At 37.0% G+C, this 72089-nt stretch overlaps 1 protein-coding gene and 2 pseudogenes across 1 annotated transcript; 1 reads left to right on the forward strand and 2 right to left on the reverse strand.

Annotated features, from left to right (window-relative positions):
- The first annotated feature begins 17507 nt into the window (after positions 1-17507).
- Positions 17508-18710, forward strand: LOC123949315 (annotated as a pseudogene).
- Positions 18711-20032: 1322 nt separating this feature from the next.
- On the reverse strand, positions 20033-55044 carry LOC123948809 (annotated as a pseudogene).
- Positions 55045-55230: 186 nt separating this feature from the next.
- LOC123948810 (60S ribosomal protein L10a-like) lies at positions 55231-56554 on the reverse strand. Its single transcript, XM_046015949.1, has 2 exons — positions 56524-56554; positions 55231-55773 (listed from the first exon to the last, which is right to left on the reverse strand). Exons 1-2 carry the CDS (start codon positions 56552-56554, stop codon positions 55274-55276), a joined length of 531 nt encoding a protein of 176 aa, XP_045871905.1. The 3' UTR covers positions 55231-55273.
- Between the last annotated feature and the right edge of the window lie 15535 nt (positions 56555-72089).

Raw genomic sequence — 72089 nt, forward strand, 5'->3', positions numbered from 1 at the left:
GTACCCACAGACCTTTATCGCACATTTTCCTTATATAAACCTAGAAGTATTTTTAACTATTTGGAGACAGTATTTGAGATGTTAGTCCACTGTCTCCCTGGTATTGGCTTCACTGAAATCAATCCCTTTCTGGTTTCACCATGACTTGTCTGTGGATTTTATCAGCCATGAGTGACTCACCCTAGTCTGTTTGGAACCCGTGGAGCCAGGTGTGCTTGCACCCTTGGGCCCCAGTTATATAAATACCATTTGACAATCCAAATTAAGGGGAGTGAAGACATCTCTTTATACCTCACTCTAGGGCTTGTCAGTGGGGGTGGAGAAGGTCCTCTTAATTCCACCTTGTATACTAAAGTTGGATGTTGACTTAAGAATCTCAAAACTCATTTTTTTAAATTTTGCTTTGAAAAACTACAAAAATGGAATAGCCCCTCTCCTTAGAATGGAGATGTACTTTGCAACAATTGTTCTGTTTTCAGGGCAAAACAGACAAAAGTTTGGTAGCAACATCCTTTAATAAAAACATGACTGATAATTCCATGAGAACATTACTGGGATACTCTTCTCCCCAACCTCTTTCTTGTTAAATTTTTAGTCAACTATTAATATAATTTAACCAATCCAATTAGAAAAGGTACTTTCTGAGGGGAGACAAGATGGCGGAAAACTAGGAGGGGGCGCCGTTTCAACCTGTACACAAAAGTGAGCTGATTACCTACCAAGGAACTCTGATCACCCATGAAATCAGCCTAAGATTAGAATTATACACTTCTGGATCTCTATGGGGGCAGAAGATGCCAGTGGGCAGGTAAAGGGGAGTGGGAACTTTGGACTGATATCAGAAGATAAACAAAAGGGGGAGGGAGCCACCAGAAGTGACCCATTGGAAAGTAATACCCCAATACAAGAGTGCCCTGTGACTGGGGACCAGCATTAACTTGGAGTCTAGTTGAAAGCACTCAAAAAGAGCAAAGGATCATGGGGGGGGATTGTGGGAATCGGGGCAATTAGGGATAGGGACTTAAGTCCCGGGACCCAGGACAGCCACCCCTGGCACTGAGCCAGAGAGAGTGCGGCGAAGAAACCAGGTCTTGGTCCCTGAGGAGCCAGCGCACTGAATGTGCATGGGGTCCCGTGAGGGGCTGGGAGCCTCTCCAGCTGGCAGAAGCACAGCCTTTTTGCAGTCCCCACACGTGCGCTGCACTGCACTACCAGAGTCTGAGTTGTGTGCCACATCCTCCTCTGAGAGAGGGGCACGCAGGCGTCAGCCCAGCGCTCTTGGTCCTGGAAAGGCTGAGTACTCCAAGCCTGGGCCAGCAGGAAAATCTCAGTGTGCGATCACTGCTTGGAACCTCTCTGGCAGTCTGGACCTGCCCAGACAGCCACTGCTGTCATGGTTTTGGGTACAAGCAGGAGTTCCTGCATCCCCAGGGACCATGACTGGAATAGTGCTCTGCCAGTGGCCAAGGGGGAATTTATATGCTCTGGAGCACCCAGAAGGGAACAGACTGAGGCTTCTCTCTGAGAGGGAGGTCTGGGTACAGTTTGCTTTCCTCTAAACCTCTAAAAACCATCAAAAGCTGTCAAGGTGAGAGAAAACAAAGGAACAAACAAACATAAAAACCTCCACAGAACAAATGCCTGAAAAACCGGTTTCCTCAGAGCCCACCCCCTTGAGGGGGACAAGAGGACATAACTCAGGAAACACTGCCTGAAAACCCACGAGGCAGGCCCCACCCCCAGAAAACCAATGGGGAGACAAGAAAACAAACACCACTACTTCATAGATACAACTTTTATTTTTAATTTGTTCCCACATTCTGGTTCATTTTTTTATAGATAATTTTTTTTTAGATTTTATTTATTTATTTGACAGAGAGAGAGAGAGAGACAGATCACAAGTAGGCAGAGAGGCAGGCAGAGAGAGGGGGAAGCAGGCTCCCTGCTAAGCAGAGAGCCCCATGCGGGGCTCGATCCCAGGACCCTGAGATCATGACCTGAGCTGAAGGCAGAGGCTTAACCCACTGAGCCACTGAGGCGCCCCTATAGATAATTTTTAACCTATTTACTATCACAGTGAGATGTCCAGTTCATCAAATTCCACGATAACCTTTTAACCTGAACTTTTTGATACATATACCCGTGTTTTTCTTTTGCTTTTCTACTTTTTAATTTTTTTAAATTTCATTTTAGTTTAGTTTATTCTTATTTTTATTTTTATTTTTTAATATTCATATAGAGTTAAACTTCAAGGTAGTCCCCTTTCCCCAATCAATGCTACCCCTATAGGTAAACAAATTTTTACCCCCTTTATCTTACGAAAGTTGAGTCCTTTAACAAAGACATCAAGATACATCCAGGAAGAATCAAAATAACCTTCCTTTCCCACACTCAGAATTTATAACCACTCTCCCATCTTTTTCTTCCACCAGTGTTTCTGTGTATTTGTGTTTGTCCTGATAGTATATAAATGTTATACTTGGGGTTCTTTTTGATGAGGTTCTTTTTTTTTTGTCTTGCATATATATATATATATATATTTTTTTTCTTTTGTCATCTACTTTTCTCAGTCTTTTTATTTGTCTGTTTTTGTTTATTTACCTCATAAACCTTACCTTGGGACCCATTTAGGCTGAGCCTTCTCTTTTATCTTTCTTTTTTTCTCCTGTCTCTTTCTCCCTCTCTCTCTCTCTCTTTTTTCTTTTTTCTATCCTTTTTTCTTTCATTTGGGTGGGGACTCTTGATTGCTCAGAAGCGTTCCAGGGTGCACCTTGATGGCACCACAGTCGATACATCCAGCTACATTCATTCAGCCATCTCTCACTAAAATGACTAGGAGAAGGAATGCCCAACTGAAGAAAAATTCAGAGGCTGGGCATTCTGCAACAGAGATAATGGCTATCGATATAGACAATATGTCAGAAAGGGAATTCAGGCTAACAATTATCCAGGCAATGGCTATGTTGGAGAAAGCCATGGATGACAAATTGGAGTTGATTAGGACAGAACTGAAAGGCACCAGGGATGATGTTCACAATGTTAGGGCAGAACTGAAAGCCACCAGGGACAATGTTCACAATGTTCTCAGTGAGTTCCAATCTAATCTAAATTCTCTAAAAGCAAGGGTAATGGAGACAGAAGATAGAATTAGTGATCTGGAGGACAAACAGATAGAGAGAAAGAATCAGCAGGAAGCCTGGAACAAACAGCTCAGAAGCCACGAAAACAGAATCAGGGAAATAAATGATGCCATGAAACGTTCCAACATCAAAATTATTGGAATCCCTGAAGGGGAGGAGAAAGAAAGAAGTCTAGAAGATATAGTGGAACAAATTCTCCATGGAAATTTACCCAATCTTGAGAATGGAACCAGCATTCATGTACTAGAGGCAGAAAGGTCTCTCCCCAAGATTATAGATTCTAAAAAAACATCAAGGCACCTAATAGTAAAATTGAGAAATCATAATTGTATATACATCTCTTGAAAGCCACTAAGACAGAGAGGCTCCTTATGTACAGAGGAAAGCCCATCAGAATAACGTGAGACATGTACACAGAAATCTGGCAAGCCAGAAAGAGCTGGCAAGATATATTCAGGGCACTAAATGAGAATAACATGCAGCCAAGAATACTTTATCCAGCAAGACTGACATTCAAAATGGATGGAGAGATAAAGAGTTTCCAAGACCAGCAAGGCTCAAAAGACTATGCAACCACCACGCCGACACTGCAGGAAATATTAAGGGGGGGTTTCTATAAAAGAGAAAAAATCCTGAGAATATCATGGAACAGAAATATAGAGACAATCTACAGAAAGAAAGTCTTCAAAGGTAACACGATGTCAAAAAAAACGTATCTATCAATAATCCCTCTCAATGTGAATGGCCTAAATGTGCCCATAAAACAACACAGGGTTGCAGATTGGATAAAAGGACAGGACCCATCCATATGTTGTCTACAAGAGACCCATGTTGAACCTAAAGATACACCCAGACTGAAAGTGAAGGGATGGAGAAGCATCTTTCATGCCAATGGGCCTCAAAAGAAGGCCGGGGTAGCGATTCTCATATCAGATAAATTAGATTTTAAACTAAAGACTGTAGTCAGAGATACAGAAGGACACTACATAATTCTTAAAGGGACTATCCACCAAGATGATTTAACAATTGTGAATATCTACGCCCCCAATATGGGAGCACCCAATTACATAAGAAAACTATTAATCAAGATAAAGAGTCATATTGATATGAATACATTAATCATAGGAGATCTTAACATGCCTCTCTCAGTAATAGATCATCGAAGCAGGAAATCAATAAAGAAATAAGAACATTGTATGAAACATTGGACCAGATGAACCTCATAGATATATACAGAACACATTCCACCTTAAAACAACAGAATACTCATTCTTCTCAAGTGCACATGGAACCTTCTCCAGAATAGCCCACATACTGGGTCACAAGTCAGGACTCAACCGATACCAAAAGACTGAGATTATTCCCTGCATATTCTCAGATCACAATGCTTTGAAACTGGAGCTCAATCACAAGGAAAAATTCGGAAGGAACTCAAACACCTGGAAGCTAAAGACCACCTTGCTTAAGAATGCTTGGATCAACCAGGAGATCAAAGATGAACTTAAACAATTCATGGAAACCAATGAGAATGAAGACACTTTGGTCCAAAACCTATGGGATACAGCAAAGGCGGTTTTAAGGGGGAAATACAATCCAAGCCTCCCTCAAAAAAATTGAAAAATCCAGAATACACCAGCTGTCTCTACACCTTAAAGAACTGGAGAATCAACAACAAATCAAATCAGCTCCACATGCAAGAAGGGAAATAATCAAGATTAGAGCAGAGATCAATGAGGTAGACACCAGGGTTACAGTAGAACATAAAAATGAAACTAGAAGCTGGTTTTTAGAAAGAATCAATAAGATTGATAAACCATTGGTCACACTAATCTGAAAGTAAAGAGAGAAAGCCCAAATTAATAAAATTATGAATGAAAGGGAGAGATCACAACTAACACCAAGGAAATAGAAACAATAATCAGAAATTATTACCAACAGTTATATGCCAATAAGCTAAGCAACCTAGATGAAATGGATGCATTCCTGGAAAACTATAAACTCCCAAAATTTAACCAGGAAGAAATTGACAACCTGAATAGACCAATTTCTAGTAACGAGATTGAAGCAGTGATCAAAAACCTCCCAAAAAACAAGAGCCCAGGACCTGACGGATTCCCTGGGGAATTCTACCAAACTTTCAAAGAAGAAATAACACCAATTCTCCTGAAGCTGTTTCAAAAAGTTGAAGCAGAAGGAAAACTTCCAGACTCTTTTTATGAAGCCAGCATTACCCTGATCCCTAAACCAGGCAGAGACCCCACCAAAAAGGAGAATTTCAGACCAATATCACTGATGAATATGGATGCTAAGATTCTCAACAAGATCCTAGCAAACAGGATCCAACAGCACATTAAAAAGATTATCCACCGGGGTGTGTGGGTGGCTCAGTTGGTTAAAGCCTCTAGCTTCAGTTGGGTCATGATCCTAGGTTCCTGTGTTAGAGCCCCATGTTGGGCGCTCTGCTCAGCAGGGAGCCTGCCTCCTCCTCTCTCTCTCTGTGCCTGCCTCTCTGCCTACTTGTGATCTCTCTGTCAAATAAATAAATAAAGTCTTAAAAAAAAAAGAATATCCACCATAACTAGGTGGGATTCATCCCTGGGTTACAAGGATGGTTCAACATTCACAAATCAATCAATGTGATAGAATAAATTAATAAGAGAGGAGAGAAGAACCACATGGTCCTCTCAATTGATGCAGATAAAGCATTTGACAAAATCCAGCAGCTGTTCTTATTACAATGCTTCAGAGTATAGGGATGGGGGAACATTCCTGAACTTCATAAAATTTATCTATAAAAAACCCACAGCAAGTATCATCCTCAATGGGAAAAAGCTCATAGCCTTCCCAATGAGATCAGGAACACGACAAGGATGCCCACTCTCGCCACTCTTGTTCAACATAGTATTAGAAGTCCTAGCAACAGCAACCAGACAACAAAGAGAAATAAAAGGTATCCAAATTGGCAATGAAGAAGTCCAACTCTCTCTCTTCACAGATGACATGATTCTTTATATGGAAAACCCAAAAGACTCTGCCTCCAAACTACTAGAACTCATACAGCATTTGGTAAGGTGGCAGGATACAAAGTCAATGTACAGAAATCAGTGGTTTTCTTATACACTAACAATGAAAATACAGAAAGGGAATTTAGAGAATTGATTCCATGTATTATAGCACCAAGAGCCTTAAGATACCTGGGAATAAACCTAATCAAAGAGGTAAAGGATCTGTACTTGAGGAACTACAGAACACTCATGAAAGAAATTGAAGAAGACACAAAATGATGGAAGACCATTCCATTCTCTTGGATCAGAAGAATAAACATTGTTAAAATGTCTATAATGCCTAAAGCAATCTATACTTTTAATGCCATTCTGATCAAAATTCCACTGGTATTTTTCAACAAGCTGGGCAAATAATCCTAAAATTTGTATGGAATCAGAAGACACTCCGAATTGCTAAGGAAATGTTGAAAAACAAAAACAAAACTGGGGGCATCACGTTTCCTGATTTCAAGCTTTACTACAAAGCTGTGATCACCAAGACAGCACGGTACTGGCATAAAAACCGACACAGAGACCAGTGGAACAGAGTAGAGAGCCCAGATATGGACCCTCAACTCTATGGTCAAATAATCTTCGACAAAGCAGGAAAAAATACACACTGGAAAAAAGACAGTCTCTTCAATAAAAGGTGTTGGGAAAATTGGACAGTGATATGTAGAAGAATGAAACTCAACCATTCTCTTACACCATACACAAAGATAAACTCAAAATGGATTAAAGACCTCAACGTGAGGCAGGAATCCATCAGAATCCTAGAGGAGAACATAGGCAGTAACCTCTTCGATATCAACCACAGCAACTTCTTTCAAGATATGTCTCCTAAGGCAAAGGAAACAAAAGTGAAAATGAACATTTGGGACTTCATCAAGATCAAATGCTTCTGCACAGCAAAGGAAACAGTCAACAAAACAAAGAGGCAACCCACAGAATGGGAGAAGATATTTGCAAATGGCAGTACAAATAAAAGGTTGATATCCAGGATCTATAAAGAACTTCTTAAACTCAACACACACAAAACAGATAATCATGTCAAAAAATGGGCAGAAGACATGAACAGACACTTTTCCAATGAATACATACAAATTGCTATCAGACACATGAAAAAATGTTGATCATCACTAGCCATCAGGGAGACTCAAATTAAAACCACATTGAGATACCACCTCACACCAGTTAAAATGGCCAAAATTAGCAAGACAGGAAACAGCATGTGTTGGAGAGGATGTGGAGAAAGGGGAACCCTCTTACACTGTTGGTGGGAATGCACGTTGGTGCAGCCACTTTGGAGAACAGTGTGGAGATTCCTCAAGAAATTAAAAATAGAGCTTCCCGATGACCCTGCAATTGCACTACTGGGTATTTACACCAAAGATACAGATGTAGTGAAAAGAGGGCCATCTGTACCCCAATGTTTATAGCAGCAATGGCCATGGTCACCAAACTGGAAAGAACCAAGATGCCCTTCAATGGATGAATGGATAAGGAAGATGTGGTCCATATACACGATAGAGTATTATGCCTCCATCAGAAAGGATGAATACCCAACTTTCGTATCAACATGGACGGGACTGGAAGAGATTATGCTGAGTGAAATAAGTCAAGCATAGAGAGTCAATTATCATATGGTTTCACTTATTTGTGGAGCATATCGAATAGCATGGAAAACATGGGGAGATGGAGAGGAGAAGTGAGTTGAGGTAAGTTGGAAGGGAACATGAACCACGAGAGACTATGGACTATGAAAAACAATCTGAGGGTTTTGAAGGGGTGGGGAGTGGGAAGTCAGGGGAGCCAGGTGGTGGGTATTATGGAGGGCCTGTATTGCATGGAGCACAGGGTGTGGTGCATAAACAATGTATTCTGTTACACTGAAAAGAAATAAATAAAAATAAATAAATAAAATGAAAAAAAAAAAGAAAAGGTACTTTCTAACTTGATCTTTATATTTTATTTTTGTTAACCTTAAGGATTCCTAACTGAGTTTTTAAAATCATTTGTAAGTTCATCTTTACATTTAAAAATACTATGTGTACAGTTAATTTTGCATTAAATTTGCTATCTTATTACACAATTACAGTGAGTATCTATTTTGATTTAAGATCCTAACTAAATTTAGCATGTCTTATGTGACAAAATTTAAAGCATACATCAATTCATTACCTTATACAATGATCTTTAACATGAGCAAGGAAGATCATTTTACTGCAGTATACAGGGCAGAAGCTGAAAAATAGGGGAGAAAGTGCCATATCTATTGTCAGTGAAGTATTAAATAATGACATACTGGGGACAGGTATCAGATTATGGGGTTGTCCACCTATTACTCTTGGATTCACTCATTCTTTACCTATATCACAGTCTATAATTTTAACATTAACATGTCTGATAAACAAAGCACTGTTCATAGGTGAAGTTTTATAAAGATGTGATTTTATCAAGAGAAACTTGCACAGGTAGAATGTAAAATTTAAACTGTAGTGACTATAAAGAAAGTTGGCAGATTTTCAGGTTTCCCAGCACTCCAAGATTTCAATAAAAACTGCCAATAAAGAAATGAAAGAAGTTGTTTCTCTCTTTTTTTTTTTTTTTACCCCCTCCTATGGATGTCAAACTCCTTTTGTAGGACAAATAGCAAACTAGGATCCTTAATCATCATTATTATTATACCATTTAGGCAGATATAAGATTAAAATTTTATTTTAATCTGTAATTCTACTATAACAAAGCATTTAGAGAACTCATTGAGATGCACAAGTCTTTCAGGTTGTTCCCATTAGCTAGACCAATCATTGTCAATAAAAATGAGGAAGGAGAGGAGGCAAGATGGTGGAGAAGTAGCAGGCCGACACTACCTCAGGTAGCAGGAGATCAGCTCGATAGCTTATCTAAACATTGCAAACACCTACAAATCCAATGGGAGATCGAAGAGAAGAAGAACAGCAATTCTAGAAACAGAAAATCAACCACTTTCTGAAAGGTAGGACTGGCGGAGAAGTGAATCTAAAAGGACAGGAAGAAAGACCGCGGGGGGAGGGGCCGGCTCCCGGCAAGCGGCGGAGGAACGGAGCACAAAATCAGGACTTTTAAAAGTCTGTTCCACTGAGGGACATTGCTCCAGAGGCTAAACTGGGGTGAAGCCCATGCGGGGTCAGCGTGGCCCCAGGTCCCGCAGGGTCACAGAAGGATCGGGGGTGTCAGAGTGTCGGAGAGCTCGCAGGTATTAGAACGGAGAAGCCGGCTACAGAGACAGAGCCGAGGACTGAACTCTCAGCTCGGGGTTACCTTGAACTGGTCACGGGCTGGGTGAGCTCGGAGCGCGGCTAGAGGCTGGGGATATGGGAGTGATTGGGTGCTGTCCTCTGGGGGCGCACTGAGTAGTGGGGCCCCAGGCTCTCGGCTCCTCTGGGCCGGAGACTAGGAGGCCGCCATTTTCATTCCCGTCCTCCAGGAACTCTATGGAAAGCGTTCAGGGAACAGAAGCTCCCAAAAGCGAACCCGAGAAGATTACTTAGTCCGGCCCCCCGTAAGGGCGGTGCAATCCCGCCTCGGGCAAAGACACTTGAGAGTCACTACAACAGGCCCCTCCCCCAGAAGATCAACAAAATATCCAGCCAGGACGAAGTTCATCTATCAAGGAAAGCAGGTTCAATTCCTAAGACAGCAGCGCAATTCCAGAGGAGGAGAAAGCAAAGAATGGAACTCATGGCTTTCTCCCCATGATTCTTTAGTCTTGTGGCTAATTCAATTTTTTTTCTTTTTTCAATTTTTAATCTTTTTTTCTTTTTTCTTCTTCTGCTAAATTTTTAAAAACTTTTACCATTTTCTTTTTTAACGTTTTTGACTAGTTTATCTAAATATATATATATTTTCTTTCTTTTTTATATTTATTCTTTATTTGTTTTATTTTTAAATTTTTTTTCTTTTTTTTTTTCTGAACCTCTTTTTATCCCCTTTCTCCCCCCCACAATTTGGCGTCTCTTCTGATTTGGTTACAGCATATTTTTCTGGGGTCTTTGCCACCCTTTTAGTATTTTATTTGATCCTTCATATCCTCTTATCTGGACAAAATGACAAGGTGGAAAAAATCACCACAAACAAAAGAACAAGAGCCAGTACCGAAGGCTAGGGACCTAATCAACACAGACATTGGTAATATGTCAGATCAAGAGTTCAGAATGACGATTCTGAACATTCTAGCCGGGCTCGAAAAAGGCATGGAAGATATTAGAGAAACCCTCTCTGGAGATATTAAAGCCCTTAATGGAGAAATTAAAGAACTAAAATCTAACCAAGTTGAAATCAAAAAAGCTATTAATGAGGTGCAATCAAAAATGGAGGCTCTCACTGCTAGGATCAATGAGGCAGAAGGAAGAATTATTGATATAGAAGACCAAATGACAGAGAATAAAGAAGTCGAGCAAAAGAGGGACAAACAGCTACTGGACCACGAGGGGAGAATTCAAGAGATAAGTGACACCATAAGATGAAACAACATTAGAATAATTGGGATTCCAGAAGAAGAAGAAACAGAGAGGGGAGCAGAAGGTCTATTGGAGAGAATTATTGGAGAGACTTTCCCTAATATGGCAAAAGGAACAAGCATCAAAATCCAGGAGATGCAGAGAACCCCCCTCAAAGTCAACAAGAATAGGTCCACACCCCGTCACCTAATAGTAAAATTTACAAGTCTTAGTGACAAAGAGAAAATCCTGAAAGCAGTCCGAGAAAAGAAGTCTGTAACATACAATGGGAAAAAATATTAGATTGGCAGCAGACTTATCCACAGAGACCTGGCAGGCCAGAAAGAGCTGGCATGATATATTCAAGAGCACTAAATGAGAAAAACATGCAGCCAAGAATACTCTATCCAGCTAGGCTATCGATGAAAATAGAAGGAGAGATCAAAAGCTTCCAGGACAAACACAAACTGAAATAATTTGCAAACACCAAACCAGCTCTACAGGAAATATTGAAAGGGGTCCTCTAAGCAAAGAGAGAGCCTAAAAGTAGTAGATCAGAAAGGTACAGAGACAATATACAGTAACAGTCACCTTACAGGCTAATAATGGCACTAAATTCATATCTCTCAATAGTTACCCTGAATGTTAATGGGCTAAAAGCCCCAATCAAAAGACACAGGGTATCAGAATGGATAAAAAAACAAAACCCATCTATATGTTGCCTACAAGAAACTCATTTTAGATGCAAAGACACCTCCAGATTTAAAGTGAGGGGGTGGAAAACAATTTACCATGCTAATGGGCATCAGAAGAAAGCTGGGGTGGCAATCCTTATATCAGATCAATTAGATTTTAAGCCAAAGACTACAATAAGAGATGAGGAAGGACACTATATCCTACTCAAAGGCTCTGTCCAACATGAAGATCTAACAATTTTAAATATCTACGCCCCTAACGTGGGAGCAGCCAACTATATCAACCAATTAATAACAAAATCAAAGAAACACATCAATAATAATACAATAATAGTAGGGACTTTAATACTCCCCTCACTGAAATGGACAGATCATCCAAGCAAAAGATCAACAAGGAAATAAAGGCCTTAAATGACACACTGGACCAGATGGACATCACAGATATATTCAGAACAATTCATCCCAAAGCAACAGAATACACATTCTTCTCTAGTGCACATGGAACCTTATACAGAATAGATCACATCCTGGGTCACAAATCAGGTCTCAACCAGTATCAAAAGATTAGGATCATTCCCTGCATATTTTCAGACCACAATGCTCTGAAGCTAGAAATCACTTACAAGAGGAAAGCTGGAAAGAACCCAAATACATGGAGACTAAACAGCATCCTTCTAAAGAATGAATGGGTTAACCAGGAAATTAAAGAAGAATTGAAAAAATTCATGGAAACAAATGATAATGAAAACACAACAATTCAAAATCTGTGGGACACAGCAAAGGCAGTCCTGAGAGGAAAATATATAGCGGTACAAGCCTTTACAAGAAACAAGAAAGATCTCAAGTGCACAACCTAACCCTACACGTAAAGGAGCTGGAGATAGAACAAGAAAGAAACCCTAAACCCAGCAGGAGAAGAGAAATCATAAAGATTAGAGCAGAAATCAATGAAATAGAAACCAAAAAAAAAAAAAAAAAAACAATAGAAAAAAATCAATGAAACTAGGAGCTGGTTCTTTGAAAGAATCAATAAGATTGATAAACCCCTGGCTAGACTTATCAAAAAGAAAAGAGAAAGGACCCAAATAAATAAAATCATGAATGAAAGAGGAGAGATCACAACTAACACCAAAGAATTACAGACAGTTATAAGAACATACTATGAGCAACTCTACGCCAACAAATTTGACAATCTGGAAGAAATGGATGCATTCCTAGAGACATATAAACTACCACAACTGAACCAGGAAGAAATAGAAAACCTGAACAGGCCCATAACCAGTAAGGAGATTGAAACAGTCATCAAAAATCTCCAAACAAACAAAAGCCCAGGGCCAGACGGCTTCCCAGGGGAATTCTACCAAACATTTAAAGAAGAACTAATTCCTATTCTCCTGAAACTCTTCCAAAAAATAGAAATGGAAGGAAAACTTCCAAACTCATTTTATGAGGCCAGCATCACCTTGATCCCCAAACCAGACAAGAATCCCACCAAAAAAGAGAACTACAGACCAATATCCTTGATGAACACAGATGCAAAAATTCTAGCCAAAATACTAGCCAATAGGATTCAACAGTACATTAAAAGGATTATTCACCACAATCAAGTGGGATTTATTCGAGGGCTGCAGGGTTGGTTCACCATCCACAAATCAATCAATGTGATACAACACATTAATAAAAGAAAGAACAAGAACCATAGGATACTCTCAATAGATGCTGAAAAAGCATTTGACAAAGTACAGCATCCCTTCCTGATCAAAACTCTTCAAAGTGTAGGGATAGAGGGCACATACCTCAATATTATCAAAGCCATCTATGAAAAATCCACCGCAAATATCATTCTCAATGGAGAAAAATTGAAAGCTTTTCCGCTAAGATCAGGAACACGGCAGGGATGTCCATTATCACCACTGCTATTCAACATAGTACTAGAAGTCCTAGCCTCAGCAATCAGACAACAAAAAGAAATTAAAGGCATCCAAATTGGCAAAGAAGAAGTCAAACTATCACTCTTCACAGATGATATGATACTATATGTGGAAAACCCAAAAGACTCCACCCCAAAACTGCTAGAACTTATACAGGAATTCAGTAAAGTGTCAGGATACAAAATCAATGCACAGAATCAGTTGCATTTCTGTACACCAACAACAAGACAGAAGAAAGAGAAATTAAGGAGTCAATCCCATTTACAATTGTACCCAAAACTATAAGATACCTAGGAATAAACCTAACCAAAGAGGCTAAGAATCTATACACAGAAAATTATAAAGTACTCATGAAAGAAATTGAGGAAGACACAAAGAAATGGAAAAATGTGCCATACTCCTGGATTGGAAGAATAAATATTGTGAAAATGTCTATGCTACCTAAAGCAATCTACACATTTAATGCAATCCCTATCAAAAAACCATCCATTTTTTTCAAAGAAATGGAACAAATAATCCTCAAATTTATATGGAACCAGAAAAGACCTCGAATAGCCAAAGGAATATTGAAAAAGAAAGCCAAAGTGGGTGGCATCACAATTCCAGACTTCATGCTCTATTACAAAGCTGTCATCATCAAGACAGCATGGTACTGGCACAAAAACAGACACATAGATCAGTGGAACAGAATAGAGAGCCCAGAAATAGACCCTCAACTCTATGGTCAACTAATCTTCGACAAAGCAGGAAAAAATGTCCAACGGAAAAAAGACAGCCTCTTCAATAAATGGTGCTGGGAAAATTGGACAGCCATATGCAGAAAAATGAAATTGGACCACTTCCTTACACCACACACGAAAATAGACTCCAAATGGATGAAGGACCTCAATGTGAGAAAGGAATTCATCAAAATCCTTGAGAAGAATGCAGGCAGCAACCTCTTCGACCTCAGCCACAGCAACATCTTCCTAGGAACATCGGCAAAGGCAAGGGAAGCAAGGGCAAAAATGAACTATTGGGATTTCATCAAGATCAAAAGCTTTTGCACAGCAAAGGAAACAGTTAACAAAACCAAAAGACAACTGACAGAATGGGAGAAGATATTTGCAAACGACATATCAGATAAAGGGCTAGTATCCAAAAATCTATAAGGAACTTAGCAAACTCAACACCCAAAGAACAAACAATCCAATCAAGAAATGGGCAGAGGACATGAACAGACATTTCTGCAAAGAAGACATCCAGATGGCCAACAGACACATGAAAAAATGCTCCACATCACTCGGCATCAGGGAAATACAAATCAAAACCACAATGAGATATCACCTCACACCAGTCAGAATGGCTAAAATTAACAAGTCAGGAGATGACAGATGCTGGGGAGGATGCGGAGAAAGGGGAACCCTCCTGCACTGTTGGTGGGAATGCAAGCTGGTGCAACCACTCTGGAAAACAGCATGGAGGTTCCTCAAAATGTTGAAAATAGAACTACCCTATGACCCAGCAATTGCACTACTGGGTATTTTCCCGAAAGATACAAACATAGTGATCCGACGGAGCACATGTACCCGAATGTTTATAGCAGCAATGTCTACAATAGACAAACTATGGAAAGAACCTAGATGTCCATCAACAGATGAATGGATAAAGAAGAAGTGGTACATATACACAATGGAATACTATGTAGCCATCAAAAGAAATGAAATCTTGCTATTTGCAACAACGTGGATGGAATTAGAGGGTATCATGCTTAGTGACATAAGTCAATCGGAGAAAGACAACTATCATATGACTCCCTGATATGAGGACGTGGAGAAGCAACATGGGGGGTTAGGGGGATAGGAGAAGAATAAATGAAACAAGATGGGATTGGGAGGGAGACAAACCATAAATGACTCTTAGTCTCACAAAACAAACTGGGGGTTGCTGGGGGGAGGTGGGATTGGGAGAGGGGGAGGGAGCTATGGACATTGGGGAGGGTATGTGCTATCGTGAGTGCTGTGAAGTGTGTGAACCTGGCGATTCACAAACCTGTACCCCTGGGGATAAAAATACATTATATGTTTATAAAAAAAGAAAAAATTGGAAGGGGAGGCGAACCGTAAGAAACTATGGACTCTGAAAAACAACCTGAGGGTTTTGAAGGGTCAGGGGTGGGAGTTTGGGTGAACAGGTTATGGGTAATAGGGAGGGCACGTTTTGCATGGAGCACTGGGTGTTGTGCAAAAGCAATGAATACTGTTACCCTGAAAAAATAAATAAATTAAGAATAAATAAATAAATGAATAAAAAAAATGAGGAAGGAGCAAAATTTGGGTTTTGACATGCAAATGAGTACCATAAGCTCCTCACTCTGCTGTAGAATTTATGTATCTCAGCTGTCACAACATCAGTTCCTAAAGCAAAGTAGGTGTGTTGTGGCATCTCTTAATACAGGGATGCTAACGTTAATCAAGGTGTGTGATGTGACTATTTGTATGTGACATGCAAAACATTCACATAGGCTATTACTTAAATCTAACAGATTTAGAAGGACAGGCCCAAGAGCAAAGGAATTATCGTGCTAAGTCAGAACTATGGTCTATTGAGTATATCAGTAAGTAGCCAACAGAATTTTCAAATAAGTTTTAGTAGAATAGGTTTCTCCTTTCTCAGTGTTGAAGGTTAGACTCACAGGATATCTGATGCATTGAGAAAAATGATCATCACATTTCAGACCAGATTTCCTACTGAACTCATACTGGTTATTTCTCACAAACATCTTTTGTAGAGAATTTTATTATAACTATTTAATAGATGAGAAAACTGAAAATTAAAGTTAAGAAATTATCCCAAGGTTTCAAAGTCATTAAGTGGCAGAGAAAGAATTTAAAACACATTTGTATATTTCACCTAGGAATTCCCCAATTTCCTTCTTAAAATCTTTATCAGGAAAGTTTTTCTTCATCACTTTCTTTTTTAACTTTAAGCAACTTTTTATTACACAAAGGTTGTCACATAATTGGATATTTCTCTACTTTGTATACAATTATTCATACTCCCCACAGAAAGGTTTCTTCTTTACTTTTCATCTGGTAATGGCAAGCGCTAAAATCCTGAATTTAACAGAATTGTAGTAAAAGTGCCTCAGTGATTTGAGTTGAAAGCAGTACATTGGTACATGGCTCTTGCACTCAGTTATAAGGAATGTGAAAATTTATTTTTATTCAAAAATATGAAATAAATTTTTCTTAGGGATTGTTGCCAAACCTGGACTGGATCCTGGCAGAAGAACCAAGTGGCACTCAGAGACTTTGGAGGATCAGAATTTTATTTAACACTGGTGGGCTCAGAGGAGGTTGATCTCCTGCTGACTTGCAACCTCCAAAGGTCTTAGCCCTGAGCACAAGCGGGTGGGGGGGTGGTTAGGGGGTCCTGGGTGGCTCAGTTGGTTAAAGCCTCTGCTTTCGGCTCAGGTCATGATCTCAGGGTCCTGGGATCGAGCCCCAGGTTAGGTTCTCTGCTCAGCAGGGAGCCTGCTTCCCCTCCCTATCTGCCTGTCTCTCTGCCTGTCTCTCTGCCTACTTGTGATCTCTGCCTGTCAAAATAAATAAATAAAATATTTAAAAAAAAAAAGAAAAAAGGAAAGGGATTTATATCCTTTTACTTCCTCATACTTGGCACTTTTGGTGCACCTGGGAAACGGGGTAAGAAAGAAGAACCTGGAAGGGCTTTGAGACAGGGACTGGAATTCCCTTGCTGGTTTGGTCAGCCATCTTAGAGTACAGTTTTTTCCTATAAGTATGAACAATGACAGTGGTAAACCATTATATGTTGTCAACTGAAATGAGTAACTGATGGTTAGGGTGATTTTTCATAAATATCAGCCAGGCTTTTCTTCAGTCATTTCCTTCAACTGGCTTCTCAGAAGTTATCGTTGAGGAGGACTGTCCTGAGCTTCCTCTCACAGTTCTTTAATAATAGCAAAGCACAGGGGCACCTGAGTGGCTCAGTCTGTTAAGTATATGCCTTTGGCTTAGGTCATGATCTCAGGGTCCTGGGATCAAACCCAAGACAGGCTCCCTGCTCGGTGGGAAGCCTGCTTCTCCCTCTCCTCCCCACTCATGCTCTCTTTCACAATTATGCCTCTCTCTCAAATAAATAAATACAATCTTTATTAAAAAAAATAATAAAGAGATATTGAAGTCAAGTTGGAAGAGGTGAGTCCGGTCTCAAAATGGAGGTAAAACCGCCACCAGGTCGCCCCCAGCCCGACTTCAGCCATCGCTGCTGCCACCGGGGGAGGAGGGCCATGATCCAAAGGAACCAGAGCAGTTGAGAAAACTGTTTATTGGTGGTTTGACCTTTGAAACTACAGATGATAGTTTAAGAGAACGTTTTGAAAAATGGGGTACACTTACAGATTGTGTGGTGATGAGAGACCCCCAAATAAAATGTTCCAGGGGTTTTGGTATTGTGACTTACTCTTGTGTTGAAAGGTGGATGCAGAAATGTGTGCCCAAACACAAGGTTGATGGGTGTGTAGTGGAACCAAAGAGAGCTGTTTCTAGAGAGGATTCTGTAAAGCCTGGTGCCCATCTAACAGTGAAGAAAATTTTTGTTGGTGGTATTAAAGAAGGTACAGAAGAGTATAATTTGAGAGACTACTTTGAAAAGTATGGCAAGATTGAAACCATAGAAGTTATGGAAGATAGGCAGAGTGGAAAAAAGAGAGGATTTGCTTTTGTAACGTTTGATGATCATGATACAGTTGATAAAATTGTTGTTCAGAAATACCACACTCTTAATGGGCATAATTGTGACGTGAAAAAGGCCTTTTCTAAACAAGAAATGCAGTCTGCTGGATCACAAAGAGGCCATGGATGTGGATCTGGCAACTTCATGGGTCGTGGAGGAAACTTTGGAGGTGGTGGTAACTTTGGCTGTGGTGGAAACTTTGGTGGAAGAGGAGGCTATGGTGGTGGTGGTGGCAGCAGAGGTAGTTATGGAGGAGGTGATGGTGGATATAATGGATTTGGAGGTGATGGTGGCAACTACGGTGGTGGTCCTGGTTACAGTAGTAGAGGAGGCTATGGAGGTGGTGGACCAGGATATGGAAACCAAGGAGGTGTATATGGAGGTGGTGGTGGAGGATATGATGGTTACAATGAAGGAGGAAATTTTGGAGGTGGTAACTATGGTGGTGGTGGGAACTATAATGATTTTGGAAATTATAATGGACAACAGCAATCAAATTATGGACCCATGAAGGGGGGCAGTTTTGGTGGAAGAAGCTCAGGCAGTCCCTATGGTGGTGGTTATGGCTCTGGTGGTGGAAGTGGTGGATATGGTAGCAGAAGGTTCTAAAAAGTTTTCAGAAGAAAAGGGCTATAGTTCTTAGCAGGAGAGAGAGTGAGGAGTTGTCAGGAAAGCTGCAGGTTACTTTTGAGACAGTCGTCCCAAACGCATTAGAGGAAGTGTAAAAATATGCCACAGAAGGAACGATGATCCATAGTCAGAAAAGTTACTGCAGCTTAAACAGGAAACCCTTCTTGTTCAGAACTGTCATAGCCACAGTTTGCAAAAAGTGCAGCTATTGATTAATGTAATGTAGTGTCAATTAGATGTACATTCCTGAGGTCTTTTATCTGTTATAGCTTTGTCTTTTTCTTTTTCTTTTCATTACATTAGGTATATTGCCCTGTAAATTGTGGTAGTGGTACCAGGAATAAAAAATTAAGGAATTTTAACTTTTCAATATTTGTGTAGTTCAGTTTTTCTACATTTTAGTACAGAAACTTTAACAAAATGCAATTTTGAAAGTGTTTCCTTGTGAGTTAACAAGTAAAGAAGATCATTGTTAATTACTATTTTGTATGAATTTTGCTAAAGTTAACTGTAAAGAAACACCTGCTGACTTGCAATTTAAGGGGAATCTATTCTCCGCATTTCCAAACCATGAAATGAATGGGCTCTGACATGTGGAGAGAATAGATAATTTGTATGTTTGCAATATGTGTTTTAGATAAATAGAATTGGGTATTTAAATTAGCATACTTGTGAATTTTTTTTAAAGATTTTATTTATTTATTTGACAGACAGAGATCACAAGTAGGCAGAGAGGCAGGCAGAGAGACAGGAGGAAGCAGGCTCCCTGTTGAGCAGAGAGCCTGATGCGGGGCTCGATCCCAGGACGCTGGGATCATGACCTGAGCCGAAGGCAGAGGCTTTAACCCACTGAGCCACCCAGGTGCCCCTACTTGTGAATTTAATAGCATTAAGATTTACCTTCAAATGAAAAAAAAAATCTCAAAATTCCTATTTGGTTTTGTGCATTTTCTTTCAAAATGTAATCATATGATTTTAGTGTGTTAGTTTTGCTAAGAGTCCTAGCCATGTTTAGAACCTCTCCATTCTACATTCACCTTGGTCACATGTGAACGCCATAGTTTTATTTAGGTGTAAAGAATGTCTGCTGCCCCTTATTTAAATTCTGGAAAGGGGCAGTGGATGTTTTCCCTTTCACTTAAAAACCATTCTTAAAAACTTAAAAATACAAGGCCACTAAGCGTGCTGTGTCTGAGCAAATCAGTGGCTACCATTTTTTTTTTCTTCCCGTTTTCAAAACACAAGAGGCCCATAAATCTTTGGTTATTTTCCTTGGTTTAATATATATATATTTTTTGATACAAGCTTTCAGAAGCAAGAGAATAAAAATCATGCATTGTTGAACCCTTAAAAAATAATAATAAAGATAAAGCACTATTCTGGGAAGCAGAACATTCCGCTTCCCATACAACCTCCCATTCCACCCATTCTGCCCATTCCTGGGTCTTTCTCTTTTTCAGGAATTTCAGTGACTATAGCTTCTGCTGTAGTTAACAGAGAGGCCATTCCAGCAGCATCAAAGAAAGCAATTCTTGCAGCCTTATTTGGATCAAGGGTTCCTTTTCCCACCATATTCACAAAATCTCCAAGCATAGTGTCCTGACCAACTTCTGAGGGGCTCTCCATAATTTTCTCAACTATCAGTGATCCTTCAACACCTGCATTATTAGCAATGGTCATTGCAAGAATTTTGAGTGTTCTCTTAATTTCTACACTGATTTTTAATCTTCATTAGCTGAATTTATTGAACCCAAGGTGAGAATACAGTGAAGCAGGGCATAACCCCCTCCCAGAGCAATGCTTTTTCAACAGCAGCTTGTATAACATTGAGGGTATCTGTAACTGTCTTTCATTCACTTGATCATCACTTGTTCCACCAAACTTCAACAAAGCTACTCCGAGTTTTTCCAGATATTCATTCAGCTTTTCCTTTTCATATTTTCTAGTTATGATATCTAATTGCTCAATGATTTCCTTTAATACATTTTTTAGTTTGAGCCTTCTCACCTTTTCATTTTAAGAGCATGGCGTCATCATTGGTCACAATGACCTCTCCAACTTTTTCTAAGTTGTGAGGTCACGTGCAGCAAACACTGCACTGCCAGTAGCAATAGTTATGTCTTTAAGCTGGTTCTTTCTATTGTCACCAAAACCTGGAGCTTTGACTTCAACAACCTGAAGACCAACTTTTAGCCTACTCAAAACGAGTATATTCGGAGCTTCTCCATTAACATCTTCAGCAATTATGACCAAGGACTTACAGAAAACACTGGCAATTTTAAGAGCAGGTATGATGGACTGAACACTAGAGATTTTCTTTTCACTCAATAGAACATAGGCATCTTGAAATTCACATTGCTGACCTTTTGATGTATTAGTAAAGTATGGAGAAATAGAACCTTGATCAAATTTCATGCCTTCAGTAATTTCTAATTCATCATTTAGTGTTTTTCCTATCCTTGACTGAGATGACACCCTTTCTTCCAAACTTTTTCATTGCATCAGAAATGGTATTGCCAATTTGTCTCCATTTATAAAATCATAGCACCCTGAGCAATTTCTTCAGGGATTGTCAGTGAAGGCTGCTTCTTAAGTTCAGCAGTTCCAGGATCAACAGCTAACATCACACGTCTCCTGATTTCCACAGGATTAGCACCTTTGTTAATATTCTTAAAGCCTTCCTTGGCAATGGAGTGTGTCAGGACAGTAGTGGTAGTAGTGCCATCCCCAGCCTCTTCAAAATTGTTATTGGCAACATCTTAAAGAACAAGTTTAGCACCACTATTTTTATATTTATCTTTTTATATTTATCTTTTAAATCACTGTCTTTGTGACAGTCATAACAATTCTTGTTACTTTGGGATTTTCCAGCTCTGTTCAGTAATCACTGATCTTCCCTTTGGCTCCCATAGTAAGGGCTACAACATTGACTAAAAGGTCTATACCTTAAAGCATTAAGGCTCAAGCATTTGCAACAAATTTTATACCTTTGGCCTAGGCCTTAGTGAGACGAGGAGCCAGTGCTCTGGACACTGGCCTAATTTTGTGAAAAACTGTGGGTAACAGAAGTACTTGTGAGGGAGTGGCAGGGCATGTGGAAGGTGAGATAGGCCATTGCAGGTGAGTAGAGGGTTCTTCGCCATCATCTTAATTTGTCTGAAATAATTTCACTATGAAATATCTAGGGGGCACCTGGGTGGCTCAGTGGGTTAGGCTGCTGCCTTTGGCTCAGGTCATGATCTCAGGGTCCAGGGATCAAGCCCCACATCAGGCTCTCTGCTCAGCAGGGAGCCTGTCCCCCCCCCCACCCCTACTCCCACCTGCTGCTCTGCCTACTTGTGATCTCTGTCTGTCAAATAAAATCTTAAAAGAAAAAAAAAATCTAGGTAAGTATCTAATATCTATATATCTTTCCCAAAAAACTGTCCCTAACTTCCTACAAATTAGTTAATGCCTCTCTTTGGTGATCTTGATATGGGGTCTTCTAATGCAATTTTCAAGAAAATTTTCTTGAGATGCTTACGGTGTAACTCACTAACTTTATTTAAGTAGCACAGAGACAGGACTTGTGGGCAGAAGGAGTTGCACTTTTTACTCTGTGAGGATGGTTCTTATATGCTTAGTAATCAAAGGGGAAGGGGTATGCAGGGAGTATCAGATTACAAAAGTTTCTTCAATTTCTTTGAATTTCTACTTATAAAATTACTTTTGCAAGATTCCTCTGGATTTGCAATTCCTCTGGAATTGCAAAAATTACTTTTGCAAGATTCCTCTGGATCTATCCATCTCCCTCACTAGGGAGTGTGTTTCTTGATGGCTAAAATAGTCAGTCTCAAGTTCTTAATCATGATTATACTCTGTTTGGCTTACATAGATTTGCCACACAGTATGTGCTCAATAGAAGCTCAATTTATGAATGAATGAACCAATTTCTGAATTATATTGGTAGAGATTTATTAGCTCTAGTAAATATCGATATCTTGGTTTCAAAAAGTGAAATATCACAATTCATGTGGTCTGATCAAGACTTACATGAGGGTGCACCTGGGCGGCTCAGTGAGTTAAGCATCTACCTTAGGATCCGGTCATGATCTCAGGGTCCATGGATGGAGCCCTGCATTGGGCTCCCTGCTCAGTGCGGAGCCTGCTTTCTCTCTCTCCCTCTGCCTGCCACTCTCCCTCCTTGTATTCTCTCCCTCTTTGTCAAATAAATAAATGAATTCTTAAAAAAAAAAAAAAAAAAGAAAAGAAACTTTAAAAAAAAAAGACTTACATAACTCATTATGTAGAATTTCCCTTTTTAGTTTCTCTAGGACTCACTTGGTCCTGCTCCAGACTGTTATCTACCCATGTTACTCATCCATGTATACTTCGTATAAGTACCGCGCGCTAACCAATTGCGCCACTGGAGCTTCATCCATGTATACTTCGTAATGTAACTCCAGCCTATGTCAACTCTCTCATCCTTAACCTGCTATAGCACATGGAGTTTCCAACAAACAACTTAGAGCTTGATATTCATGACCCTATGCTATTTTAAATGTGTATTTTCATGTGGGTGGATGTATTTTTTAGTATAGATATCAGGGAAAATGAGTCAGATTGAGTACTGAATATTTCCATCAAATATTCCAAGTAGAATGCTACAGAATTGTATTGAGTGATAGTATTAACTTCATCACTAGACACATTTGAAATCCAGCTTACTGTATTAAAACACATGAAAATCTCCTGAGCCTCACTTATCCTATATAAAACTAGGGGAAAAATAGTAACTGCAGTTTGGAGTTATCTGGGAAATTAAATAATATAATGCATGTGGCACTCTGTACCACACAGATGACAACCAATATTAGGTTCCTTTCTCCCACTTTTTTCCCATTTTAAAAAGTCTCTTCAGATAGCCTTTGTGTAGGAAAAGGCAAAATAAGTATTGTTGATTTTCTGTTTTTAACTTTTTCCTTTGGCTCTACACATATTGAATTATTGATATTCTCCTTGCTTTTATTATTCCTCTCAAAACTTTATATCAAATGTGCTCACTGTGTCTCTGACTGGAGATGGGCCAGAGTGAATGTGTGGGAGGCTCAGGTTCTGTTCTTCCTGCTGTTGTTCCTTCAGTATTTCTTTCTTTGAACAGATTCTCATGATTTATCTCATTTGTACTCCGTATTCTTATAGTTCTCTCTTTTCCCTCTCTTCATTTATCTTTTTAGGTGCCTAAAACACCTCCTACCACAGCCCAAACTTTTTCACAGCTTTCTCTCAGCATGTACCCTTCATTTGCAAACAAGGAAAAATACTTTGATTTTCAAAAAAAAAAAAAAAACAAAAAAAACAAAGCAGTGTAAATCACAGGACAACTACCTTATAGCTCCTGATCTTGCTCAGAGGCACCAGACTTAGACTGACTGAGCAGCCCCAGTTCTTTCTACAAGGTCAGTTAAATGATAATTTCCAAAATATTTCAAAGGCATGTTGTCTTAGCTACATTGTGCTGAAATTTCCTTATTTTTACGTAAAGGCAAATTAAAGGACTTGAGATTTTTAAGTTATGCTCTGAAAATTGAGAAGACACAAAGTGGGTAAGAGAAATTTTGTTGCTGGAGAGGGATGTGATTTCAAAAATTGGGCAGAGAAAATCTATTAAAAATATTTCTATTTGTTGCCGTGTATGTTATTATAACTCTGCAGTCTTCTTATTTTTACATTTTACTATGCCAGGAGATGTTATTTCCAGTAAAACAGAAGATATATCTTATTAAGCACAGTTAGCATGTGTAATGGAATAGGAAAAAAATATTTAGCCTCTACAAGGACTTCCCTTGATATGACATATGACACACTCATTTCCCTCCATACCACCCTGTTATTGTGTTCCTACTACCAAATGTGACTCGTAATAAGTGTTCAAAAGTCATTACTGAATGACTGAATCAATGAACTTGAAGAACTTGTTACTATATTAAGAATTGGCATTAAGCCACAATAAGCCTTCTTACTTATGTGTATTTTAGGAAATTTTACCAAAATATTAGTAGAGGTTTTTTTTAAAGCACTTTGGAAAGTTCCTAAAGGGAAAAAAAAATTGAATTAGTCAGAAGCAGCTAGTTGAAGCTGTTTTGTTTTAGATACAAGTTATAAATAGTAGCAATAAAACCTAGAAAAGTTGGGAATGTCTCTATGACTTTCTTTTATCACTTCAGATATTTACTCTTATTTTTTGTCCCTGACTGCCCTGTAACTTCAGCAACATCAGAGTAAACGAAATTTACTCTCACCTGCTGTGTGCCAGACTTTTTTTTTTTTAATGTAAGCCACAAGAAGTCCACAGATTGTACAAATATTATTTTAAATGGTACCATGCTGACCCTACACACCTCTTTTAGGAGTGTAGTGACTGTCCTACTGGGATGCCTGAGAAGGCCACATACAACCCACAAAGGCTGAAAGTGGCCCATTGCAAAGCACAGCAAATTATTTACAGTTACCAAATATGCTCACTTAGCAAAATAGGATCCCAAGTTAAAAAAAAAAAAATAGACAACCTTTCATACTCAGTTACATTCCAGATCTCAAAAAGGAGTAAAAATGTAAATTTTTATGCAGTTGAAATATCTAGATTTTAATGATGTCTTAAACTACTTTTCTTAATAATTCAAAAAATTGCAAGTGAAAGATAAACAATTACATGTAGAAAATCTACTTGGGAAAAACAAGAAATGTTCATGTAAGTTATAATTTAAAAATAAAATATAGAGAATAGATACCAATTTAAATGTTTTTATTCCCTTGAAGTTAAAAAGCTACCTTCTATAAATATAGCTAGTATAATTGGAAAAAAAAGCACAGTATCAAAATGAAAATTGAAGAAAACAATTCCATTTATAATTCTACCAAAGAATAAAATACCCAAGGAGGTTAAACACCTATATCCTGAAAACTATAAAGCATTGATGAAAGAGATTGAAGATGATACAAATGGAAAGATATTCCATGCTCATGGATTAGAAGAATTAATGTTATTAAAATGCCCATACTATCCAAAGCCATCTACAGATTCAGTGCAATCCCTATCAAAATACAAATTGTATTTTTCACAAACTAGAAAAAATAATAGTAAAATTTGTGTGGAACCACAAATGACCCTGCATAATCAAAACAATGTTGATAAAGAGCAAAGCTAAAGGTTTCAGGATCACAGATTTCAAGATAGACTGCAAAGCTCTGGTAATCAACAGTATGTTACTGACATAAAAATAGACACATTGGTCAATAAAACAGAACTGAGTCTAGAAATAAATCTATACTTATATGGTTAGCTAATCTACAACCAAAAAAAGTAAGAATTTGCAATGGGAAAATACAATTTCTTTAATAAATAGTGTTCAGAAAACTGGACCACTTTCTATAACACCATACACAGAAATAAACTCAAAATGGATTAGAGATCTAAATGTGATATCTGAAAGTATAAAAATCCTAGCAAGAAACATAAGCAATAATTTCTCTGATATCAGCCATAATAACATTTTTCTAGATATACCTTTTTAGGCCAGAGAAACAAAAGCAAAAATAAACTATTGGGACCACGTTAAAAGAAAAAACTTTTGCACAGAGAAGCAAACCATCAACAGAATGAAAAAGGCAATCTGCGAATGGGAGAAGATATTTGCAAATGAGATATATCTGATGAGGGGAAATGTCCAAAATATATAAAAAATTTGTACAACTCAACATCATAAAAACAAATCAATTAAAAAATGGGTAGAGAACCTAAATAAGCATTTTTCCCAAGAAGACATACAGATGGCCAACAGACTGCATGAATGATGTGCAACATCACTAACCATCAGGAAAATGCAAATCAAAACCACAATGATATATAACTTTCCACATATCAGATTGGCTAAGATCAAAAAGACAAGAAATAAGTGTTGCTGAGGATGTAGAGAAAAGGAACCCTTATACACTGTTGGTGGAAATGTAAATTGATATAACCAATGTGGAAAACATTACGGAGGTTCCTCAAAAAATTAAAAGCAGAAATATCGAATAACAATACTTCCACTACTGGGTATTTGCCAAAAGAAAATGAAAACACTAATTCAAAAAGATATATTCACCCTTCTGTTTATTATGGCATTATTTACAATAGTTAAGATGTATGAGTGTCTAAGCATCTATCCAATCAATAAATGGATAAGGATAGTATTGATAGAATAGGCATTTTAATATTCACTATGGAATGGATAAGGAAAAGTACTTTTTATGGCATATACATATGGTATACACACACACACACACACACACACACGCCACAAGAAAAGAATAAGAACATCCCAATTGACAAAACATGACGGACCTCGTATATTATGCTAAGCGAAATAAATCAGACTAAAAAAGAGAAATGACATATGATTTCACTCATATATGGAATCTTAAAAACAAACAAAGAAAAATCAGAATCAGACCTATAAATACAGAGAACAAACTCATAAACTGATGATTTCCAGAAAGGAAGTATGTGGAGGAGATGGGTAAAATGGATGATGCCACAGTTTTCCAATTATGGAAAGAATAAATCATGGGAATAAAAGGCACAGCATAGGGAATATAGTCAGTGATAGCGTTGTATGCTGACAGATGATAGGTTACTTGTGGTGATCATGACATAACATATAAACTTGTTGAATCACTATGTCATATGCCTGACAGTGATGTAATATTGTTTCCCAACTATATTCAAAACAAAATTTAAAATATAATTAGGAGCACAGATTCTTATAGAAACCCAGAATAGCATTCCACTTACAGGGTGAAAACAAGGATGTTTTATGAGGAAATGAATAAACTCAGGTGTACTCCGAAGACTCACCACCAAAAACAAAGACACCCCTACTCTCAGAAAATTCCAAAAATTCAGTCTTCTTCCCAGGAACCTTGAACAAAAACAAGTCCAATTTTTTATCATACAGAACTTCCTAAGAGATTTGTTGTGAGATTAATGCTTTTAGAAGAGTGTAATATATAGGAGGCATGTAATAAATGATTAAAAAAAAAAAGAAATAACTTCACACTAGGATGGTAATCTGATGGATAGACAGCCAGGAATTCCTTCAGTTTGATGACCCAGAAAAATAGAACCTTGTATTTTGTAACTTGATATAGCACAGAATTCTTTATACAGACCTAAAGTACACACCTGAATGTTGATGTGACAATTTCCCTAGAATAATGATTTAAAAGGCAAAGGCCTCAGTTCTGAGGTGGGTTTTTAATATTGAGCTATATTGGATGACAAGCTTGGGTATACATGATGAACTTAGATATCAGAGCATTTTGTTCACTCATTTGTTTCCTAATCTAGTCTGCCTGTTTGCTTGTTTGGTTGTAAATTATTTTTTCTTTCTTTTTTTTTTAAATAATTTTTTTTTTCAGCGTAACAGTATTCATTGTTTTTGCACAACACCCAGTGCTCCATGCAATATGTGCCCTCCCTATTACCCACCACCTGGTTCCCCCAACCTCCCACCCCCACCCCTTCAAAACCCTCAGGTTGTTTTTCAGAGTCCATAGTCTCTTATGGTTCGCCTCCCCTTCCAATTTTTTTTTTTAATAAACATATAATGTATTTTTATCCCCAGGGGTACAGGTCTGTGAATCTCCAGGTTTACATACTTCACAGCACTCACGATAGCAAATACCCTCCCCAATGTCCATAACCCCCTTCCCCTCTCCCAACCCCACCTCCTCTCAGCAACCCCCAGTTTGTTTTGTGAGATTAAGAGTCATTTAGGGTTTGTCTCCCTCCCAATCCCATCTTGTTTGGTTGTAAATTGAAGCAACCCTGAACTGAGCCTAAGTTGCATTCCAACCAATCTTTGATTAAAGATAAGGTTTGTGACCTGACTTGACTCATTGGCCTTTGTAATCATCATGGTTTGCTTCCTATAAGACTTTAGTGGGGCTACTCCTAACTCTCTGAAACTTAGATTCCTTACTCTGAAATAGATATAATATATTTCTGCATTTGCCACAGGATATTTGTATCACACAAAACAATGCATATTAAAGCACTTGGAAAATAACAAGATAGTATACCATATATTATTATGCATATTTGTATATTAGTATACTACATGAACATATATTTGTATATCAGTACACTTGTATATATATGGTAAAAGTTACATACATACATACATATATACATACATACATACAGTAAAATTTACCTTGAAATTTTACTTTGAAACCCCTTAAAAACAAGTAAATCCAAAGACAGAAGACATGGTCTAGTCTTCTAAGAACGTGTAATCAAATAAAGAGAAAGAACATAAAATGAATAAATGTAGTATATTTTCTATTGTTGGATAAGAAATTGCTACATACTTAGCAGCTTAAAATAATACATATTTATTTTCTCAGTGTCTATGGGTCAGGAAATGACATAGCTTAGTTAGACGCTATCCCTAGGATCTCACAAGGCTGCAAACAATGTTATGCTATGGATGTGGTTTTCTCTGAGGATCACCAATAAAAAAATCTCCCAAGATCACTTGAGTTTTTGGCAAAATTAGTTTCCTTATAAATTTAGGAATATGTGCTTCAGTTTCTGGGTAACTATTATCAATAGGCTGCTCTCAGCTTCCAGAGGCTATGTGGATTTCCTTGCCAAATGGGCCTTCCATCTTAGGTAGCCCACTATATAGCAGTTTGCATCTTAACAACTAAAGAGGAGAAAGAGATACTCCAGAAAAATTAGTGCTAATACCTTACATGATATAATAACATAACCAAGTACATATAATCATTTACATCCTATCACTTTTGTCGTATCCTTTTGGTTAGAAGCTGACAGGTTCTGCATATACTCAAGAGCCGAAGGAATCACATAAAGAGTAAATACCAGTATGGGGAATAATGGAGACCAACTTAAGAGTCTGTCTACCACACATAGTATGTCCTGGGCATTCAGAATATCTTGTCTGTAAGGATTATTCCATGAAAACAATATGTGTTAGATGATACCCCCCCCATTAAACAAAGAAATTTGATTATATAGATTGTCATGTTCCTCTGTGATCCAAGCTAATTTACTTCATATGAAAATGATGCTCATCACAGTGTCAGGAAAGCTTGTTCTTTTGTATGTATTTCACATGCCCATATCTATAACAGGATACTCTTCAAGTTAAATACAAGGATTATGGAAGATATTTGATTGTTTTTCTGTTTTCAATAATAAGTCAAAAATATGTTATTCACTAATTGGCTAATATAAGCTTAAGCCCATATTATTGCATTTATTAAAAGAACTAACAAGCATTGCTATTTCTACAAAAAATATTTTCACTGAAAAAAAACTTGTATTTTGTGACCAGATTTGATGTCTGATTTCCTTATGTCAATAATCCAAGCAGACAGTCTTAAATCAAAAATATTTCTCAAACATAGATATACTATCAGAAGGACTAGTTATAATTTTCAGTTAGAAGTTATTATGGTTTTAGAACAATATCAGAAAAGGGAAATGACAATAAAGTGTAAAGAGCAACAAAGTAGGGAATGGAAGAATAGAAAGGGCACAGAAGATTTGGGGGTCAACTTCATATACATTAACTGAATTCTTACAATATCCCTACAAGTTATTATATTTTCCATTTTCACTAAAACGCCATTAGAACTCTAAGACTCCACACATCCTGCCCTGATTAAGCAGGCAGGTAATAATGAATGAGAATTCCCATACTTATCTTTGAAGCTCATTGCTTGCTCCTTCATTTGTCCCACTGTATTTTGTACTAGGATTCTGAAACCATGCACATCAAAATTACTTCTGTAATACATCAAAATGCAAATTCCTGGAAACTGCCTCAAATTTTTAGGATGATAATTTGTAAAGGTGTTAATCCAGGAATCTGCATTTTAAACAAGCACCTCAAGTAAATTTTATGCCAATTGAGATCAAGGACACTACTCAATACTAAACTCATTGATTTAGATAAAGTAAACCTAGGCTCAATCCCCATTTTCAAACAGTCATAGTTTAACTGTAAGGTAGAAAAGTCACAAATTTCCTTAACCTTAGTTTTCAATACTTTTAATACATCCTGACACCGCCTTCTAGCCCCCATAGTTACTGAAGTGAAGTCCACAGATAATCGTATTGTGCTTCTATTGTACAGGATGAGTAGTTTTTCTGTTACTGCTTTCAAAATTTTCTGTATTTGGTTTTCAGTACTCAAAAAATGATTTGCATCAGGGTGGATCACTTTTCATCCACTGTACTGGAGGTCATTAAACTTCTGGATGTGCAACTGAATGTCTTCCACCCAATTTGGGGAGTTTTCAGGCATTATTTTCATGTAGATTTTTTTCTGCTTCTTTCTCTTTTGCATCTCTGATAATACCATTATGTATTTTTTTTTCTTTTCAAATTTCTATTTAAGTCCTAGTTAGTTAATATATGGTGCAGTATTTAGGAGAAATAAAAACAGAGTTTTTATTTGTTTTTAGGAATAGAATTTAATGATTCATCACTTGCATATAACACCAAGTGCTCAACATAACAAACAAGTGCCCTCAATATCCATTATCCATTTAGCCCATACCAATCCCCCACCCACCTTCCTACATGAACCCTCATTTTGTTCTCCATCATGAAGAGTCTATTATAGTTTGTTTCCTTCTCTCTTCTCTCTTCTTTTCTTCTGTCTTCCCCTCCTCCCCTCTTCCCCCTCCTCCTCCCCCTCCTCCCCCTCCTCCCCCTCCTCCTCCTTCTTCTTTCTATTATGTATGTCTTGATGTCCCATATTTCACTGAGGTTCTATTCGCTTTCTTTTGCATTCTATTTTCTCTGTTTTTTCAAATTACATTCGCTCTGGATCTATCTTAAAGTTCACTGATTCTTTCTTTTGCCCGTTAAATCTACTTTTGGTGAACAATTTTCTGAGTCATTCCTTGCTAATACTTTTAGTACGGATCAGGGCAATAGCCTCTGGTCTTCTCATTCCTTGGTGGAACTTCCATTCTAGGAGCAAGCTGAGATGAAAGTTATCATGACCTCATTATTCTCAGCTTGTCTCACCTGGGGTAGAGCCTACATCCTATGCATAGGGGTTAGGTGATTGAAAAAAAGCTCTGACTTCTCAATTGTACTCACCAGGAACTCAACCTTCTCAAAATGGAGTTGAAGGAGATGAGAATACTGGCATCTTTTCCCTCTTGGTGATATAGGATAAGGCTTAACAGAGAGCTGCGGGAAGAAGAAGGCCAGTCCCTTGGCCACACCCACCCAGAGCCAGGGTACAGCATTGCCAAGTTGAGTGGCAAGTGGCATGGGGAGGGGATCATGGCTTAAATGCCAAAGAATCTTGTTCTCCCTACTGAACTTTAGAAGATTTTATTGAATAAATGTTTCTTCATTTGCTACATGTCCTTAGGATAATTTTTAGAAGACATAAACGGTTGATTTTGTTAATAGTTTGTACCAGATTTGCCTGTTTTGCTGGGAAATGGGTCTGTGAAATTCCTATCCTGACATCATAGAAGTGGAACTCTTAGTTTTAGTTTTCACCATTTATGAAATAAAGAATACCTAACTTACAGATTGATGTTTAAAATTAAATATGACAATATATGTGGAATATTTTATAAACAAAACATATGTTAAAATGGTGAAAAAACATTTGGACATTTATATAAGACAAATATGAATTTTCTTAATAAATATGAACGTTTGAGTCAGATTTTGGAAAGAATAATGGAGAAGTCTGGTTAAAAACAGCAATTTAAGCATGAGATTACATATCTTCTTCCTATTTCTAACAAGATAAAATAAATTGATATGGCATGTGGTTTCTGTCCCTATTGCAGAAATTAAAATAGGAACATTTGAATAAATGTTGCTCTGCAAATAACTGTTTTCTGGATTTTGGTAAGAGACTTTCTTGAAGGAAAATCTCTATGAAGTATATTAAAATTGTTCACAATTCATGGCAGGACTTCATTTTATAGTCTTATCAGTTGACTTGGAGATAAAGAAGTTATATTTATTAGAGATGTATATTAAAGTATTTATGGGTAAAATTACATTATGTCTAGGATTTTGCTTAAAATGCTGCAGCAAGGAGAGGATGTGGAGAAAGGGGAACCCTCTTACACTGTTGGTGGGAATGCAAGTTAGTGCAGCCACTTTGGAGAACAGTGTGGAGATTCCTGAAGAAATTAAAAATAGAGCTTCCCTATGACCCTGCAATTGCACTGCTGGGTATTTACCCCAAAGATACAGATGTAGTGAAAAGAAGGGCCATTTGTACCCCAATGTTTATTGCAGCAATGGCTACGGTCGCCAAACTGTGGAAAGAACCAAGATGCCCTTCAACGGATGAATGGATAAGGAAGATGTGGTCCATATACACAATGGAGTATTATGCCTCCATCAGAAAGGACGAATACCCAATTTTTGTAGCAACATGGACAGGACTGGAAGAAATTATGCTGAGCGAAATAAGTCAAGCAGAGAGAGTCAAGTATCATATGGTCTCACTTATTTGTGGAGCATAACAAATAACATGGAGGACATGGGGAGATGGAGAGGAGAGGGAGTTGAGGGAAACTGGAAGGGGAGATGAACCATGAGAGACTATGGACTCTGAAAAACAACCAGAGGGTTATGAAGGGGCGGCGGGAGGGGGTGGGGTGGGGTGGGAGGTTGAGGAACCAGGTGGTGGGTAATAGGGAGGGCACGTACTGCATGGAGCACTGGGTGTGATGCCAAAACAATGAACACTGTTATGCTGTAAATAAGCAAATAAAAATAAATTAATTAATTAAAAAAAAAATGCTGCAGCAAAACCAAAGACATAATGAAGAAAGAAGAATACATAAATAAAACCATTTGTTAAATGTTAAATGACAACTATTAAAGGGAAGTAGTGGATATGTAGAACTTCATTTTAAAATTCTATTTCTGCAAATGTTGAGATATTCCCCCACAAAAAAGTGGATTGAAAATGAAAAGAACATATGGAATAATGCCTGGAATTTGAGAAGTTGAGGAACATAAGCTAGATATCTCTCTCTCTCTCTCTGTCTCTCTCTCTTTTCAAATGATATTTAAATCTCCTGGCCATAACAACTAATTAATAGCAGGTCCCTTCTCCCAATTACTGAGACTTAAAAACAAAACAAAACAAAACAAAAAACAGTGGGAAGGTTCATGATGATTGCTTACTTGGTTGCACTATACTTTGTTATTAATATATACGCCTTAATCATCAATATATGGATGTAAATTGTGTATAAAGTCTCTTCATTTTATAAAATCCACAAATTTTCAAAAACTAGATTCTAATGAGTGAGATTTAATGAGTTAAAACTACTTATATTGTTTTAGTTTATTTGCCATTTGGCCTGAATTGCAAGTTGACAGGATTAGCTCATAACAGTGTATAAACCTAAGATTAGCAAATAATTTGCCATCCAAGGTGAGACATTTTTAAATGTAGTTACTATTAATAATTTTGTAAGATCACAGGCATACATTGGGCAAAATGGCTTATGTCATATGTCCATATGCCATTTGTGTCATATGGACATCCTATTCTTATCTGAAATGAGTAGTGTATTTAGTATGAAACCTTCCTTTAAAAAATTGAATAAAAATATTGAAAAGAACCAAAAATATTGTTTCAAATTCCTCCCTTCTCTTTCTGTTTGTCTCTGTCTCTCTGGCTCAATACATTAATAAATTGGATCCCAGCAAGTTAAAATAAGTTATTTGCTCAAAGTCATATAACTCACAAGAAATTGAAGATCATAATTTGTTTACTTCGATAATCAGTACAGTGCTATTTCCACTCAGTGAATAACAACATTGAATTTGAAAACATCAAAATCTATTTATGAGTCCAGTTTTACAATAGATGTTACATATTTTAGCTAAGCGATAGCTAGAAAGAGTGGCCAATTTTGTCTGCGGATAATTGAAACCCATAAATTCTAACCATATTGAATATACTTTAAATGTTTTCTGAAAAAAATTGGTAAGGGGATGATGTAAGAACATAAAAGAATGTATAGGTCAACATTAGAAATTCTGTCAGTGGACACATTAGGGAAATTAGAGCAACATGAACATGCAGGAGAGTTTATTTTTTTATGTGACCTTATGGATGTTTACTGTCCTTGTTTCATCTAATTTCATAATGAACTTCTTTTTTTTAAAGATTTTTATTTATTTGACAGAGAGAGAACACATGTAGGCAGAGAAGCAGTCAGCAGGGGTGGTAGGGAGGAGGCTCCCTGCTGAGCAGAGAGCCCCATGTCAGGCTGGATCCCAGGCCCCTGAGATCATGACCTGAGCTGAAGGCAGAGACTTAACCCACTGGACCACCCAGGCACCCCTCATAATAAACTTCTTAGAACTTTCTTAGCTAGTAGGTATTCTCTAGAGTAAACAAATAGATATTTTAATAATTGTCAATACACTATACTTAGAATTTATTTCAAATATTTCTTAAACAGAGCTTTGTTTGGGGGATGGATTCCATTTGATGCAATTCTGAGAAATTGCCCTGACAAAGCATTGGTGTAGAGGCCTGATAACCCCTTCTTTCTACAGAGAGAATTTGCTTTGAAGGGGTTCTTTTCCAAACTGTATGGTATCTTCATTGGTATTGACAGTCTTCTCTTTGTACTTCTGAAGGACTGACAACAGCAACCATTTTCACTGTAATCTAGAAATCAAGTGAATGGTACTGATCTCAAATAACTAAGAATAGAGAAAAAGAGCTTTGTCTACAAAATCTGGTTCATCTCTACAATTTCAAATATTAGACTTGAATCTAAATTACAACTCCTATGAAAGTGTCACATTCATTTAATATCTGACTTTGATACCCACAGTGCCTGGTGCCTGGCTGGTACCATGACAATAACTAAGAATCTTAATTATATGCCCATTAGTTGGGAAATGGATGAAATACACACATAGACACACACACACACACACACACACACACACACACACACCCCTTCATGAAGAAGGTAATAGTATTTTTAATTTAATGACATGATATGAAATAAAGCCAAACAAGTTAAAGTTATTTTTTGTTTTTTTGCAAGAGCTAGTACAATATTGAATATTGTTGACTAAATTATATCTTAATGGCCAGAAAACATAAATAATGCTAAGCAGTTCAAAGAGGATAAGCCAGCAAATCATAGTATATGTGGTCTGTATAACTCTAACTTACTAAAATAAAAAAAATTGGTTTTGATTCATCAAATGACTGATTTTTATGAAAAAAATATGTCTCTTAAATAGCTTTTTTATGGTTTCTAAAATTGGCAAGTTACATTTTCCTCAATGGTAGGAGAGGTCTATAGTCTAGTATTACTTAAGAGAAATGATGTAATTGAGATAAATGTTGATCAGGAAGCATATTGATGGTTCACTTTCCCCACCAAATAACTACATGACAAGAAGCAAGAATTTGGAACTCACCTACAGAAACGTTAATTAGCACACATTTTGAATTATTTATTCATTTATTTATTCTAAAATATTTTATGTAGAATCTATTCCTTAAGAAGTACTCTGAGTCACTTTTAGATACTGTATACCTTGGCACTTGTATATCAAAGACCTTTAGAATCATTTTTGCTTCAGTAAAAGCAACCATAGCAAATTAAATTAAGCTTCTTTCCTTCCCTCCTTTAGTCCCTGTTTCTCAAAACATCACTTGCCTCCACCATTTCTTTACTTTAGTTTATAAACAATGCAATTTTTTTACAATCTAAGACCATGTTTTTTCTCTTCTTTAAACTTGCCTAATTTCTATAAGAGTAACAAATCAACCTTTGAATCTCGACTGAATTTTCATAGTCTAGTAGCTGTTCATTTTTCTGATTGCCAGCAAGAATATGGGAAGCTGAATGAGATAGTGTTGTCTAAGTGAAAAATAAGGTCCTACATACCCCTTTTCATTATACACAATTGGACCTTCATGGAGGAAAGATAAAAATAACGAAAAGATATAAAATCAGGGAGGGAGTCAAGATGGCGGGGAAGTAGGAGGAGGCACCATTTCAACCGGTACACAAAAGTGAGCTGATTACCTACCAAAGAACTCCGATCACCCATGAAATCAGCCTGAGATCAGAATTATATACATCTGGATCTCTACAGGAGCAGAAGATGCCAGTGGGCAGGTAAAGCTGAGTGGGAACTTTGGACTGATATCGGAAGGTAAACAAAAGGGGGATGGAGCCACCAGAGGTGACTGAATGGAAAGTAATACCCCAATAAGAGAGTGCCCTGCATCTGGGGACCAGCATTAACTTGGAGTCTGGTTGAAAGCACTCAAAAAAGAGCAAAGGATCATGGGGGAAAATTGTGGGAATCGGGGCGGTTAGGGATAGGAGCTTAAGTCCCCGGACCCAGGACAGCCTCCCCTGGCGCTGAGCCAGAGAGAGTGCAGCAGAGAAACCAGGTCTTGGTCCCTGAGCCACCCACACGTCTGAGCCGCCAGCGCACCCGAGAACACTTGGGGTCCAGCTCCCGTGAGGGGCTGGGAGCCTCACCAGACAGCGTTCCTGAGACGCACGCGCCCCACACCCTCCCTGAGAGAGGTGTGGGCAGGCATTAGCCTGGCACTTTTAGACCCCCACAGAGGGATCTGAGCCTGAGACATGCTTGCCCCATACCCTCTCCTGGGAGAGGCGCTCACAGACGCTAGCCGGGAGCTCTCAGACACAGAAAAACCAGGCACTCCCAGCCCCAACCAGCAGGAAAATCTCAGTGTGCGATCACTGCTTGGAACCTCTCTGGCAGTCTGAAACTGCCCAGACAGCTGCCACTGCTGTGGTTTGGGTACAAGGAGGAGATCCTGCATCCCCAGGGACTGTGACTCAGAACCTACTCCGCCAGCAGCTCTGCAGAGAATTCTGAGGCTTCTCTCTGAGAGGGAGGTCAGGGTGCAGTTTGCTTTCCTCTAAATCTCCAAAAACCATCAAAAGCTGTCAAGGTGAGAGAAAACAGATGAATAAACATAAAAACCTCCAAAGAACAAAAGCCTGAAAAAAACGGTTTCCTCAGAGCCCACGCCCTTGAGGGGGACAGGAGGACTTAACTCAGGGAATATCATTGACTGAAAACCCACATGGCAGGCCCCTCCCCCAGAAAACCAACCAGGAAAGGAAAAAAAAAAAAAAAACAACAACAACAAGAGAACAACCACCACTACTTCATAGACACAACTTTTATTTTTAACTTGTTACCACTATTCTGGTTCCTTTTTTTTATACATATATATAATTTTTTAACTTATTTACCATCACAGTGAGATGGCCAGTACATCAAATTCCTGAATAACCTTCTAACCTGAACTTGTTGATACAAACACCCGTGTTTTTCTTTTGCTCTTCTATTTTTTTAATTTTTTTAAATTTTAGTTTAATTTAGTCTAGTTTATTCTTTTTTAATTTTTATTTTCTAATATACATATAGAGTTAAACTTCAAGGTAATCCCCTTTCCCCAATCAATGTTACCCCTATAGGTAAACCAATTTTTAAATCCCCCTTTAACTTAGGAAACTTGAGTCCTTTAACAAAGACATGAAGATACATCCAGGAAGAATCAAAATAAACTTCCTCACCCACACTGAGAATTTATAACCACTCTCCCATCTTTTCCTTCCACCAGTGTTTCTGTGTATTTGTGTTTGTCCTGATAATATATAAATGTTATACTTGGGGTTCTTTTTGACAAGGTTCTTCCTTTTTTTGCTTTTATATATATATTTTTTTTTTCTTTTGTCATATACTTTTATCAGTCTTTTTGTTTGTCTGTTTTTGTTTGTGTACTTTATAAATCTTACATTAGGGCCAATTTGGGCTGAGCCTTCGCTTTTACCTTCCCTTTTTTCCCTGTCTCTCTCTCTCTCTTTCTTTTTCTTTTCTTTTTTCTCTCATTTGGGTGGGGAATCCAGATTGCTCAGAAGCATTCCAGGGTGCACCTTGACTGCACTACAGTCGATACATCCAGTTATATCCGTTCAGTCATCTCTCACCAAAATGACTAGGAGGAGGAATGCCCAACAGAAGAAAAATACAGAGGATGGACCTTCTGTAACAGAGCTAATGGCTATCAACATAGACAATATGTCAGAAAAGGAATTCAGGCTAACAATTATCCAGGCAATAGCTAGGTTGGAGAAAGCCATGGATGACCAAATGGAATAGATTAGGGCAGAACTGAACACCACCAGGGATGATGTTCACAATGTTAGGGCAGAATTGAAAGCCACAAGGGATGATGTTCAAAATGCTCTCAATGAGTTCCAATCTAATCTAAATTATCTAAAAGCTAGGGTAACTGAGACAGAAGATAGAAGTAGTGATTTGGAGGACAGATAGAGAGAAAAGATCAGGAGGAAGCCTGGAACAAACAGCTCAGAAGCCATGAAAACAGAATCAGGGAAATAAATGATGCCATAAAATGTTCCAATGTCAGAATTATTGGAATCCCTGAAGGGGAGGAGAAAGAAAGAAGTCTAGAAGATATAGTGGAGGAACAAGTTTTCTATGAAAATTTTCCCAATCTCACGAATGGAAACAGTGTTCATGTACTAAAGGCAGAACTGTTTCCCCCTAAGATTTTAGACTCTCAAAGTCCTCACAACACCTGATAGTTATAATGAAGAAATATAATTGTAGGCAGACCCTCTTGAAAGCAGCTAGGGAAAAGAAGCTCCTTACATACAGAGAAAAGCCCATTAGAATAACGTCAGCCCTGTCCACAGAGACCTGGCAAGCCAGGAAGGGCTGGCAAAATATATTCAGGGCACTAAATGAGAATAACATGAAGCCAAGAATACTTTATCCAGCAAGACTGACATTCAAAATGGATGGAGAGATAAAGAATTTCCAAGACCGGCAAGGCTCAAAAGACTATGCAACCACCACGCCGACACTGCAGGAAATATTAAGGGGGGGTTTCTATAAAAGAGAAAAAATCCTGAGAATATCATGGAACAGAAATATAGAGACAATCTACAGAAAGAAAGACTTCAAAGGTAACACGATGTCAAAAAAAACGTATCTATCAATAATCCCTCTCAATGTGAATGGCCTAAATGTGCCCATAAAACAACACAGGGTTGCAGATTGGATAAAAGGACAGGACCCATCCATATGTTGTCTACAAGAGACCCATGTTGAACCTAAAGATACACCCAGACTGAAAGTGAAGGGATGGAGAAGCATCTTTCATGCCAATGGGCCTCAAAAGAAGGCCGGGGTAGCGATTCTCATATCAGATAAATTAGATTTTAAACTAAAGACTGTAGTCAGAGATACAGAAGGACACTACATAATTCTTAAAGGGACTATCCACCAAGATGATTTAACAATTGTGAATATCTACGCCCCCAATATGGGAGCACCCAATTACATAAGAAAACTATTAATCAAGATAAAGAGTCATATTGATATGAATACATTAATCATAGGAGATCTTAACATGCCTCTCTCAGTAATAGATCATCGAAGCAGGAAATCAATAAAGAAATAAGAACATTGTATGAAACATTGGACCAGATGAACCTCATAGATATATACAGAACACATTCCACCTTAAAACAACAGAATACTCATTCTTCTCAAGTGCACATGGAACCTTCTCCAGAATAGCCCACATACTGGGTCACAAGTCAGGACTCAACCGATACCAAAAGACTGAGATTATTCCCTGCATATTCTCAGATCACAATGCTTTGAAACTGGAGCTCAATCACAAGGAAAAATTCGGAAGGAACTCAAACACCTGGAAGCTAAAGACCACCTTGCTTAAGAATGCTTGGATCAACCAGGAGATCAAAGATGAACTTAAACAATTCATGGAAACCAATGAGAATGAAGACACTTTGGTCCAAAACCTATGGGATACAGCAAAGGCGGTTTTAAGGGGGAAATACAATCCAAGCCTCCCTCAAAAAAATTGAAAAATCCAGAATACACCAGCTGTCTCTACACCTTAAAGAACTGGAGAATCAACAACAAATCAAACCAGCTCCACATGCAAGAAGGGAAATAATCAAGATTAGAGCAGAGATCAATGAGGTAGACACCAGGGTTACAGTAGAACATAAAAATGAAACTAGAAGCTGGTTTTTAGAAAGAATCAATAAGATTGATAAATCATTGGCCACACTAATCTGAAAGTAAAGAGAGAAAGCCCAAATTAATAAAATTATGAATGAAAGGGAGAGATCACAACTAACACCAAGGAAATAGAAACAATCATCAGAAATTATTACCAACAGGGGCGCCTGGGTGGCTCAGTGGGTTAAGCCGCTGCCTTCGGCTCAGGTCATGACCTCAGGGTCCTGGGATCAAGTCCCGCATCGTGCTCTCTGCTCAGCAGGGAGCCTGCTTCCCTCTCTCTCTCTATGCCTGCCTCTCTGCCTACTTGTGATCTCTCTCTGTCAAATAAATAAATGAAATCTTTAAAAAAAAAAGAAATTATTACCAACAGTTATATGCCAATAAGCTAAGCAACCTAGATGAAATGGATGCATTCCTGGAAAACTATAAACTCCCAAAATTGAACCAGGAAGAAATTGACAACCTGAATAGACTGATTTCTAGTAACGAGATTGAAGCAGTGATCAAAAACCTCCCAAAAAACAAGAGCCCAGGACCTGACGGATTCCCTGGGGAATTCTACCAAACTTTCAAAGAAGAAATAGCACCAATTCTCCTGAAGCTGTTCCAAAAAATTGAAGCAGAAGGAAAACTTCCAGACTCTTTTTATGAAGCCAGCATTACGCTGATCCCCAAACCAGGCAAAGACCCTACCAAAAAGGAGAATTTCAGACAAATATCACTGATGAATATGGATGCAAAGATTCTCAACAAGATCCTAGCAAACAGGATCCAGCAGCACATTAAAAAGATTATCCACCATGACCAGGTGGGATTCATCCCTGGGTTGCAAGGTTGGTTCAACATTCGCAAATCAATCAGTGTGATAGAACACATCAATAAGAGAAGAGAGAAGAACCACATGGTCCTCTCAATTGATGCAGAAAAAGCATTTGACAAAATCCAGCATCCATTCCTGATGAAAACGCTTCAAAGTATAGGGATAGAGGGAACATTCCTGAACTTCATAAAATCTATCTATGAAAGACCCACAGCAAATATCATCCTCAATGGGAAAAAGCATGCAGACTTCCCACTGAGATCAGGAACACGAAAAGGATGCCCACTCTCACCACTCTTGTTCAACATAGTATTAGAAGTCCTAGCAACAGCAACCAGACAACAAAGCGAAATAAAAGGTATCCAAATTGGCAATGAAGAAGTCCAACTCTCTCTCTTCACAGATGACATGATTCTTTATATGGAAAACCCAAAAGACTCCACCTCCAAACTACTAGAACTCATACAGCAGTTCAGTAACATGGCAGGATACAAAGTCAATGTACAGAAATCAGTGGTTTTCTTATACACTAACAATGAAAATACAGAAAGGGAATTTAGAGAATTGATTCCATGTATTATAGCACCAAGAGCCTTAAGATAACTGGGAATAAACCTAATCGAAGAGGTAAAGGATCTGTACTTGAGGAACTACAGAGCACTCATAAAAGAAATTGAAGAAGACACAAAAAGATGGAAGACCATTCCATGCTCTTGGATCAGAAGAATAAACATTGTTAAAATGTCTATACTGCCTAGAGCAATCTATACTTTTAATGCCATTCTGATCAAAATTCCATTTTTCAAAGAGCTGGAGCAAATAATCCTAAAATTTGTATGGAATCAGAAGAGACCCTGAATTGCTAAGGAAATGTTGAAAAACAAAATAAAAACTGGCGGCATCACGTTTCCTGATTTCAAGCTATACTACAAAGCTATGATCACCAAGACAGCATGGTACTGGCATAAAAACCGACACATAGACCAGTGGAACAGAGTAGAGAGCCCAGATATGGACCCTCAACTCTATGGTCAAATAATCTTCGACAAAACAGGAAAAAATATACAGTGGAAAAAAGACAGTCTCTTCAATAAATGGTGTTGGGAAAACTGGACAGCTATATGTAGAAGAATTAAACTGGACCATTCTCTTACACTGTACACAAAGATAAACTCGAAATGGATAAAAGACCTCAACGTGAAACAGGAATCCTTCAGAATCCTAGAGGAGAACATATCAGCCACAGCAACTTCTTTCAAGGTATGTCTCCAAAGGCAAAGGAAACAAAAGTGAAAATGAACTTTTGGACTTCATCAAGATCAAAAGCTTCTGCACAGCAAAGGAAACAGTCAACAAAACAAAAAGGCAACCCACGGAATGGGAGAAGATATTTGCAAATGATAGCACAGGTAAAAGGTTGATATCCAGGATCTATAAAGAACTCCTCAAACTCAACACACACAAAACAGATAATCATATCAAAAAATGAGCAGACTATATGAACAGACACTTCTCCAATGAAGACATACAAATGGCTATCACACACATGAAAAAATGCTCATCATCACTAGCCATCAGGGAGAGTCAAATTAAAACCACATTGAGATATCACCTTACAACAGTTAGAATGGCCAAAATTACCAAGAGAGGAAACATGTGTGTTTGTGAGAATGTGGAGAAAGGGGAACCCTCTTACATTGTTGGTGGGAATGCAAGTTGGTGCAGCCACTTTGGAGAACAGTGTGGAGATTCCTCAAGAAATTAAAAATAGAGCTTCCCGATGACCCTGAAATTGCACTGCTGGGTATTTACCCCAATGATACAGATGTAGTAAAAAGAAGGGCCATCTGTACCTCAATGTTTATAGCAGCAATGGCCACGGTTGCCAAACTGTGGAAAGAACCAAGATGCTTCTCAATGGACAAATGGATAAGGAGGATGTGGTCCATATACACGATGGAGTATTATGCCTCCATCAGAAAGGATGAACACCCAACTTTTGTAGCAACATGGATGGGACTGGAAAAGATTATGCTGAGTGAAATAGGTCAAGCAGAGAGAGTCAATTTTCATATAGTTTCACTTATTTGTAGAGCATAACAGATAACATGGAGGACATGGGGAGATGGAGAGGAGAAGGGAATTGAGGGAAATTAGAAGAGGAGATAAACCATGAGGGACTATAGAGTCTGAAAAACAACCTGGGGGTTTTGAAACAGCGGGGGTTGGGAGGTTGGGGAACCAGGTGGTGGGTAATAGGGAGGGCACGTATTGCATGGAGCACTGGGTGTTGTGCCAAAACAATGAATACTGTTATGCTGAATTAAAAAAAAGTGGGAAAAAAAAGATACAAAATCAGTTCTTTTTTTTTTTTTTAACGATGTTATTTATTTATTTGACAGACAGAGATCACAAGTAGGGAGAGTGGCAGGCAGAGAGAGAGAGAGAGGAGGAAGCAGGCTCCCTGCCAAGCAGAGAGCCCGATGTGGGGCTCAATCCCAGGAGCCTGGGATCATGACCTGAGCGAAAGGTAGAGGCTTTAACCCACTGAGCCACCCAGGCACCCCACAAGATCAGTTCTTAAATAGCTTGTAATTCAAAAGGAAATCCAGGGGCGCCTGGGTAGCTCAGCGGGTTAAAGCCTCTGCCTTCGGCTCAGGTCATGATCCCAGTATCCTGGGATCGAGTCCTGCATCGGGCTCTCTGCTCCGTGGGGAGCCTGCTTCCTGTTCTCTGCCTGCCTCTCTGCCTAGTTGTGATTTCTCTCTGTCAAATAAATAAAATATTAAAAAAAGGGAAATCCAATCACACTAGTTTTTTTTTTCTTTTTTTTTTAACTCTTATTGAGGCTAATATCCTGCCTGCTGAAAATATATATTTTATTTTCTATTATTAATTGATGTTTCAAAGAGATGAAGCCTTGAAGTTTGCCTGTGGAGAGCCTATACAGACATGGCCTATAGCGAATTGAATATATCTATCCTGAGGACCTTCAATTAGCAAAAGTAATAGAAACTAAACTAAAAGTTATTGCCTAAACACAGACACATTAAAACAACCCCCTTCCCCATTGCTTTATGGATAGAACAATCAACTATATTTTAGAACAAGTCCCTAGTAGTAGAAAATTAGGAAATTTAATCCACTGGTCATACATTTTAAAAATGTATATGATATGTCAGTATGACTCATTTTTCTTCTCAAAAATAATAGTTTAGTTATTTGACTTAAAAATATAAAACATGTTTTAAGGTAATATAATATGAAAACTTGCATAGAAATATTTGTGACCCTTTAGAATAGTTAATTAATTTAGAATAATTTAAAGTGCAGTTAAGAAACCACATGTAAACACAGTGACCAAAAATAATTGCTACCTAATATGTGCCAGTAAAAAAACTGATCAGCATAACTATAAGATTTTTTTAAAGTAAAGATATCTTATCTTTACCATAGAATAATTGATTCAAAATCTCTGTGGGTTGATCATGTATATGTGTATTTTAAAAGTTAGAAAAGTGATTCCGATATCACACACTATTCTTGCATATGCCCAACTCCATTTAAATACGAGAATAAACCATAAATTTAAGTTTGATCATTATCGTGTATAGAGTGATAGCTAAAGAACAAAACAGAGAAACTATGCTGTTTAATTCTAATTTGAGAAATGGTAAATTTATACTGCAATCAAAGAAAGCTATTAGCAGACAAGGATAGGTTGTGTGTTTTCCTAATTACTTATGTAGGTGTATAAATCTTTGAAAATATTTTGTCAATAAAACATTGTTAAAATTCTATCCCCACTTATAGGTGAAGAAGCTGATGCAGAGTAAGGTTAAGTAACCAGGCCTATATCATTTTCATTGTAAATGTCTGAGCTGGAATGGAATGTATCTGTTTTTCTCAATTAACCGATCAAGATATAACCATATACTAATTTTAATTAGGAATATGAACTTAAGAACAGAATAGCTGACAGTCTTTGCCTATTAGAAACAATACAGATCATAGAGAGAATAGAATCTATGGAATGGTTGTAAATAAGGAACTGCTGCTTTGTGTTTTAATCCTTTTTGATAACATTATTTGACTTTCTCATTTATTCAAATGAAAGTTAGGATTTTGTGAAATCCTTAGCTTTTTTAAACATTTTGAGAAGCAAACTGTATCTCAACACATGACACTGATGAACAAAATTTTAATTTTTTAAATTATTTTTTTAATTAAATTCTCCCACAAACTTAAGGAGAATCACAACAATAAGGGAAACATTTGGTTGTTTTATTTAAGAAAGACATTACTTGCACTTGAATAGCACTGCATGTTTTTATATCTACAAAACATTAATTTCTGTATATTCTCTATATTTTTATCACAACATTCCTACCTACGTTAGTCACTGAATTTAAAGCCAAGTACCCTGAAGAGTGATGGGAAAGAATGTTCTTAGATTGTTTCCCAATGGGACAGTTAAAACAAAGCCAAGGTTAACATGTAAGAATCTGGACTCCTGAGGCACCTAGATGGCTCAGTTGGTTAAGCATCTGTCTTTGGCTCAGGTCATGGTCTCACGGTCTTGGAATTGAGCCCCATGGGGTTCTCTGCTCAGCAGGGAGTCTGCTTCTCTCTCTCCCTCTATATTTTCCATCTCTCTTTTCTTCAAATAAATAAATAAAATCGTTTTTAAAAATCTAGATTCCCATCATAGTGATCTTCCTTTTAAAGCATATAATGCTGATATAAACTCTCTCTCTTTTTTAATTTTTTTGAAGATTTTATTTTTTTAAATAATCTCTACAACCAATGTGGGGCTCAAACTCACAACCTTGAGATCAAGAGTTGCATGCTCCACCAACTGAGCCAGCCAGGCATTGACTGGTATTGACTTTTAGTATGTGCATAAGGATGGAAGTATGTAAGAGATGCTAAAGAAAGGTGGAATTTTATTGTAGTCAAATAATCCAACAAGGAAATTTCTGAAGATTATGCTTTTTTGGAAGCATTTAAATCTTAGAAAGGAAATGTGAATTTATTTTAGAGACTTGAGATATTCATTTTCCCCCAGAAGATGGGTTTATCCATATATTCTCAGTGAAATCTTTATGATGTATGATACTACAGCACAGTGAATAATCCACCTCAATGCAGAAATATAATATTCTCTTCTTATTAGAATTGAATGGAGGACCTATGGTATGTTTACTATTTTTTCTGACATTCTTTGTTGTAAAGATTAGAAATATTATTCCTGTGCCTGGCTGGCTCAGTGGGTAGAAGCCTCTGCCTTTGGCTCAGGTCATGATCCCAGGGTCCTGGGATCAAGCCTTGCGTCAGGCTATCTGCTCAGCAGGGAGCCTGCTCCCCCCGCCCCCCACCCACCGCCTGCCTTTCTGCCTACTTGTGATCTCTGTCTGTCAAATAAATAAGTAAATAAGTAAATAAATAAATGTCTTTAAAAATATGTTAAGAACTAAAACAGTAATTTTAAAAAAGAGAGAGAGAAAGAAAGAAATATTATTCCAAAGTAGGAATTCTGGAAAGACAAGAGTTTATGCAATATATTCAACAAATACCATGCCCCCTTTTGCATGCCAGAAAATGTAATAGGAACTAGAATCATCCCAGTGAACAAGACAAACTAAGTTCCACCTTTCATGAGCTTATATTCTATAAGGAAACAGAAAGATAGAAAATGAGGAAACAAAGATGAACTCACTTAGTCCTAAATACTAGAAAGAAAATAAGACAGGGTAGGGAATGTGGCAGAGAATAATTAACTTTTTCCTTTAGATTAGAGGTCAGACAAATCTCTAAGTTGATATTTGACCTGAGACTTGCATTCATAAAGCTCTGTGCAGGGATTGAGTAAATAAGCATCCAACTCAGAGGAAACAGTAGATGCAACTACTTTCACCAGGATAACAAACTCAGCACATTTGGGGAATAGAAAGGATGGTGAGACTACAACTGAACTTAACAATTGGATCAAGTTGCAATAGCACGTAATACAATGGCTTAGAAATATGCAGAAGTATCAGTATTCCCAGTCCTTAAGGCAGTGGGGCCCAAATCCACTGGTCATAAGCAGTTTCTTTAATTTACCTCAGTGTGTCATGAAAAAAATTATCTTTTTCTGTGTGTGTTAAAATTGAGGGAAATCTGAAAAGCAAGGATCCCAGAGTGGAATAAATATGAGCGATAAGATAAGTGAAAGAACAGGCAGAGACCAATTCTTGCAAAGCCTCATAGCTCATAGAGAAGAGTTTAGATGGAAAGGCATTTGTAAGGGGAGACATGATTTAATTGATGTTTTGATAAGATCTCTCCAGTTGCTATATGGAGAGTACACAAAAAAAAGTATTAGAATTAAGGAGCACTCCACATATTCATCATTAGGTTGACCTTGGGGATGTCACTTGCTATCTCAGTTCCTCAGTTTTTATCAAATTATCAAAGATAACAGCATTTGTCCTAGATTTGCATCACAGATGTCTTGTGAAAGAAAGTTGTATGATGTCTGTGCTTGCCGGAAGAAAGATAAAAGGGATCTTGTTATTCCTGTTACTGACACCATACATTCCAACCTGCCAACTATCTCTTGAAGATCAGTTTGTGAACACGGGCTGATTGGTATATTAACTTCCCAGAAGGAGAGAGACAACAGAGCAGTAAGTCACTAGGGATTCCTTGACACTAATCAGTTCCCTGTGGTCATTCTACTCAGAATGAAGATGAATCACAATGGAGATAAATATTTATCTGTGACCTTTTTCTATCAGTTAAGGTCCTAAATAAACCAGGAAGGCATGTGTCACCCCACTGTTGTGTTGCTATTTTTCTAGTTAAGTACTTTAGGAGTAAGTCATGACTCTTAAGAGTGTCCAGTTCACAGTCATGCCTGCAGGTGTTAAAAAAGACAAGCATCACAGATCTACCCTATGTGACACAGAACAACTTGTAGGTCTTATACAGATAAGATTTTCAAGATACCTAGATCTGAAAAACCAAGAAAATTAATTTCTGTTTTCACAGAGTGTAATGTTGCTTTTTTTTCTTGAATAAAGAAAATGTTTTTATTCTACCTCTTCAAACTGTATTTAAAAATGAAATAAAAATAGCACTAACATGACATTGAGCTAAAAAATTTTATTTATATATTGATTCTTTAAATGTGAGTAAAAGCATGATTCTTTCTTTCAAAATGCTAAATATTTTCAAAAGGTAAGTGGTATCTGAAAGGCAGTTAAGGAAGGGGTTTTTAGAATGATAAAAACACTAGAGCAAGAGAATATTAAGGCGATACAAGGTGTGGGGGGGTGCCTTTTGTGGCTCAGCTAGGTAAGTGATTGCCTTTGGCTCAGGTCATGGTCCGGGAGTCCCAGGACTGAGTCCCACATTGGGCTCCTGGCTCCACAGAGAGTCTGCTTCTCCCTCTAACCTTCGGCCCTCTCATGCTCTCTCTCTCAAATAAACAAATAAAAATTTTTTTTCCATTTTTATTAATTTTTTCAGCGTAACAGTATTCATTCTTTTTGCACAACACCCAGTGCTCCATGCAAGACGTGCCCTCCCCATCACCCACCACCTGTTCCCCCAACCTCCCACCCCTGACCCTTCAAAACCCTCAGGTTGTTTTTCAGAGTCCATAGTCTCTTATGGTTCGCCTCCCCTCCCCAATGTCCATAGCCCGCTCCCCCTCTCCCAATCCCACCTCCCCCCAGCAACCCCCAGTTTGTTTTGTGAGATCAAGATGGGATTGGGAGGGAGACAAACAAATAAAATTTTTAAAAAAATAAAGTGATATAAGGGAAGTACTCAGAAGAGAGGAATAGACGTGGGGGGAACTGGATACCACTATATTAAGAAGAAAGGAAGGATTAATTTTAGGGATGACATTCTTGAGTATGTGACTAAACACAGATCCAAACTAAGAAAGAGAAGTTTAGACTTTGAATGAAGTAGGGCCATTTCATCCATTATTATAGGAGAAAAAGGCAAAAATACAAGTACAGGTTCACTGGGTAAGTACATGGAGTATAGAAATGAAAGCATTTAAAATAAATTTGCCTTCCTTTGTTTTCTATTTGAATTTTGAAGCAAGATCATCAACTGTGAGTCAGTCAAGAAGCATGTCAGAGGATGTTTGAGGGGGAAAAAAAAGAGGGAATAAATTCAAATGAAGGGACATATACAATTTCATTGAGTGCTGCAGTTTCAACTTTCTTAAGTTCACTTCACTGGGCCATCATTGCTCACAGACCTGTGTTCCTTAGTAAGAAACTTCAGGAAGATTCCCTTTATTCTGATGTAACAGTTCTCAGGAGAGTTTTTGTTATTCAGTTGTGAGTAATGAAAATAAGTAATGAAATAATAAAAATAAGACTAGTTTAAAAATCAGAGTATCATTCAAGATTTTATTCCACTGTATCTAGGCTATGTTAGTTTTTGCCAAGTTCCATAACTTCTTTTAAAGAGAAGTTTTTACTGAAATGTGGTACCAGAAAGAAGAGAAACAGTTGCCTGGAGATGAGAGAGGGAGGAAGGGGGGTCTACAAAGGGCACGAGGAAACTTTCGGTAGTTAAAGATATGTTCATTATCAGGATTGTGGTAATAGTTTCCTAGGCATATAAGTAAGAAAAACTTATCAGATCTCAGGTTTTAAATGTGTGCAATATATTATATTCAGCTGTACATCAATAGAACTCTAAATGAAAGAAATGGTGTTCACAAGGTATGACCTAATTCATATATTTTTGTATAAATTTCAAATAATAGTACACATACAAATGACTCAAATTCTGAAGTGCTCTATAAGATGTTTTTATGAAAGTAAGGTTTTATAATAGGAAGAGTTTCTCAACCTTGAATAACAATAAATACTTATATATCGGACTAAATAATTGAAGAAGCATGAAGGAAGTTTTTTTCCATCTACACAATGGAGTTAAAATGATTCTTATGCATGTCTGTTGATAGTTTAGCTCAATATGACAATCTGTACAAGGAATATCAATGGGTAGGGGTGCCACAGGAGACTGTTATTAGGGAAATTTCCAGAGAAGATGCTGTTTAGCTTCTTTTGTCTGCTTCATCTATTTTGCTATCTTGGCATCAAATTATCTCCTTTGCTAAAGCCCTCTTTGTCATGCTTCTCAACTCAGCTGCAAAGAAGCTAATTGATTCAACCCTAATAATATATTTAAGTACTTAATGTGTCACCCCTAACTGGAAAACCTGTATTTTCAAAGGAAGTCCAAAGAAGCTTATGTATGCATTCAATCAATTATTCCATAACTCATTTATCTCTCTTATAATGGGTACTTTAACCATAAAAATATGAGTAATATAAAATTATTTATTTTATGTTATTTTATTTTAACTGTTACTAAGAATGTTTTCTCTTTTTCCTTATTCAAATTTAACCAATTATTTAAGCATCATCTCTAGTTTTATTTTCTGTGTGATGTCTCTGCTCCCAACTTATTTTGCCCTTAAAATTGGTACATTTTCTGACACTTAATATTCACTAGTGTTGTTCATTTTACATAGATGGTAAGATATGTCATAGTAGAAGCTCTGTTTTATTAGCCTATAGTATATCTAATACACCATAGGAAACTATAAAAATATTTTCACCAACATTCAAATTATATCTGTGGAGATCTATCTTAATGAAGGAAAATCTGTAAGTTCTCCAGACTCAGCTCTTTTACATTACCTAGGCAATATTAATATTTCACCCTTCCCCCATGCACTTATAGTTTATTACTGCATTTTTACATTGCTAATGAGTTTGATATATATTCTTACATTTACCAGTTTACATTCCTTAAGCCCTTAATGCAGGATATATACTGTATTCACCATTTATTTATTTTATTTCTTTTATTTTCAGCATAACAGAATTGATTGTTTATGCACCACACCCAGGGCTCCATGCAATACGTGCCCTCCATAATACCCACCACCTGGCTCCCCCACCTCCCACCCCCCGCCCTTTCAAAACCCTGATTGATTTTCAGAGTGCATAGTCTCTCATAGTTCATCTCCCCTTCCAATTTCCCTCAACTCCTTTCTCCTCTCCATCTCCCCATGTCCTCCATGTTATCTGTTATGCTCCACAAATAAATGAAACCATATGATAATTGGCTCTCTCTGCTTGACTTATTTCACTCTGCATAATCTCTTCCAGTCCCATCCATGTTGCTACAAAAGTTGGGTATTCATCCTTTCTGATGGAGGCATAATACTCCATCGTGTATATGGACCACATCTTCCTTATCCGTTTGTCCGTTGAAGGGCATCTTGGTTCTTTCCACAGCTTGGCGACTGTGACCATTGCTGCTATAAACATTGGGATACAGATGGCCCTCTTTTCACTACATCTGTATCTTTGGGGTAAATACCCAGTAGTGCAATTGCAGGGTCATGGGGAAGCTCTATTTTTAATTTCTTGAGGAATCTCCACACTGTTCTCCAAAGTAGCTGCACCAACTTGCATTCCCACCAACAGTGTAAGAGGGTTCCCCTTTCTTCTTTTATATGCTCAGAACTAAGAAAGTTCCTGGCACTTAACAAATGATAACTGTTGAAGAAGAGAAGGAAAAAACAAAGAAAAGGAGGGAGAGAGGGAGGCACTCACTATTTCAGAAATAAATGTTATCTCAGGAAATGGAAGTTCAAAAATAAAACTCCATGATATCATAGAGTTTACATTCTAAGTGATCTATTTTGGATCTATGTATTATATATTAAGCAATTAGAACTTTTTATTTCTTTTGACTGATCTATGAAGACAGGCTTGATCTAAACATATATTCTCCAGTTCCAGTTACTCTAAGTTTCTAATTACTCATTAAGATATATTCCACTTGTTGGATTTTAAAAACATTGTATTCAAAGTACACATTGACTTATTTCAGATTTATAAGAGGCCCAAATGTCAACATAAGCAACACTTGATAACCCTTGATAACTTGACTTAGATTTCCTTTCCCAAAGAGATAACCATTGTATTCAGACATAATAACATGTGCATAAAGTATAAACTTAACTTCCTCCTAAACATCAGAGGAGAGTTATGAAAAACTCTACTATTATAAAACTATTATATATTTAATTGAAAATTTTAACATTTAGTGTCAGAAATCATTTAATCACTTGCCAAAAGCATGGCATATATTTCCTACTACAGTTACTTTTTAAGCATTTTAAGTGCATTACAATCAATAAAATTTCATGTTCACAGCATGTGTCCTCATTTATTTTAGAGGAAAGTCATTTAAAATCTGATTGCACACTGATCTTCCATAAAAATGTTATACTACCACATTTACAAGTAAATTTATGAAATAAATTTATATAAGAGAACTCGTGATCTTACTTCTGTCCTATATATGAATTTTGAATGATACTAACTAATATTTAAAAGATTTTTCACTTTATCATTTTTCATTACTATTTTTAATTTTAATGTGTTTTTATTTAGCCTTTAAAGGGATACTAAAAAGCTTCATGTTAGCAAAATCTATTTGTAAGTCAGACGTTTTTGTAGCCCTCTGCACTATGCTGAAGAAAAAAATGAAATTTTCATAACAGTTCATAATATCCAACATTTTAAGTTCAGAATGAATTTTGATGTAAAATATTTGAAGATAGCAAGTTAACATTAAAATTGATTTATCCTCTTCTTCACTAATTCAATCAATAGTACACAGGAAAAAAACTATGTACTTTTCAAAATTGCAAATTAAAAATGCCAAAATAGCTTAAAATAATTACATCTTTTTAATTGCATGCATTTCTTATTTTTTTTTTAAAGATTTATTTATTTGACAGATAGAGATTACAAGTAGGCAGAGAGAGAGAGAGGAGGAAGCAGGCTCCCAGCCAAGCAGAGAGCCCGATGCAGGGCTCGATCCCAGGACCCTGGGATCATGACCCGAGCCGAAGGCAGAGGCTTTAACCCGCTGAGCCACCCAGGCGCCCCGCATTTCTTATTTTTTAAAAACTGCCTCTTTTCTTGTTAATCCTTGTGAAAAATACTTATCTGAAGTGTTCTTTTGTACACCTATACACATGCAAACAAATACGATGTTAGAATTATTGCTTAAACATACAATTTTATTTATTTTTTAAAGATTTTATTTATTTATTTGACAGAGATCACAAGTAGGCAGAAGGGCAAGTGGTGTGTGTGGGGGTGGGGGGGTGGGGAGTAGGCTCCCTGCTGCACAGAGTACCTGACGCAGGACTCAATCCCAGGACCCTGAGATCATGACCTGAGCCGAAGGTAACAGCTTAACTCACATAGGCACCCTAAGTGTATGATTTTAAATAGAAAGAAGAAATAATATTTTTCTTTATATTTATACATGCTTCTTTATATTCATTTCTAGTGGTCTTTATTCTCTACCCATGGGTTCAAGTTGCTGTTTGATGTCATTTCTTTTTGGTTTTAGTACTTTCAAGATTTTATTTTTGTGCTAAGCTTCCATCAGATTGATTTTGATGCATCTAGTTGTGGTTACCTCTATGAATAACATTCTTGGAATTATTGAGTTTTGTGGATCTCTAGATTGTGTATGTGTTTGTCTTCATTATTTCTTGAAATATCTTTCTGATATGCTTAGTATGGTCTCTGAGAATCTATTCAGTATTTTTTATTATTCATTTCTTCATATTTAATAATTATGTTGATTCATCTTCAAGTTTACTGATTGTATCTTATGTCATTTTTTAAAAGATTTTATTTATTTATTTATTTGACAGACAGAGATCACAAATAAGCAGAGAGGCAGGCAGAGAGAGAGGGGGAAGCAGGCTCCCTGCTGAGCAGAGAGTCTGATGGGGGGCTTGATCCCAGGACCCTGGGATCATGATCTGAGCCAAAGGCAGAGGCTTTAACCCACTGAACCACTCAGGTGGCCCATGATTCTATCTTATGTCATCTTAAATTTGCTGTCAACTCCACCTCATGATTGTCTTCTTTTTTTTTCATTTCATCATTGTACTTTCAACTCTGGAATTTTCATCTGCTTTCAATTATCATGTTTATTTCTCTGTTATAATATATTATTTGTTAAATGATTATCATATTTTCCCTTCATTCGTTGAATGCAGTCTTTAAAAAAATAATTTGGTTACAATAAGTGTTTTAAACTCTTTTTCTATGAAATCTAGTATCTGGGCCCATCTAGTTTCTAATGATTCTAATTTCTTGAATGATGTCCAGTTTTCCTGTTTTAATGCATGTCTTATAAGTTTGGGACCAACAGTGCAATTATATAATAAGTCTGGATTTTGTTTTATTGTTCTAAAGTTTTTGTTTGTGTTTTTGTAACTTTGGGAACTTAGTTTCCATTTAACTTACCTGTTTTTTCCATGGTATGTGGCCACTGACATATGTATGTATGTGTAGATATTTTTAAGAATTCTTATTTTTATTTTTTGTCTTAGTTTTCTAGGGTTTCTTCTGCGTCTAAATAGCATATTCATCAGGCAATGGTTTATTAAGAGGTTATGCTAAATAAAACACTATAAGCCCATGTGATTTCCATTCTCTCTCTCTCTTTTTTTTTTTAACGGTAGCACTAGGATTTATTGAACTGTGCCTTAGTACAGGCACTGGGGCTTGCCCATGGTGCTCTTGATGTACAAGGCCCGGACGTTCTGCCAGTTCTTCTTGAGCAAGGACACCAGGAAATTGACTGCTAAGTGGATGTTGTACACAAGCTCATCATCTGTCATCTTCACGTGGCCAACAGCCACTGCTAGACACAGCACCTTCTTCATCTGGAATATGATGGTGGACTTCACTTCATCCACTTTGGCCACCATGTTCTTATTGTGGGTCACTAAGGAAGGAAACTTGCCAGCCTTATTCAGGCCTGAGCCCAGTATTCGTGGGATCTGCTTGATCAGAGATTCTGAAGCCAAAAAGGCATCATACTTCTTGGCCAGCTTCTTGACTAACTTCTTATTCTTGTTGAGTTTCTTCAGCGCCTCAATGTCCATGTGGGGAATATCCACTGCCTTGGCCTCATCACGGTGCTGCTGGTCCCCCAAAACACACACGGAGAACTTGGGGCGGGGAGTGGACTTAAGCCCAGAACCTCCACATTCACCAACATCTAGTCTGGCTTCTCAAACTAGCCAGCAGGCTTGGCCAAGACCTCCCCACCCCTCCCCTCTTATTTTAAGACCCAGGGTGGGGGTCCGTCCAGCCACGCCTGCCCGGGGCAGGGGGTCTGAACTACCCAAGCGCGTCCGTGCCGCCTTGGCCGCCCACCCGCCTTCAGCTCAACAGGGGCCTAGAAGGTGGTGAGGGGCAGGGCAGGGCACGGAGAGCTGGGTGGTCCATTCTCTTCTTATTAATACCTGTGTGAGTTGGTAAATAAATTCAAAGTTCTTAGATTTTTCTTGGTTTTCACTTTCCAGTGGGCTCTGTAAGGTCTCTCTTGCAAAGATGCAAGTTTTTGTTTAAGGTTCAACTGAAGGCCATCACCTCTTCCAGCAAAGCTGCTAGTTTTCATATTCAGCCAGCCTTCCTGATAAAGTTATTGACTAAACTGAGGGTTGGTAGTGGGAGAAGGCAAAAAGAAAACATACTTCCACTGTTACTATCCAAAATTCTAGTATTTTTTAAATAAAAGAATAACTGTTCTCAATTTGTTGTTGCTTTTGATCAGTTTTCAGTGCCGTGAAATGTTTGCACTTTATAAACTATAATTCAATTTTATACTTACTCACATTTATTTTGGAAGAGCAGAATTGCTAACACCATTAAATATCTCCACTTGAAGGTCTTCTCCCAATTATCATTAAGAAACATTTTTTAAATGAAAAATAAATTTTATACTTACCCACATATGTATCTTTTCTGCCACTCTTCATTCCTTCATGTAGATCCAATTTTCCATCTGATTTTATTTTCCTTCCACCAGAAGAACTTATTTTAGCATATGTTATAGTGCAGAAGTTCTGGTAATAAATGATTCATTTGTTTGTGTCTGAAAACATCTTTATTTTGCTATCAATTTAAAATTGAATATTGAAAAGCAGTATTTTCATGGGGCAATAATTCTTTCTTTTTTCTTTCAATTCTTTAAATATGGCACTCCATTTAATTTTTGCTTCTATAGTTTCTTAAAAATCTGCTGTTGTCTGTTTCTTTGTACTTAAACTGTATTTTTCATCTATGTGCTTTGATATTATATGTTTTTTTCTTTGTATTTTAGCAAGTTCTATCATATCTGTAATTTCTAGAGCTTTTTCTATTGATAGATTTGTCTTCGGGTTATGCGTCCTATTTTTGTGCTTCCCTGCATGCTTCATAATTGTTTGGATGGCAAGTGCAAATTTTTTCATTATTGGATTCTGCATTTTGTCGTATTATTTTACTATTATTAAATTTTCTTCAGGCATATAGCTAAGTTGCCTGAAATCAACAACTTTCAAAGTTTGCCTTTCAGATTTTTTAGGGTGGTTCCAGAGTACCTATTTTTCTAGACCTAATTTAGCTTCAATAGTGCAATAAGCTGGGGCGCCTGGGTGGCTCAGTGGGTTAGGTCTCTGCCTTTGGCTCAGGTCATGGTCTCAGGGTTCTAGGATTGAGCCCCACATTGAGCTCTCTGCTCGGTGGGGAGCCTGCTTCCCTCTCTCTCTCTGCCTGCCTCTCTGCCTACTTGTGATCTCTCTCACTCTGTCAAACGAATAAATAAAATCTTAAAAAAAATACTGCAATAAGCCTTCTAAGATTCTACCTGATACTTGATAAATTATAAATTGTCTCCACTATGGTGGGCATTCCAACTATTCTTAGCTATGTGTGAACTCAGATAATTTTTTGATCTACTGCTTTTTAATGGTTCTCTTTCCAGTCTGTTATACTTTCCTTGCATACATGTATATCATTCCCAACAAATGCTTGAGGGATCTTCTCTGCTGATTTAAAAACAAAACAAAACAAACAAACAAACAAACAAAAATGTGTGCATTTGTGTGTGTGTGTGTGTCTACCTCTCTCCTCTCTGGTAATATATCCTACAATTTCTAGCTAACTTTGGCTTCCTGAATCTAAACTGTCTTTCCTCAACTAAATGAGGTGCTAGGCTCACTCTGGACCACTTTCTCTTGCTGTAGAAAAGCAATCAACTATGTCAATCATAGAGTCCATCTTGTTTCCCTCCTTTTAGGGATCACATTTCTGTGTTACCCATTGTTCACCTGAAAGTTATTGTTTCATAGTTCTTTGGAGATTATATATATCTCCTGTCCCTGTAAAATATCTTGGCCACAGTTCCTGTTTTGATTTTTATAAGGATTTCATTAAAACAATAGATCAGCAAGTGGAATATTAATATCTTTGTAATCTTGAGACTTTTAATCAAAGAAGATTCTATTTCTCTGTTTATTTTCATTTCACTTTTAACATATTTTATAATTATCTTTGTAGAAGTCTGAAACACACTTTATATTTGTTAACTAAGTATAAAAATTACAGAATAATTTAATTAATTAATTCTATTGAATTACATGATTCATAGGGTGTGTGGGTGGCTCAGTCATTAAGTATCTGCACTTACTCAGGCCATGACCTTTCAGTCCTGGGATTGAGCCCTGTATTAGTCTCTCTGTTCAGTAGGGAGACTGTTTCTCTCTCTGCCAGATATTCCCCATACTTGTGTGCTCTCTCTCATTGTGAAATGAATAAATAAAAATTTTAAAATAATAATAATAATAATTACACAACTCATGGAACTCAGCACAGTATACCCACATAAGAATTTAATAAATTCGAAGGATACAATATAGTAAAAGAAAATTATTTGTAATAACTTGGTAGTTATTTGTAAGCATTAGTATTGGTAGTATTGGTAATCATTGAGGACTCCAGACTTCTAGGTGAAATACCCTGGGTCCTTTATCAGTATCACATAATGTCCTTCATCTTGAAGATTATGAACCACTGATTTATATGTTTGCCATCTTAATTCCATAGGAGCCTAGACACAACTTAACTTAGGGATCATTTATACTATGCTACTTGCAAAGTTAAAAATAAGTTGTGCACTAGTTAAACCAACTGAAAACCATCATTCCAGACATCCCTGAATGATACACTTAATCTAGAAGAAGTACCTTCACAGGAGTTTCAAACTAGCATTGCATATTATAAATTGCTAGCTAGACCATTCTTTTCTTGGCTAAGGATCATGATCAACCTTCCAGGCGCAATCAAGATAAACAGAGACACTTGGGAGCCACTGCAAAATAACCCTATTCTAACATTTTGATATTGTTGTGATATATTTTACATTTTATTTTCTTTTTGTTTTGTATGTAGAGAAATTCATTTAAAAAACACATAAATGGAATTATGCAGTATTTTTCTTTTTATGACTTATTTATATCAATTAGTGTAATGTCTTCCAGAACATCCAAGTTGTGACAAATGATATGACTTACTTATTTTTTAACAGATTATTTTTTTTATTTGAGAGAGAGTTCACTCACAAGCATGAGCAGTGGAGGAGGCAGAGAGGAAGAAAGGGAGAAGCAGACTCTCTACTGAGCTGGGAGCCCAATGCTGAGCTTGATCCCAGGCCCCTGGGATCATGAACTGAGCTGAAAGCAAACCTCTAACTGACTAAACCCCCTGGGCACCCTAGGATTTACTTATTTTGAAAACCTGAATAAGAGACAAAGACAAGATAGTGAAAGAGTAGGGGGCCTCATTTCATCTGACCCTTTGAATTTAGCTAGATATCTATCAAACTATTCTGAACACTTGTGAGTTCAGCCTGAGATGTAAGAAAATATATCTGGAACTCTACAGTGGAAAAGCAACTTTTTTTTTTTTTTCAAAGTAGGAGGTGAACAGATGTGAATTTGTGGGGAGATATTAGAAGATAAATAGAGAGGAGGAAGCCTCCATAAGGTGCCTACCAGAAGGTGATATTGACCTGAAGGGCAAAATCAAAACCTTTAGAAATCTGCTTCAGTGTGAGACATTCCTGTCTGAAAAGGGCCTGGGAGATGAAAAGGGCAGAATTCTAGGTGGGTCAGTGTAGTCTCAAGATCCCAGAAGTCACAGAAGGAACAGAGGTGCCTGAGCTGGTAGCATGCCCAAGCTCTGTTGCAGGGAAACTGGTTATGGTAGTGAGCCCAGGAGGGGACTCTCAGCTCCCACCACCATAAATCATGGATCAGGTTGGTCGGGAGACTGCTCACCCCCTGAGTACCGTGGAAAGGACAGAATGCAGTGACCTGACTATCTGCTACCCGCTAGGAGGAGCAAAACAGATGTGCACATAACCAGGCAATAGTTCTCAGGGTGGTGGGCCCAGAAAGGACAGTGAGGCTACCCTCAGCCATCCCAAGAGTGGGAGCAGGTACACACATGAGACCACAACTGCTTTCAGCTACAGGGCACAGAAAGGGCGGTGATTTGGGTACCTCAGACTCCCTCTGGAGAGATTGCTGTGGGTCTGCACTGCAGAAGTCTGTGGAGATGGGCACACAAAAAGGTAGACTGTCCTAAAGGGTTTGCTGAAGAGGGGGGACTGCAAATTTTCGGCTCTGGGGCTGGAGATTGGGGCATAGCCATTTTTATGCTAATCCTCTAAAGAGGAGTGGAAAGCCTTCAGGGAATAAAAACCACACAGAGGACAGGCTAACACTGAACTCAGCCCCCTGGCAAGGGGTGGTGCAACTCCACTCAGGCAAAGACACCTATGAAGCAACATAGAAGGCACCTTCACTAGATGACAACCTAGAAGAACAGGTGCAAACTTTTTTATGGATACCACAAGACTGTAAAACTCCAGTGCCAAGGGAAAATAGTATAGAGCTTGAGGATTTTCCTCATTATTTATTTATTTTTCAGTCTAAAACTTTCCATTTCCTTTTTTCTTTTTTCCCTTTTCAACTGTTTTTTTTACCAACTCCATGTTTTTAACTTATTTTTGAACTTTTATTTTTTACATCTACATTTTATAGATATAAGCTTCATTTTTAGCCTTTATTTTTGTATATATGTAAATTTTGATTTCTTTGAAATTTTGGGATTTTAGTGTCTTCAAAACACAGACCAAAATTCACTCAGGAACAAGTAGATCACCCTGCTTTGACTTCCCTGTGAGATTATTATCTCTCTCCCCCACCTTTTTTTTTTTTCCATCTTTCTTCTTTTTAATTGCTTTGCTTAGTTTTTGTTTTCTTTTCTGTTTTTGTTTCCAACTTCTTTGGTTTGTCTAGTGTGTATTTGCTTAGGTCATAGTTGATATTTTGGAGTATGATCACTCATTCACCCATTCTTCTTTGGGCAGAATGACTAGAGGGAGGAATTAACAATAAAAGAAAAATCCAGAGGTAAGATTCTCTGCCACAGATCCAATCAATATGGATATAAGTAAGTTGTGAGAGATGGAATTCAGGATAGCAATTATAAAGTTAATAGATATGCTTGAAAGAAAGCATAAAAGACAGTAGAGAGTCTCTAAGTGCAGAAATGATATCTAGGGTCACCTGGGTGGCTCAGTGGGTTAAAGCCTCTGCCTTTGGCCTGGGTCATGATCTCAGGGTTCGGGGATAATGCCCCTCATCTGGCTCTCTGCTCAGTGGAGAGCCTGGTCCCCCCACCCCTCTGCCTGCCTTTTTGCCTACTTGCGATCTCTGTCAAATACATAAATAAAATCTTTAAAAAAAATGAGATCTAATCAGACTGAACATAAAAATGCATTTATAACTGAGATGCAGGCAAATTAGATACTCTAAAAGCGAGGGTGAATGAGGCAGAAAAGAGAGTAAGTGATCTAGAAGACAGGGTGATGAAAAGAGTTGAGTAAAAGAGAGAAAAACAGCTAAAAACCCATGAAGAAAGGCTTTGAGAAATTAATGATGCCCTGAAATGAACCAATGTCAGAATTATTGGTGTTTCTGAGGGGGAAGAGAGAGAGGGCCAGAAGGAAATTTCAGCAAATCATAGCAAAGAACTTCCCTAATCTAGGGAAGGGAACAAGCAGTCATTTCTAAGAGGTAGAGAGGACTCCTCACAAAATCAATAAAAATAAATCAACACCCCAACATATAGTGAAGCTTGAAAAATTTTAGAGAAAGAATCCTGAGAGCAGTTTGAGACAAGGGGCTGCTTAACTACAGAGGGAGGAATATCAGACTAACATCAGACTTATCCACAGAAGCCTGGCAGCCCAGAAATGGCTGGCATGATATATTCAGAGTATTAAATGAGAAGAACATGCAGCCAAGAATACTTTATCCAGTAAGGCTGTCATTCAGAATGGAAGGAGTGATAAGGAGCTTTCAGGACAGACAGAAACTGAAAGAATATGTGGCCATTAAGTCAGCAATGCAAGAATATTAAGGGGGATCCTGTCAACAAAGAGAGACCCCCAAGAGTAACATACACCAGAAAGAAATAGAGACAACGTTCAGAAACAGCAACTTTACAGTCAATACAGTGAATCTAAACTCGTATCTTTCAATAGTTACTCTGAGTGTAAATGGGCTAACTGCTCCAATCAAAAGACATAGGATATCAGATTGGATAAAAAAGCAAGACCCATCCATATACAGTCTACAAGAGACTCATTTTAAACATAAAGACACCTCCAGACTGAACGTGAGGGGGTGGAGAACCACCATTCTAATGGACATAAAAATAAAGCGGGGTTAGCAATCCTAATATCAGGCAAATTAAATTTTAAACCAAAGACTGTAGTAAGAGATGTGGCAGACACTATCCAACAAGAAGATCTAATTATTGTCAATGTCTATGCCCCCAACATGGGAGCAGTCAATTATATAAACCAATTAATAACCAAATCAAAGAAACACTTTGATAATAATACATTAATAGTAAATACTTCAACACCTTACTCACAGCAATGGACAGATCATCTAAGCAGAAGATCAACAAAGAAACGAGGGCTTTGAATGACACACTGGACTGGATGGATTTCACAGATATTTTTATTAATTTGGGTCCTTTTTCTTTTCTTTTGGATTAATCTGGCCAGAGGTTTATTGATTTTATTCTTTCAAGGAACCAGCTTCTAGTTTCATTGATCTGTTCTACTGTTCCTCTGGTTTCTATTTCATTGATATCTGTTCTAATCTTTATTATTTCTTGTCTCCTCCTGTTTGGTATAGGCTTCATTTGCTGTTCTTTCTCCATTTGCTGTTCTTTCTTTAGGTGTAAAGTTAGCTTGTGTATTTGGGATTTTCTTTTTTTCTTTTCTTTATTCTTTTTTCTTTCTTCTTCTTCTTTTTTTTTTTTTTTTTGAGAGAAGCTTGTATTGCAATGTACTTCCCTTTTAGGACCACCTTTGCTATATCCCACAGGTTTTGAACCAATGTGTTTTCATTCTCATTAGTTTCCACGAACTGTTTAAATTCTTCTTCAATTTCCTTGTTGACTCATTCAATCTTTATCAAGATGCTCTTTAACCAGGGTGCCTGGGTAGCTCAGTGGGTTAAGGCATCTGCCTTTGGCTCAGGTCGTGATCCCAGGGTTCTGGGATCAAGCCCCACATCGGGGTCTCTGCTCGGCGGTGATCCTGCTTCCTCCTTTCTCTCGCTGCCTGCCTCTCTGCCTGCTTGTGGTCTCTGTCAAATAAATAAATAAAATCTTAAAAAAAGAGAGATGCTCTTTAACCTCCAAGTTTTTGAGTTCATTCTAAATTTCCTCGTGATTGAATTCCAGTTTCAAGGCATTGTGGTCTGATAATTTGCTGGGAATAATCTCAGTCTCTTGATATTGGTTGAGATGTGATTTGTGACCCAGCATGCTATCTATTCTGGAGAAAGTTCCATGAGCATTCTGGAGGAATGAGTATTCTATTGTTATAGGATGGCATGTTCTGTAAATATCTGTGAAGTCCATCCAGTCCAGTGTGTCATTCAAAGCCCTTGTAGAAGGGGAGATAAGTGGGGGAATAAGGTAATTAGGGATGGGCATTGGGAAAGGTAAGTGATGTGATGAGCACTGGGTGTTGCATGCAACTGATGAATCATTGAACATTACATTGGAGGCTAATGATGCACTATATGTTGGCTAACTGAATTAAAATTTTAAAATACCTGAATAAAATTTCATTGTATGTATGCACCATGTTTTCTTTATCCATTCATCTGTTGATAGACATTTGGACTGTGTCCATGTGTTGGCTACTGTGAATAATGCTACAAAGAATATGGAAGTGCAGAGATCTCTTTAAAATTCTGATTTTAACTCTTTTGGATATATATCCCCAGGAGTGAAAGTGTTGAATCATGTCAAATTCTATTTTAAATTTTTGAGGAACTCTCATGCTGTTTTCTTATAGATGCACCATTTTGCATTTCCACCAACAATATTCAACTTTTCCAATTTCTCCACATGCTCACCAACAGTTGTTCTCTTCTTCTTTTTTTTTTTTTATAGGCATCCTAACAGGTGTGGTATGATATTTCATTTTGATTTAAAAATGCAGTAGTGTTTTGTATCAATTAGTCTGATATCTAGCAACATCAGTAACTCTCCTATTAATTGAAGTAATTTATTGGTAGATTGGTTTAGATTTTCTATATTAACCATCCTATCATTGCTGTCAGGTTTTTTTTCTTCCTTTTTAACTCCTGTGCCTTTTTCTTCTTCCCTTAATAATTAGGATCTTTAGTATTATGTTGAAAAGAATTGGTGAAATCAGATATTCTTGATTTAGTCTCAAAAAGAAAGCTTGGATAGTTTCATATGAACTATAATGTTTGCAGTTGTTACTCTGTAGATACACATTATCTGAATAATATTTCCTTTTCATCCTAGTTTGATAATAATTTTATGGATAAAAGTTGAAATTCATGGGGCACCTGGGTGGCTCAGTCATTAAGCATCTGCCTTTGGTTCTGGTCATGATCCCAGGGTCCTGGAATCAAATCCCACAACAGGCTTCCTGCTCAGCAGGAAGCCTGCTTCTCCCTCTCCCACTCCCCCTGCTTTTGTTGCCTCTCTCACTGTGTCTCTCTCTCTCTGCCAAATAAATAAATAAAATCTTTTTAAAAAGTTGAAATTCATGAAGGAAATTTAGTTACAGACATCTTGTTTAATTGGATTGTAGTGAAATAACATTCATTTGAGATATGTTGACAGCTAAATATATTAATGAGAACACAATAAATTTACCTACTTTTTAATTTCACCTATTTTTTGTCATATATTTTAATTCTAAGTATGTTGTAAACTTTATAAGATATAATTTTATCTATAGTCATTTAGATTAAATGCAATTCTTCATTATACTTAACTCCTTCCTGAATCATGAATCTTTATCTAAAATTATTATATTTTAGCCTAGAATATATGCCTGTTTATAAAATATTTTCTCAGCCTCATCTGCTTTATATCTTTATCTTCACTCTTCCTTTTGAACTCTTAAGGATGTGAGTATTGACTTCTAATCTGACAGTCATTTTTTTTAATCATTTTAAATATATCACTTCACTGTCTTCAATTATTGTCAAGATGTCAGTTTTTAACCAGGTCTTAAGAGATTATGTTTCTTATTTGATTTTCTTTAAAGATTTTATTTATTTAATTGAAAGACAGAGATCACAAGTAGGCAGAGAGGCAGACAGAGAGAGAGGAGAAAGCAGGCTCCATGCTGAACAGAGAGCCCGATGTGGGGCTTGATCCCAGGACCCTGGGATCATGACCCAAGCCAAAGGCAGAGGCTTTAACCCACTGAGCCACCCAGGCACCGCCTTTATTTTCTTTAGTATTTACCTTCTTTTTTTTTTTTTTTTGGTAATATAAAATAAATGTGTTAGTTTTCAGTGACTGCTATTACAAATTACTACAAACCTTGGTGGCTTAAATAACAGAAACTTATTTTCTCAGAAATTCAGTTCTGGAGGCCTGAAGTCAAAAGTCAAGGTGTCAGCAGGGCTGTACCCCCTCCAAAAGCTCTAGGAGGAGATTCCATTCCTAGACCTTCTCAGTTTTTAGTTGGTGCTTCAGCATCTCTGGGTTTCCTTGCTATATCAGTCTAATCTCTTCTATCTTCATGTCACCTTCTCTTATTTTGTTTTTCTCAAATCTCCCCTGCTTTTCTCTTATGAAGACTTTTTATTTTGGATGTATAGCCCACACAGACAATCCAGAATTATCTCATCTCAAGATCTTTATCTCAAACTCATCTGCAGAGATCCTTTTTCAAATAAAGTAACATTCCCAGAGTCTCTGAATATGAAAGGAGTATTTTTGGTGGTACCATTTTTCATCCTACCACAGGTGTACTTGTATTATGACTCTTGTTTATTCTGCTCTTAAGTCTCTCAATTACTGTCATTAGTTTTCAAAAATTCTCAGTCATTACCTCTTCAACTACTGTTTCTACCTCATTCAAGCAAAACAAATAAATATATCATAGTCATTTTCCTATATTGCTTTTGTCTTTTATCTGTATTTTATGCTTTTCTTTAATTTCTTTTTGCTTTTTTTAAGATATTTTCTTTTGATCTATATGCTGGTTCATTAATTCTCCCTTTAGTTTTATCTATCTTAGGAATAAACTTAACTCTTGAGTTTTTCATTTTAATCATTGTATTTTATAGTTTGAGATGTTGAATTTGTTCCTATTTAAATGTTTTACGTTAAGCCATTTTTATAATTTCTAATTTCTTGACAAAATTTAAATAGAGATTTTGTACTTTATAAACATATACTTGTCTAATACACTGTATTTAATAATTTTACTTTTTGTTATGTAGGTCATTCCTGTTATTTACAGTTTTCATAGATGAGGTTAACTTTGATGGTATTAAAGTTTTTTTTTTTTTTTTAGTTTCTCCTCAGTGATATTTTAAAAAATTCTCCTCAATGATATTTTCTACTAGGATTCTGATAATTCTAACCATGATTGAAATATAATCAATATTTATTATTGATTTTGTGCAATAATCTCACATTGTCTTTAACCATCTTGTAGCTGTCCCTCTGAGATTAAATATTACAAGGAATTATCCATGTTATGTCAATAGACAAGAGAAGCAATGTAACATAATATGAATTTAACTTAACTAACATTTCTGACACAGACTATTTACATAAAGAGAAAAAAACACTTGTGTTTGGTAAACCTGTGTTTCCTTCTCTGTAAAATTGACTTTTTAGACTTCCAACTCTGGGGACTCGGAGCCACAAATGACATTCAATGTGAACACAATCCTTTTTCTTAGCCATTAAAATTTTCAATATTCTTTTCCCCAGAATTGCCACCTTGTAAACCCTTCTTGTAGGCAAAAGTAATATCCTCATTGTTTTGTTTTGTTTTGCTTTGTTTTTTTTGTTTGTTTGTTTTATTTTTATTTTTTGTCAGATATTCAGTGTCATGGAAACTATCAGAGTTTTAAAACTCTTATAGAATCCTGTTTCTATTGGCCAGTTTCTATTTTAGTTTGGTTTGAAAGTAAGATGCAAGTTCGAGAATGGTACAAGGGAATGATAAAATGTTGCTTGAGTACTGGCAAAGCTTTGCTCATCAGTGGCAGTAGCCAAACAACCTTGAAATTATTTGAGTTTTGGAGTTTCTTTCATATACTGAACTAAAATCAATCTTATTTAAACTGTGCCTGTGCACCTAATCCTAACAACAGAATTGGTAATTGCATCCTCACAGAGGATGAGAAGCCCAAGTTGTCTCTGCATAAATGCAATTTGTTGAGTTAGTAGTCATCATCATCTATAAGGTGCAGTGAGAAAAGGGGGTCAAACATTTATGATATTTTAAATCTTGTCACATTAAACATATTTTATTTCATTATGTGTATGTATCAATATAATTCCAACATTCTGAAAAGAAGTCAAAGATTATTTTTTGTAAGATCTGTCTTACTCCTAGTATGTACAATGTCTCATTCTAAGTACTTAAATCATTCTTTCAAAAATTCATTCTAGAGTATAATAATAACATATTTATATGTCCATCTTTAATAATAACCTAAATAGTATCCATTCACCTTAAATTTTATACAAACTTTCTTTTGTCAAAATTCATCAACATTTTTAAAACCAATCTCAATTGAATTTTTATATTTCAGAGAATTAACATCATGTCATGTGGTCAGATGACTATTTACTATTATTAATTATCCATATTTCTACTAATTATTCTGAATTTTTTTTGAAATCATTCATGTAAGGAAAGAAAAATCAATAAATTTAAAATCCTAGTAATTCTATTTTTATGGTTTTAAACCTTTTTCTTCAATCTATTCAAAAGGGAACTTTAATTCTCTTTATTGTTGTCTCCAGTGTTTTTCTGAAACCAGAGCTAACCTTTCCAATGTGACATCAACTTGTTCTCAATGCATGTGCCAATCCTATCTCTACCTCTTCACATATATATCTATCATTGTTATCTCCCCTTCCTCATACCTTTGCAAATTGAGGTACTTCCTGTTATACCAATATTTTGGGGTTTTCTTGTCACTGGACTTTGTGTTACTGTTTTTCATTGCATTTTTCTTTACACTTGGTTAAACTACATATTTATCATCTGTTTAAAACTGCCTTTATGATTCAACTAAAATATTGTCATTTCCAGGAAGCCTTTCTCAACTGTTAGAACTGAGTTCCCTTTTTGGTATTTCTTTCTTTTGTTCTTTCTTTCTCTCTTTCTTTCTTCTTTTTTCCTTTCTTTCTTTCATTCTTTCTTTCTTTTTCCCCCCAACAATGTCCTGTATGCATTGTATTTGCCACTTATTTAATTCCTCCATTCTCTATAATACAGTGAAATATATATCTAAAAAATTACTGAATTTTCAAGATAGGTGCTAAATATGCATATGCATGCATGCTTATGATTATTAATACAATGAATTTTGAGATCTATAGTTCAGCATATTTTCTTACTTGTACTACTCTTAATAGTCATTAGTTTTATGAATTTCCCTCTTTTGAACCTGGGCCAAGCAAATTTTGAGATGAACTCTATCACCTCATAATAGTTTCTTCTATTTCTTCACATTTATTCTTTACTGACTTCTTGAATCCTTGTTCAAGCAATTGATGTTGTTGTTTGTGGTGATCCTCCAACTTCCAACCATATTGTCATCACTGTGCCCTGGTTCTCACTTTTCTGTACCTGAGGGCCTGACATGTTCCTCTCTTACTATATTCTGCCACTTAATGTTACTTTGATGTTTCTTTATGCTGTTGTCCAATTCCCATGAATATGGGTCTTACCATTTTCCAAGACATTTCTCTGCAACTCTTGGACCTTGCTGGTACCACATGGTAAATGTCTGGACTTCCTCATATTACCTGCCACTTACATCTTCATAGGTGCTTATCATGCCTATTTTGCAATGAGTTCACAGTATTCTAATGGGGCATCCTATGGCTTAAAAACCTGAGTTCTAACATAGAGTTTCTAAAGCACATTTTGCATGTAATCCTTGAAATCTAATAGCATCATTTTCCTAAGAAACACCATTGCAAAAGTTCTAACTGCAACATTAAATAACTGCACACACACACACACACAGAAAAAAACACTGAAGAACAGTTTTTCATTCCTGGATTATAATTTGGTGTCTTCTGTATTCAAGGTTCTAAACTCTTAATTAAAACCAGAATAGACATCATACCTAGCAAGTGAAATAGCTCCCTGTTAAGTTAAAGAGGTCAAGGACAAAGCAAGACAGGCCAATAAAGACATCTAAGTGGGACCATGAGGGTCACTAAAAGGAAATATAGGTAAACGAGAAAGAAATGGATCTAAAGTAGTCAACAGAAATGAACATATATAATAGATAAATAATCATATTGCTTCCATTTATGTATTTATTATTTCCTGCTCATATATGCATTTATGTATTGACCAAACAGTTGCCAAAGATGTATTACATGCTAGGACCATTATAGGCAGTGAGGATACTGTGATGGATAAGAAGGACAGAGTTACAGCCCTTCTACACCTGACAAAGAAGACATTAAATAAATGATATAAGTAAATAACTATAATTTGACATGTGATATAAGGAATTATAGAATTAATATATATGACAGTGAGCTGATCTTGCCTAAGAGATTAAATAAGTATGTTCAGGTAAAATCTGAAAGATAAATAAGAATTAGTACCACAAATGTTGACTGGTTCAGATAGAAGAAATAGCACAGACCTCTGGGAACTGAGAGAAGTTCAACAAACTAGATCAATGGAATATAAGAAGTCAGATGGAAAATTATATGGGTCAATCCTTTTTCCATATCAAAATATTTTTTTCATTTTCAGTGGCTATAATAAGCATATACTTATATTTAGTTATGTCTCTTAAGAAATATCTTTTAGTCTGAATTTCCCCTGAAGATTTTTTTTTCCTAGAAATTTGTTTTTTTTTTTTTTTTAAAGATTTTATTTATTTATTTGACAGAGAGATCACAAGTAGACAGAGAGGCAGGCAGAGAGAGAGGAGGAAGCAGGCTCCCTGCGGAGCAGAGAGCCCGATGTGGGGCTCGATCCCAGGACCCTGAGATCATGACCTGAGCTGAAGGCAGCGGCTTAATCCACTGAGCCACCCAGGCGCCCCAGAAATTTATTTGTTAAAGAACCCAGATTGCTTGTCCTGTATAGTTTTCACATTCTGAACTTGCTCATTTTATCCTTATGATGTCAGTCATTATGCTTACCTATTTTTCTATAGACTGATAATTAAATTAGTTTTGATCATTTTCAGATCTTACATTTTAATAAAGCACTTCATAGGTGACACATTGTACTTCCAATAGGTGGTAATGGTGCTCAGTTGTCTTATTTTTGTGATGTTAATAGCCAGTTGATGAGCCTTACATAGATTCTTTGTTTTAAAATGATATTTTTTTATCATTCTTTCTTCAGTTATCACTTGAATGTTTCCAAAGGAGAAACTTTCTTCCTCTCTTTAGTTAGCCAGCAGTATAATTTATATAGGACAGGCACAATTAGTGCTTGATATTTAACTTCCCTTAACAGTTTCCAAAAGAAACATGAGTTAAGTCCCTGGAATTCTCCCAACAGAGCCATTTTTAATTTCAATTTTTATTTATTTTTTAATATGTTCATTTTTAAAAGGAAGTATAATTTATGTGTGGTAGAAAACAAATAACTTAGTAATGATGCAATATGGTTTGTCAAATATATATATATCCATATACTCTACATTTTAATCAAGATGTATAACATCTTCACTTTTGAAAACATCTATATTTTTCTTTGCAGTCAATTTATTCCTTACATCTACCACTAGGCAGGCACTGTTTTGATTTCCATCACATATTTTCATGTGATTTCCATCACATATTCCAACACAAATAGTTACTAGTTTTTGAATTCCACATAATTGGAATATTATAATGTGTTAATTTTTTTAGAATTAAAAAATATTATTTATTTATTTATCATTTATTTATTAATTTTTATTTAAATTCAATTAGTCTACATGTAGCACATCATTAGTTTCAGACGCAGAGTTCAATAATTCATCAGTTGTATATAACACCCAGTGCTCATCACATCACATGTCCTCCTTAATGCCCATCACCCAATTACTCCTTCCCCTCACCTCCCATCCAGTAATCCTCAGGTTGTTCCCTGTAGTTAAGGGTCTCTCATGGTTTCTCTCCTCTCTGATTATGTTCCATTCAGGTGTCCCTTTCTTCCCCTATGATCCTCTGCATAGCTTCTTTCCCTCAGTATAATGAGTGAAATATATTCATGCTGTTAATTTATTCATGTTAACTCATTCATTGCATGTATCACCAGCATGTCTATTGTTAACTAATATTTTATAAAAAAAAATCTAAACCAAGTAAATTTGAGGATATAATTGGATTACCTAATCTTTCTTTGAAAGATGAAGAGGGCGCATGTAACAAATTACCTCATTAGTGCAGACCAGAAAGTTCTAGACGGATTGGCTTAAAACTCCAATCCTGGAAAGGCTAAAACTACAAATAAGTATTGGTTTGCCCTCCTGGGGCAAATGAATCTACCTTGGGCCTTGTGGCTTCTTTCTAACAATAATATAGTTTATCAATTCTCCTTTTGATGGAAATTTAGGTTGTTTCCAGTTTGAAGGTATTATAAATACCTTATGAATTCAAATTGCCACATTCTTGTCTTGTTGTGAACATATGTATTTATTTCTTTTGAGTATATATATCCAGGAATAGAATAATTACATTATAAGATTGGTATATATTTAACTTTAGTAAAAATCAATAAAACAATTTTCCAAGTACTTAAACCAATTTCACTCAATGTTATTCAGTTCTTCTTGTTCATCTTTACCTGAAGTAGGGTTCCTAAATGGGTGAATCAGGATAATTTTTCTCCCATCACAGTTTTAGAGCTTCTATTTGTTGTTGTTATTGTGATTTTTAAAATAA

Source organism: Meles meles, chromosome 8, assembly GCF_922984935.1.
Source record: "Meles meles chromosome 8, mMelMel3.1 paternal haplotype, whole genome shotgun sequence".
NCBI lineage: Eukaryota > Metazoa > Chordata > Mammalia > Carnivora > Mustelidae > Meles > Meles meles.

Coding starts and splice junctions, on each gene's coding strand:
- LOC123948810 (XM_046015949.1), bottom strand. CDS start 56,554: ATGAAGAGTGGCAGAAAAGATACATATGTGG. Junction 55,774..56,523: donor CAGAAAAGATACATATGTGG/GTAAGTATAAAA, acceptor GTGAATGTGGAG/GTTCTGGGCTTAAGTCCACT.